At 47.1% G+C, this 71,408-nt stretch overlaps 2 protein-coding genes and 1 pseudogene across 5 annotated transcripts in view; 1 reads left to right on the forward strand and 2 right to left on the reverse strand.

Moving 5' to 3' along the window:
* Window positions 1-18,475: 18,475 nt before the first annotated feature.
* Window positions 18,476-31,380, reverse strand: Lypd8 (LY6/PLAUR domain containing 8). Of its 2 annotated transcripts, none has more exons than XM_060365024.1 (6): window positions 31,258-31,380; window positions 25,975-26,078; window positions 25,522-25,638; window positions 23,692-23,853; window positions 21,596-21,730; window positions 18,476-18,864 (listed from the first exon to the last, which is right to left on the reverse strand). In XM_060365024.1, exons 2-6 carry the CDS (start codon window positions 26,027-26,029, stop codon window positions 18,638-18,640), a joined length of 696 nt encoding a protein of 231 aa, XP_060221007.1. In that variant the 5' UTR covers window positions 26,030-26,078; window positions 31,258-31,380; the 3' UTR covers window positions 18,476-18,637. The 2 variants fall into 2 exon arrangements, with proteins under 2 accessions (XP_060221007.1, XP_021498951.1); XM_021643276.2 differs by lacking the exon at window positions 31,258-31,380 and adding an exon at window positions 28,614-28,734.
* Window positions 31,381-33,710: 2,330 nt separating this feature from the next.
* Window positions 33,711-33,809, forward strand: LOC132646628 (small nucleolar RNA U13; annotated as a pseudogene).
* Window positions 33,810-60,339: 26,530 nt separating this feature from the next.
* Window positions 60,340-71,408, reverse strand: part of Sh3bp5l (SH3 binding domain protein 5 like) — a 14,714-nt gene continuing 3,645 nt past the window's right edge. For 2 of the 3 annotated variants that reach the window (XM_021643264.2, XM_021643263.2), the window contains exons 3-7: window positions 68,226-68,288; window positions 67,948-68,076; window positions 63,897-64,058; window positions 62,603-62,776; window positions 60,340-62,149 (exon numbers count right to left, since the gene is read on the reverse strand). In XM_021643264.2, coding sequence (XP_021498939.1) covers window positions 61,682-62,149; window positions 62,603-62,776; window positions 63,897-64,058; window positions 67,948-68,076; window positions 68,226-68,288 — 996 coding nt within the window. In that variant the 3' untranslated portion in view covers window positions 60,340-61,681. Of the gene's footprint in view, window positions 62,150-62,602; window positions 62,777-63,896; window positions 64,059-67,947; window positions 68,077-68,225; window positions 68,289-70,965; window positions 71,048-71,408 lie in introns of all 3 variants that reach the window. The other variant, XM_060363660.1, reaches the window with a different exon arrangement.

Raw genomic sequence — 71,408 nt, forward strand, 5'->3', positions numbered from 1 at the left:
TAAAAGACAGCAAGCAGGCCTCGGGTGGAAAAAAATTAATTAACACGCAAATACAAAGCACCAGATCGTGTGGTGACAGGACCCCTTTTAAATGCAGACTCCGCAAACAACTGCAGCCCCTCTGCCTACCCAAGCCAGGCGGCCACCCTGCTGCTGTCCTCAGTAGACTAGGTACCACAAGCCTACGGAGGACATCTTAACCTAAGATGTACAACTTCTGGTCAGGAACCATCAGACATCAGGTAAGTCCAAAAAGCATTATGATTTTATATCCTGTTATGTACTTATGTATGCTTGTATTTATATCTTAACCACACTGAAAATAATAATTAATAATAATAATATTAAGTGCCCGGGCTTGCAAATACATGCCTATTATACAAACTCTCAGTAGGCTGAAGCAAAGAGTACTCTGATGGCTAACGTTACATTTAAGGTTTTAATTACTATAAATAAGATGTATGAATATAAAAAAAATGCCTCTATTCCTTCCTCTTTTTTTTTTTTGAGTAAAAATTACAAAGAGACGGTAGCCCACAGTTAGTGCAAATCACAAATAATGGTAGTGCTAACATAGCTAAAACTTTTATCTCTTTTTGTAAACTTAGAAAGAAATAATGTAAGCTTCGGGGAATCACAGCTTGGATCCATCTATCAGAGGTCAAATAGACTCCAGATAAATACTCCTGTCGATCAACAGCCTAGGCTTCCCCTCCTACTGCTTATACCTGAGGGGGAAGTTCCAAATATAAAATTTTTCTTTGAGTTCCTAAACTTTAACTTCTATCCCTAGTCTATGTCTGTCCCAGCAGACTTCCACTCTGCAGACAGACATCATCCAGGAATCAGCTACAGACTACGGAGAGCTCTGAACTTGCTGAAGGCTGACATAACCCAGTCCCATCTATGTGATTTAGCCCTATCTCTCCAGCTGGGTCAACAAAACAGATGCTTCTGATAAATTCCTCACTCCCTCCCCATCCCCGACCCCCGACTGTTTGAATCCCCTCCTAGCCTTTGACCAATAAATATCCCAACTTTCCTGGGCCCTGACAACACCCTAATTTCAGCTAAGAAGCTGTTACAGAAGAGAATATGACATCCCTTATCCTCAAAAAAAAAAAAAAAAAAATCTGCAATATTAGCTTCAAAGGAAACTAGTTCTCTACTAGAAAGTTATTATATGGCATTAAAAATATGAACAAGTTGTCCTCCAGAGAGACAATGATTTGACTCAGAATACAACCCAAGGGGGGAATGTGATGGTTAACGTTACATTCAAGGTTTTAATTACTATGCTTAAGGTGTGTGTGTTGAGAGATAGATACATAGATACACACCCTCTAACATGTAATCCCCTAACTTGTACAGATTGTACCCTAGCAGCCCACATTCCTTTTTTCCCCCGGACATTGAAGATTATTCTTAAATTGGCTGATCTTGTAAAAAATTTGCTGTTTTTGAAAGGTAATAATAGGTCATAAGACTAACTGCTATTTCTCCTTTTGTAATCAAACTTGCTTACTCTGTTCAAAAAAAAAAAAAAAAGTTGCAAGATCCAAAATTATAACCTTGTGGGTTTTGCCTTGATAAGCCCTGGGCTGATAAGACTAGTTGTTGTATCTTGGGAGCACTCTCAGGTGCAGACCTTGTGCCAAAACCTAAATAAAAATCCTCTTCGTGGCCAGGGTGAATCTCTGAGTGATTCATCCAAACCATGTACTTGGAGACCAGCCTGGACTACACCATGAGTTTTAAGCCAGCCAGTCCTACATGAAGAGTCCTTGTCTCAAAATAAACACGCGCACACACACACACACACACACACACACACACACACACACACACACATGAGCGTGTGCAATTCTGGTGTCTTTAAAAACTCATATTATGTAAATAATATGGTTTTAATCCCAGGTGTGGGATATGGGGCTGCTTCAGATTGTCCACAGCATCAGACTATTTGCTTCATGGGTGTGTGCTCTGGCAAGAGTATGATTCTGTCAGCTGAAGATAATTTAATTCTGGGAACTCTAGAGAGGATAATAAATTCCAAAGACCAGAGAGGGACTGGGTGCTGAGAAGGAGGAGGAGGAGATGGAGGAAGATGCAGAGCAGGAGGAGGAAGAAGAGAAGAAGGAGAAAGAAAAGGAGGCACAGCTGTTCCTCCTGCTGGTTCCTGCTCCTGCTGCTGTTGCTGATTTGTCAAGTGGTCAGGAGAAAATAGGCAAGAGGTTGGAGCTTCCTGGCAAGACAAAGACTGGACTCTCCCCAAGGAAATCAGTGTCCCTAGTAAGCAGGACGTGGTCTAATAAGATCTCAACACCCCTCTCCCCACTAACCTTCTGTCTCTCCTACCTCGTGTTGGGGTATTGGAAGGATTGGAGTGGGAAAGGGCAGTAGAAATATAGAAACCCGATAAATTAGATTTTTAAAAACACCCACACACACACCAATAGAATATTCTAAAGCCCAGTGTCAAAACTTTACAAAAACGACTGAAACACAGCACAAGAGCAAAACATGTCCTCTCCGAATATGCCTGCTATGGGCTCAAAGGGTTACAGAGATGCCCACAAGCCAGTGTGTTAGAGCCTTTAATCATGTGTATGTGTGTGTGAGAGAGAGAGCAAGAAACAGAGAGACAGAGACACACAGACACACACACACACAGAGGACATCCTTACCCACTCCCACAGCGAAATGTGATGGCAATTGCCTTTGAACATTTGTTCTAGCTACTGTCTGAAGTGGACACTAGCAATCCTTAGACTGAACAGTCAGGACTCCCATTCGCCATCCCCCTACACTTCCAAGTTATTCCTAACAGTTCATGCTCATATCTGTCCAGGTGCCTCATTGCCAATGATTAGATGTGCACCCAGGTCCATAAAAGCAAGACTGCAGCCGGAAGATTCTGAAAAGAAAAAATGGCACGTGTAATGAGGCCAAAGATGGAGCAACCGTGTCACCTTCCAGGCCCTGGGTGGAGCAGAAGGCTTATTTCGAGATTTAAAAGCAAGTTTAGAGAAGTTGACAAAGAAAATAACTATTATGTTATCTAAGTAAGTTATATAAGTAATCAGGTAATTACCCTTGACACTTCACTAAATCAAAACCTTTTTTCTAGCTACTTTCAAATCACTTGAGATCTGCTTCGTAGAGTTTCACGTCCTGGTTCCTAACTTTGTCCCCTGAGCATCGATGCACAGCGTGGGTACCCACAGGACCATTCTCATGTGAGCACGGAGTAATTCCATCACAAGGCAGGCCCGGCTTCTAGGTGAACGTGAGGTGTTCTGTTCATTTACATTTGGCCTACAGCTGCCTAGAGGTAGTAAACTGTCTCCTACATTACCACGCAAATAAATTCCAACTGGACCAAAGGCATGTTCTATTTGTACAGACGATATATATATATTTTTATTTTTAGATCAGCATATGAGGTAATGGGCTTCATCATGTCGTCTTTGCACATATGTGTCATTTGTCCTCGTCCATTCCCCCCTTCCAGTGGCCCTCTCTGTGATCCTCTCACTCCCCACAGCAAGTTTTTTTTCTTCCAAGTTAGTCTTTGCATCTGCTTTCTTGTTATACATATCTCATCGCCATCTCTATTTCCCATCTTCCTAAGATCCCTTCCCTCCCTCTCATGATCCTCTTTCTAATGACCTACATGCTCACACATGTATACAAACATACACATGCATACACACATAATGTTAAATTCACGTCTTACACAGAAGAGAAAACTTATGTTTGCCTGATTCTCATTCATTTCACTTAACACAATTTCACTGTAACCACGTTCCTGCAAATGGCCTTGCATAATGGCTAACTAAAATTCCATTGTGTATCTGTACCTCATTACCATTTGCTGTTCATGGGTTTATAGTCATATGGGCTGTTTCCATTTCATGACTACTGTGACTAGGACATAGATAAACACTCTCCCACAAGCGTTTCTCTAATAATGTGACTTAGAGTCATTAGGGTGAGTAATCCAGGTTTGGTATAGCTGGCTCATGTGGTAGCATTATTTTCAGTTTTGTTTTTTTGTTGTTGTTGTTGTTGTTTTGAGGGCAGCTGTGTTGATTTCCCTAATGTCTACACTCGTTTCCACTCCCACCAACAGAGAGTAAGTATTCTCCTTTTGTCCATCGGCACCAGTATTTGTTGTCACTATGGTAGCCATTCTGATTGGGGTGAGAGGCACCTCAGAGCAGCTTGATTTTTTTCATTTTCCTGATGGCTAAGGACGTTGAACACTTTTTAAAGTACTTATTTGTACATTTCCATTTCTTATTCTCAAACTATTGTATCGTTAGCCCACTTGTTGATGAATATCTTGTTTTTTGAGGATTATTTTATTTATTTATTTATTTATTTATTTACATTTTCTAGATAGCAGTCTGCTGTCTGAGATGCAGTGGGCAAAGCTCCCTGAATCCTGCATTTCTTCACTCTAGTGATTGTTTCCTGTGCTGCAAAAGCTTCTTAACGTCAGGTCATCCCACTTGTTAAGCCTTGGGGTTCTCTACTGTGCTGTTAGAGGGTTTTTTGTTTGTTTGTTGTATTTTATTTTATTGTTGTTGTTGTTGTTTTTCAGAAACTGCCTGTGCCAGTATCTTAGAAAGTTTCCTGTGTTTTTCTCTCAAAGTTTCAGGTTTTTACCTTAAGGTCTTCCACACATTTTGAATTTTGTTTTTGTTCATTTGTTTGTTGGTTGGTTGGTTGGTTGGTTGGTTGGTTGGTTGGTTGGTGTGTGTGTGGAGTCAGAGGTATGGATCTAGTTTCATTCATCTACCTGTGTGATAGTTTAAATGAAAAATGGCCCCCATAAGCATGTAGATTTGAATGCTTGGTCAACAGGATGTGGCACTGTTAGTAGGTGTAGCCTTTTTGAAATAGGTGTGGCCTTGTTGGAGGAAGTGTATCACGGGGAGGGAGAGGGGGAATCTTTGAGGTTTCAGAAGTCCAAGCCAGGCCCAGTGGCTTTCTCTCTCTTCCTGCTGCCTGCAGGTCCAGATGTAGAACTCTGAGCTCCCTCTCTAGCACCATGTCTTTCTGCGTGCCTCCATGCTTCCTTCTACGACAATAACAAATTAAACTGCTGAATGTAGTCTCTTCACAGCAATAGAACACTGACTAAGACAACTTAGAAATCCATGTCCCAAAGCAACACTTGTCAATGAGTCTTTCTTCAATGTGTGCTTCTGACAACTTTGACAAAAATCATGTGGCTGCAACTGTGTGGGTTTACTCGAGGGTCCTCTATTCTATTCCATTGGTCAATGTGTGTTTTGTGAAAGGACCATGTTGGTTTTGTTACTATGGAGATTTCATATTCTCATACCAATATTGCTCTTTCTGCTCAGCATGCTTTGGCCGTTCAGGGTCATTTTAGTTCTGTGAAAAAAAAAAAAAAAAGGTTGTTGACATTTTGATGGGGATATCATTGGTTCTGTAGATTGTATTCAGTAATCTAGTCCTCTTCAGAATATCAATTCTGCCCTATCCATGCAAGGGCAAGCTTTTTAGCCATGCAGCTACCTTCAAGGCAGCCGTGTTGGTGTAAGCCAGCAGACCTCAACCCCTGTGGGGGTCATGTGTAAGACATCCTGCACCTCAGATATCTACATTATGATTCACAACAGTAGCAAAATTACTGGTATGGAGCAGCAACTAAATAGTTTTATGGTCAGGAATCACCACATGAGGCATTGTATTAAAAGGCCACAGCATTGGCAAGACTGAGAACCACTGGTGAAAGCAGTCCCTCACTCAGAAGCCTGAAAGCAACCCAAATAAGTTCACTGGTTCACCAACTCAGATTCCTGTGGAATCATCTTTTCATGTCATTGGTTTCCTTCTCGTTCGTGTCTCCCCAGGAAGAGCCAACAATGCTTGACTGTTTTGAACAGCCCTGACTGAACAAAGAAGTAAGATTTCTCTCCAAGAGCCTGCTTTTGATGTTCTTTTGCAAGATGAATACATTCTGCAGTGCAGTACCTAGCATTGATAATCCCACATGTATGATGAGGAGAGATTCTATGCTGAATGTTTTTACAAGAATTTAACAATAGGATTTGAAGTAAGAAAGATGAATTCAAGCAGAATCTCATTTTCACATTGTAATTTATGATATGCTTTACTCTTTCATTGAGACAGTGATGACGAGTGCTTTGTAAGAGTATATTTGTGGGACAAAATCAAGGACACTGTTAACCATTAGCTTGCAGTAATGTAATTAAGTCTTTGTTGAACAGATTAAAATCGATACTGAACAGAAGGCGTTTTTGTCTGTGGTTAAGTAGACTGGATGTAGGGTTGAGGAGACAACTCAGTGGGAAAAGCACTCGATGCACAAGCTTGAGGGACCTGAAGCCCCAGAACCCACATAAAAGCTGGACATGTATGACACATATGTTCCTGTACTCTCCTTCTCTGTCTGTCTGTCTGCCTGTCTCTCTCTCTCTCTCTCTCTCTCTCTCTCTCTCTCTCTCACACACACACACACACACACACACACACACACACACACACACTGGATGAAAGACTCTAACACAGATGTATGTAGGCATCTCTGTCACCCTTGGAAGCCACAGCAGGCATCTTCAGCGAGGACACTCTGCTTTGGTCTTGGTCTGTGACTGCTACCACAGTGAACTTTTCAGAGCTGCCTTTGAGACACCCATGCTCCTTATTGAGCAACCCCAACGCACTCATTGGCTCACCCAGGCAGACTTCGTTCGGTGGGACTATCTCTCTCACCTGTAGTCAGTGCGCTTTCTGGATGAACAGACATGTCTCCTGAGGGAAAGTCATGTGATACATTCCCAGTGTCTCCTCAGGGTATGTGTGTGATCTGCTAGAGACTACCATATACTGATGATAGGGGTTCTTCATAATCTATTTCACACGGGCACGCTGGTAGTTTATTCTATAGGAAGCAATCTACACAAGCTAGAGTCACCTGAGAAGGGAAAACTCAACTGAGAAAATGCCTCCGTCAGAAAATTCACCTGTAGGCCAGTCTGTGGTACACATTCTCGATACATGATTTGTATGGGAGGGAATGCCACCCCAGCAGTGGTTCTAGGTTGTGCACAAAAGCAGGCAGAGCAAACCATGAGGAGCAAGCCACTAAGCTGCATTCTTCCAGAGTTCTGCTTCAAGTCTTGCCCTGCTGTAACCCCTGCCTGGCTTCCCTCTAACCTGTAAGAGGAGATAAACAAACAAGTTGCTTTTGTTCATGGTGTTCATTACAGCAACAGAACGCAAATTAGAGCAAAGGCCAATAAACCTTCTGTGATCCTACCTCTTGTGGTAATGGTTTTGCCCTTGGGTTGTCGGAGCCAGGGGTGTGTCTGGCATCGAGAGAGAAAAGGCCTGAGATGCTGCTGGTGTCCTCTAACACAGCAGATAGTGCACACCTCAGGGATGCGTCTGGCCTCCAGTATCAACACCACAGGGCTGGTCCCTCCAAGCTAATGCATAGTGTCCACCGAAAAATCAAGACTTACTCAGTGGATTAGTCACTGAAAGTGAATGTGAAATAATGTGAAAACATTATCTAGAGTGTCCAGAAATACTGTACATCTTGACATGTGGCATTCAGACCCCAGGGAAGAGCTGGGTACAGGGGAGCACATCTGTAATCCTAGCACTCAGGAGGTGACGGTGGGAGGATCAAGAGTTTAAGCTCCTCCCCTCCCAAAGAACCACGGAATTGGATAGCTTCATTTCTTGTATGGAAAAAAAAAATATATATATATATATATATATATATATATATATATATATATATATGGCTTTAACCAGAAAACAAATGGGGGGGGGAGGAAACAAAACTGCAAAACTGCATCGCTGTACCACTAAGTTCAACAGTGCCCCCTAGAGGCAGGACTCCCAAGGACGCTTCCACATCAATAACTAATACAAGGGAAAATTGCATTTACTGGGTGGTGACAGCAGCATGACTGGCAGATGAAACCAGGACTTCAGAGAGCTGCAAACTGAAATAGAAAACCATCACATCTCGAAAAAAAAAAATCTCCTGTTGCCTTGTCCCTGACCCACTTCACCCTGACACACTGCTTTGTGATGGCCAAAGCTGGTGGGAGAGCCTGAGATTGAGCCAAGGCACTGCCAAGAAAAAAAAAAAACAAACAAACAAAAAAAAAAAAAACAAGTCAGTCCTAAGTCTGAAAATGGTCAGAGCCCAGGTACAGCTGTTGGATATCATGTTAGATATCTCAGACAGAAGGATTTAATGCCTAAGAAAGGTTAAAGAAGTAATGTATAATTATGGGTGTGTGTTTTGAAAAACATTTAATCCAGTAAGAAGGTATGAGGGAAGAGAGGCAGGGAAAGAGGAAGAAGGAAAGAAGGGAGGAAGAGAAAGATAAAGAGGAAGGAAGGAAAGAGAGAGAGAGAGAGAGAGAGAGAAAGGAGGGAAGGAAAGAAAGAAAGAAAGAAAGAAAGAAAGAAAGAAAGAAAGAAAGAAAGAAAGAAAGAAAGAAAGAAAGAAAGAAAGAAAGAGAAAGCAGGGCAGAAGAGAAGAAAGGGGAGAAAGGATGAATGGAGTACTTGTCTTCAGCATCTCTAACAGACCAGAAATAGGTTTCACGCCTCCTCCCATTTACTTTGCCTTTTTAAACAGAGAGTATATTGAGAAACAGTTTTAATATAGATTTGAGGTCATTAAGACACAGTTGGAAGCATATAAGAAGGTTGTTGGAGTGATTTTTGTGTACTATGGAAAGATTGTCTTTGTACATTCAAAAGGTGATTTCTGTACTCAGTCACCAGGACACCAGCAGTCCAGTCCAAAGACCAACACCAAGCAGCAACACAAAGTCAGCGAAAGCCGCAAGACTCAGTTGGATTGCCCTGGGAAGTTCTCTGGAACATTTCTCTCTGCCAAGTCAAGTGTTGAAGCATGAAGATAGCCCAACAATGTCAATCCAAAAGGCGATGTCTCACTGTGCATGGGCCTCTATATCCTCTGAGTCCACCCACAGATGTTCTCAGCTGGCCAAAGTCACCCCCTCGCATGAGAGAGCTCACAGCAAAACATCACATAACAAAACTGAGTCTTCCATTGGATGTAGGAGAAAACAAGTTAACAGGACAGGAGCCTCCCACAGAGGGCCTCTGAAAGACTCTACCTAGCAGTGTATCAAAGCAGATATTAAGACTCATAACCAAACCTTCAGCAGAGTGCAGGGAATCATATGAAAGAAGGGGGAGTTAGCAAGATCTGAAGAGGACATGAACTCCACAAGGACCAAATATATCTGGACACAGGGGTCTTTTATGAGACTGTTTCTCTAACCATGGACCATGTATGGATATAACCTAGAACCCCTGCTTGGATATAGCCCATGGTAGTTCAGTATCCAAATGGGTTCTCTAGTAAGAGGAACAGGAACTATTTCTGACATGAACTCAATGGCTGGCTCTCCAACTCCCCCACCCCGAGGGAGAAGCAGCCTTGCTAGGCCACAGAAGAGGACATTGCAGCCAGTCCTGAAGAGACCTGATAGCTAGGGTCAGATGGAAGGGCAGGAGGTCCTCTCGTATCAGTGGACTTGGAAAGGAGCAGAAAGGAGATGAGAGAGGGATGGTGGGATTGGGAGGGATTGAGGGAGGGGACTACGGCTGGGATACAAAGTAAATAACCTGTGATTAATAAAAAAATAAAATTATTAAAAAAAAACTGAGTCTTCAAGAAAACCAGAAACTTTCACTTCACAAAAATGGGGTACAGAGCTAAACAGAGAATTCTCAACTAAAGATACTCCAGTGGCCAAGAAGCACTTAAAGAAATGTTGAACATACTTAGTCATCAGGGAAATGCAAATCAAAACAACCCTGATATTCCATCTTACACCCGTCAGAATGGCTAAGATCAAAAACTCAAGTGAAAGCTCATGCTGGTGAAGATGTAGAGAAGGGGGAATACTCCTTCATTGCTGGTGGGAGGGCAAACTTGTACAACCCCTGTGGAAATCAATCTGGCATTTCCTCAGAAAATTGGGAATAGTTCTACCTCAAGACCCAGCTATACCATTTGGGCATATACCCAAAAGATGCTCTATCATACCACAAGGACCCTTAATCAACTATGTTCATAGCAGCTTTATTCATAATAGCTGAAACTGGAAACAACCTAAATGTCTCTTAACTGAGGAATGGATACAGCAAATGTGGTACATTTACACAATGGAATACTATTCATTTTTTAAAAACAAAAACATGCAATTTTCAGGCAAATGGGTGGAACTAGAAAATATCATCCTGAGTGATGTAATCCAGATGCAGAAAGACTCGCTTATAAATGGATATTAGCCATAAAGTACAGGATAACCACACCACAATTCACAGACCTTCAAAGAAAGTAAGTAATAAGGAGGCCCCAAGGGAGGATGCTTGAATCTCACTCAGAAGAGAAAAGTAAAATAGGTACCTGAAATAGATAGACGGAGGGAACTGGGTGGGAGAGGGGGTGGGAGGAGAATGGGGACTGGGAATGAGAATGAAAATCAGTGGGGCAGACCTGGGGATGGGGATGGAATCTCTGAGACAGGGAGGCTCCTAGTAGTCTTTGGGGGTGACCCTACCTGAGACTCCTAGCATCAGGAGATAAGAAGCCTGAAGTTATCCCCTCCAGGAGCCAGGTGAGACTTCCAGTGGAGGGTGGGGACATCAGCCCACCCATAAAACCTTCCACCCAAAATGTGTCCTGCCCATGAGATGGAGCAGAGATTGAGGGAAAGGCAAAACTATGACTGGCCCAACCTGAGACCAACCCTATGAGAAACAGCCAACCCGTGACACTATTAATGAAACTCTGTTATGACTGCAGACAGGAACTTAGCATAATTGTCTGCTGAGAGGCTTCATCCAGCGAAAACAGATGCAGAGACCCACAGTCAAACAATAGGTGGAGCTCAGGGAGTATTGTGGAAGAGTGAAGGATTGGGGGAGGTGGAGGGATCAAGGACACCACAAGAAGGCCTACATAGCCAACTAACCTGGGCCCTTGCAGGCTCACAGAGACTGAACCACCAACCAAAGACCTTGCATGGGCTGGATTTAGACCCCCTCACATATGTAACAGTTGTGCAGCTTGATCATCATGTGGGTCCCCTAACAACTGGAGCAGAGGCTGTCTCTGACTCTGTTGCCTGCCTTTGGATCCCTTTCCCATAGCTGGGCTGCTTTGTCTGGCCTCAGTGGGAGAGGATGCACTTAGTCCTGCTGTAACTTGATGTGCCAGGGTGGGTTGGTACACATGGGAGGGGGGGCGCTCCCCTTTTCTGAGAAGGAAAAAGGGAAATGGGGGAGGGGATGTGAGGGTGGGACTGGGTGGAGAGGAGGGAGGGGGCTGCAATCAGGCTGTGAAGTGATTAAATTAATTTTAAAAAGAGCCACCTCTTTCAATGATTGATTAAAGAGCTGAATGGGCAGTAGGCCAGAAAGGGGGACAGGACTTCCAGGAGCCATAGGGACCATAGGGAAAGAAAGAGTCGGGAAAAGCTTCACCTATAAGACTCAGACGAAGTCAGCCATATGAAATGAAGAACAGATAAAGAACCATGTGGCAGAACATAGATTAATCATAGGTTATACGAGCTGGTTGGGAACAACAGTAAGCCAAGACCTAAAAGCTATTACAAGTAAATATGTCTCTGTGTCATTATTCAGAGCAGACACAGACGGTCCGAACAGTTTTAAACAGTAGCTGATGCTCTATAATAGATGTGGGCTTCTAAGTGAGTCATGTTGACTCACCTCAACAACAGTTATACATTTACGATAGCATGACATCTCTACACACTGTTCATGGGACTTACATTACTAAAACCTGTTTGGTAGGCCTGTTCTTAGCGAAGGGGCAGTTCTTTAGTAAATGATCTCTGAGGTTTATGAGGTGCATTCCACAGATTTATAGACTGGTGATATAAAGACATAGGTCAACACCAGCATCGCTGCTGTGGGTACATCATGAGGAAGTGAAGATATGTGTTTTTGTAATAAGTATGGTCTGTAGCTTATTTGTGAGAGCCTCTTTCTACATCCCCTTAGTTTTCCTTGCCTTTCTATCCTGTCTCTGTTTCTCCTTCTGAGAAACAGATCTCTTCATCTTAAGGCTTGGTGATAGCTGAAACTCCTTGTTCTGAGGCGCTTTTTTTTCCCTTAGATTTGTGTGTGTGTTGTGTGTGTGTGTGTGTCACATTTACGCAGGTACCCACAGAGTCCAGAAGAAGATATCAGATCTCCTGGGACTGGAGTCACAGGCAATTGTGAGCCCCTGTAGATGCATACCAGGAACCTGCTACCCAGTCGTCTATAAGAGCAGCGAGCACTCTTAACTGCTGAGCCATCTATTTAGCTCCCCACCCACCAGGCTTCTTCAGGCTTGGCAGGAACACGGATCTTGCTTATGCAGAATTGAAAGTCTCCATCTGCCTGATCTAAAAAGACACAAGAAACCCTGGGCTTAGATATTGCAGGATCATAATAATTACATGAGAATTTGGAAAAGATTTCATCAGTGAGATGTCAAATCACACAAGCCATAAGACTTACAGCAGATTTTCATTTTTAGCTCAAGATTAACATTTTAAAAAATGGGACTTTTTTTTTCTACCAAGAAGACCTGCAGATGATACTTATGAATCATCAAAGATGAAGTGAAAATATGGTAGCTTTGACTTGGGTATAGAAATGTAGACTAGATCATATATTACCCAAGTTGCCAGATATACACACACAGCACTCTCCTTTAATAAGGGCAACCTCCTCTCTGTGATCTCAAAACACCAAGCGATGTTTGCTGTTTCTTAATGAAGAAAGCATATTCGCACACTAAGAAGGTGGGTGTGCTTGAGAATTTTCACCAAAAGAATGGCATCTCAGCTGAGAGCACGGCTCTGAAGGACACAGGTCATCTTCAACATTTTTCAGAGTTAATATTCAGGTTTTATAATTCTCTGTGCTAAGAGAGCCCCTGAGAGGAGCAGCTTCCGAACTGCAGCCCCCTGGTAACCACTAACGTTGGTTCTACATATCCCAGGAACCATCTAGAGCTCTCCTGACCCCATGTAACGGGCAAGAAAGCTGTCCCAGTTGCACAGGTGGCAAAGTAAGACATGAAGAGGAATCCAGGGTTGGAATTGAGACTCATACTTTCAGGTTTTAGAGGTCCCATGGTGGGTAATCTCTCCTTCACACCGTGTGAAGGCGTGTCTCTGAATTGTTAAATGGTGACTGCTGTGCCAGCAGAAAGCTAGTGCTGCCAGGATCTTGGTATTGTCATTTCTATGGCCCATCAATGGGTCTTATGCGTGTAAATGTTTGTCCTTTCTCTCTGCCTAAAGGTTATCTAATAGAAGTATCAGGTGTTATCTTACTGCTGATTGGTTGTAATAAAGACCTGACAGGCAATGTATGGAGCAGGAAATGGAGTGCAGAATTTCTGGGCAGAGAGAGGTTTAGTGGGAGAAGGAGGCAGTCATGAGTGATTCAAGACAGACTGGGAAGGGAACAGACAGACAGAAACCAGAGAAAGAGGTAAAAGAACTAGCCACCTGGTGGGTCCTAGGCTAGAAGGGTCACGTGTAGATGGTAACTGGGAATCTGCCCCAGAAAAAGGCCTAAGCTCTAAACTATATAAAAGTCTCCATGTAATTCTTTATACCACTGGTGGGCCTAAAAGGTTCCACTATAGTCCTGCCCCTCACCACTGGGCAAGAACACCTCTGATGTAAATTCTGAAGAGATGCTCATGGGTAAACTCTCCCAGGCCGTGGGACTTGGTTCTGGCCAATAAGGTATGAGCACAAATTATGGATATTACTGTAAGTTCTGTCTCCTCAAAAATACTGTATAGTTTCTAGATTCTCTCTCTCTCTCTCTCTCTCTCTCTCTCTCTCTCTCTCTCACACACACACACACACACACACACCAGAGAACTACATACATAACATTTACTGAGTATTTTCAAAGTTCCGGGAGATGGTGGGATAGAAAGATCTTGGCCTCTTTACTCTCAGAGAATAACTGGTCAGGGAAGCTGCCTAAGCATTGGGTAGGCATCACCTTCACCAGCTGGCCAAGGATAACAACACCAACAACACAACCCCTTGGCATCAGATGCCTCCTTAAAGCCACAGCATTGCCAAAACTGCAGAACTTCCATTAAAAAAAAAAACAAACATTCGGAGACAGGCTCAGACTGGGAGACATTCTAGAAAACAGCTGACAAATAACATTCTTAACTACCAAGTTCTTGAAAGATCCCAGAACTATCACAGATTGGAAGAGACTAGGGAAACATGAGGATTGTAGAGAACTAGAAAGCAAACCAGGAAGAGAACATTAGAGAAACTTGGTAACATGCAAATGAAGTGTTAGCCGATGACATTGTCTCAATGTCCACTTCCTGCCTTCGGTGTCTGTGCTGAGGTGATGTGAGACATGGACTTAAAGAGAACCCAGGCAGGATGGTGGAACTTTAATTGTCAACCCGACACAACCCAGATCCTCTTGGAAGGAGAGTGTCAATGGGGGTTCGTCTGTATTAGGTTGGCCTGTGGGTGTGTCTAAGCGATTATCTTGATCAAGTCAACCGATGGGGGTAGCCCCAGATCATCGTGGGTGGTGCCGTATCCTAGGAAGGGAGTCCTGAACTGAGAGTGGATACGCTGAGCTCAGGACTAGCCAGCAATAAAGTAAGGTGTTGGCACACATCTCTCTCTGCTCTTGGTTGTGGATGTGGTATGACCAGCTGTGTCAAGCTCCTGCCTTGCAGTGATAGACTGGAACATGGAACTGTGATCTAAAACAAATATTTTCTCCCCTAAGCTGTTTTTTTTTTTTTCATCAGGGTACTTTATCGCAGAAACAGAAATTAAACTAGGGCAAAAATAGACACCGAGGGAGTGGCATGGTTGCTGTGGTCGACCTGACCATACAGCTTTTATGCTTTGGACAGTTTTATAGGGAGAATGAGAGCACTCAGCACACTGGGCTAAAGAAGCCACTGGATGCTGGAAGCAGAGGAATGGGACAATTTAGTGGAGGCTAGGAAGATAAAAATTCTGTAAGGGACAGCCCGTTGAGAGGCAGTTCATGAGGTTTTAGAGAGTATCAAGGAGTGTCAGGAATGGGGAAGGATCGGGCTGGATCTGTGTGCAAGGATCGGGCTAGAAAGCAGCTCTGACTGTCAGAGAGACTGGCACCACCGAAATGAACCTCTGAGCTTCAGAAAGGCAAAAGAAAGTATCTCCTCGGGGTCTGCACACAGATCCTGGTACAGCTGTAATCCAAGATGGGCAGGCTACATCTCAAGCTGCCAGCAGAGCTTGAGGATGTGTCGTTCGCACGCTACTGGCTCTGAAAGCATAAAAGATGCAAGATTTAGGGTATCATGGAGAGGAGCTGAGAGCTGTGTCAGAGTCCCTGAGTAGAGCTGTGAAGGTGGTCTCGGGTGCCATTGGAGATGGGCATTGGAGATGCTAAGACCACGTAAAGCTATAGGTAGTAGAGTGGAACCACCCTAAGCCCAAAAGAGAAGCTGTGTGTGTTGCGAGCGGCAGAGCTTCCTAAGTCCTTTGGAGCAAAAATCCCATTCGGAGCTTCAGGTACTGGACATTGAACCCACAAAATTTGGTATGTGCCCTGCTGGATTTGGGGTTTATTTGGATCTGATTATATAATAGGACCTCAGACCTTTGTAGACCCCAAAACTTTAGAACACCTGATGCTATAATAGAGGTACCATTATGACCTTAGAACCCAGCATTTAGGCCTCAAACGTGTCAAAACAGGAACAAAGACCTAATCTGTCAAAGACCTAGCCCATACAATTCCGGAATCTGGGAAACTCCCTACGCTTCTTTTGTTCCTGTAGTTTTGCTTCTTCCTAACCAAAGTGTGTCAACAGTATGTGGCTATTGTGCACAAAAGGCAAAGAATGGTGAGTCTTAGGGCACACAGTTCGGACAAATTCCCCCTATAGCTTTCCAGCTAGCAAATAAAGACTTTCTGTTGGCTTTAGGAGTCTGCATTCTTTAAAGGAGTTGCTCACAACATTCTGGAGGCCCCAGTGAGATTCTCTGAGATGCTTGGGCCTCAGGTCCTCTGAAATGATTGCACCAAAAACTGACAGTTTCTAGGGAAAGCGCACCCTGAGACATTCCAGAACCCCAGGGAACTTCTCCCACCTCTATTCCAGATGCTTCTACCCCAAACAGGAAACTACAGAAAGTCGTCTGGATCTGTTCTCTCTGGAGGTGAGTCTGTTCATGGTACCTTCTGCATAGGGGACTAAGAAAAGTCTGGACCCAGCCCTAGTTCCAATGTCTGGGATCCTCATGAGACATCACCAGAGTCCCTGTTTTGAGACTGTGTGATGGCCACCTCTGGTTGTCCTTACTGTGTGTCTGTCTGTGTCATCCTCTGTGCATTTCTGTCAGTCCTATTAGTTGAAGAAGCAGATCTAAAATGGAAGGAGAAATGAGCCATCCTGAGACCACAGTGGCGGCTGCAACTGTGGTTAGTGGGCAAATGTCTGTCAGTTCTGTTCTAGAGAATTCAATACCCTCTCCTGGCTTCTGCAGGCACTGGGAGCATTCACAGGGTACCCAGACATGCTTGCAGACAAACATGCACACACATTAAAATTTAAAAAGAGGGGACTGGAGAGATGGCTCAGAGGTTAAGAGCACTCACTATTCTTCCAAAGGTCCTGAGTTCAATTCCCAGCAACCACATGGTGGCTCACAACCACCTATAGTGAGATCTGGTATGTAGGCAGAATACCATATAAATAATAAATGAATCTTAAAAAGAGTAAAAGATTCTGGTTTAAAAGTGCTGTGTTGTATGTCAGGTTGACAAAAGTGGTGTACAATGATTGGCTTTATCAACTCGGCTTGAAACAACCAGGAAAAGAGAGTCTCCATGAAGCATTGTCTATGTTGGGGGGGGGGGATCTTAATTAAGTAATTGATACCAGAAAACCCATTCCACTATGGGTGGTGCCATTCCCTAGGCAGGGGATCCTGAACTGTATGAGAAGAAATCAAGGTGATGCTCTGTGCATGTTTCTCTCTGCTCTTAGCTGTGGATGCCACATGACCAGGGGTGTATCACACTCCTGCTGCTGTGAATTCTGAGTGATGAACTGTAACCTGGAACCGTGAACTGAAACAAGCACTTTATCTCCTAAACTGTTTTGGTTTTGGTTTTGTTGTTTTTGTTTTGAGGATGAGAGTGTGTTATCACAGCAACAGGCATGAGACTGGATGAAGCCACTTTCAAGCACTCCCGGTTCTGTAACTTTTCAGGAAACACAAAATTCAAAATGAAAAGCTAAGGCGGGCTAGAGAGACTGCTCGGCAGTTAAGGGCACTTTCTGCTCTTGCAGAGGACCTAGCTTCCCTTCCCAGCAGCCACATCAGGGTGAAATATCACCTGGAACTCTGTCTTCAGAGCATCTGGCACCCTCTTCTAGCCTCTGTGAGAACTGTACTCATGTGAACACAAATACACACACACACACACAAAGGCACTATGTTCACAGAAATAGTAAAAATAAATGGTTTTTAAAGATCTAAGGTAACTCAGGATGGAGACAGTGATAGAGACCATCGTAGCCCTCACAGTGGCTTGCTCTTGCTTCATTGTCACCAGCACTGAACAATAAAGAGCCTTGCTGGCTTACTCCTTTTGATCTCTTTATTACAGAAACTTCTGTTTATCCAATTCTAGCTCGACACCCACCTTACTATTAAACCTGAACCCTGCAAGCTTGGGTCTGAGTAGCTGCCTTGCCTCCTGGGTATCTGATATAAAATGGATGACCAGGCTCAGTGAGTGAAGAAACCAGGGCTCTGTGGTCACATTTCATTCTGCACCTACTAATCCCAGGCTCTGAGCCCCTCTGCCCTCTGTCTTCCTGAAGACTTGATCATGGAGCCAGTGGGAGCATTCCAGTCCTCAGCAGTCCTTCTGACTAGGCCTTTCTTGAGTCTGCATTGTGACAAGACCCTGGCATGATGACATTTTTTTTTTCATTTGCTGTGGGCCTCTGGCCACAGCCAGGACAGCTGTTGAATAAACCGATGTCATGATGTCATACCAGACTGAAAGGCCGCTGAACTTCTGTGTTGATAGTAGGAACAGCACAGCCAACAGGACTGGGCTGGGGCACTTCCTTTATGTGACTGCATAGACAGTATGGAGTGAGATGCTGGAGTACAGGGATTCTAGTAGAAGGCACCAGCAAAGCCATGGGATTAGCTTCTCAGAAGCACGGTGGACCAGGAGCCGCGATGTCATTGAGTCCTGAGACAGAGAAGCACCTATATCCAAAGCAAAGACCCCCACCTCCACCCAGAGATGAGAAGGGGTGCGCAGTGACTTGAACCACACCTGGCCCCGAACAGATCAGGACAGATTGTCCAGACACCAAGTAACACTTTAATAAAGGAGCTAAGTGGCTGCTAGCATCGCCTGGAGTCCTGTGACTTCCAACCCACCGAACAATTAAACTGGAAGTTATTCGAGAAGAAAGATGGTAACACCGAAGGGACACCGGGTGGGGCAGAGCCCAGGGACCTCACAACAGCAGCTTCAGAAGAAGGAGGGTGCCCAAGATAGAGGAGGCAAAGGAAGTTTTGATGCCTAGGTTGGCTGGTGGGATGACAGAGGCTGGGAGTGAGGTGGCCTTCGTGCATTCAACCTTCTTGAAAATGAATTCTCCAACTGTCGTGTTCTCGGGGGTCAGGAATTGACAGGTAGTGTTGTTGATGTTGGAACAGCCTCTCAGCTCTACTTCGTCAGTACCTGAAGATGCAGATGAGAAAGTCAGAACTCTGCACAACCCTTCTGCCCAAGCCCATGCAGATGAGCCATCTGCAAGAGGCTGAGCAGTGTGCAGCAGTCCCTCTACTCCTGAAAGCCATCTTTAAGGAAGAAGCCCAGAGTTAAGAATAGCAGACAGTAGCAGGACAAGAACTGTGGAGGTCGGAGGCCAGGCCCCTCCTCACCCAACCCCAAAAGCAACTGAGGCTTCGCGAGATGGATGGCAAACCCAGACTTAAAAGAGACATGGGAGCTGAATCTTGGATGCCCCATCTTCTGTGTCCCTGTGGAGGTGTTGGGTAGAAAAAAAAAAAACAAAGACAAACTGGGCATGGTGGTGCACACCTGCGAGCCCAGGACTTGGGAAATTGTAGCAGGAAGATCCTGAGTTCAAGGCCAGTCTCAGCTACGTGGCAAGAGCCTATCATGAAGAACACAGAGGGGAAGGGAGGAAAACAGAAGGAAGGAAGAGAAAGAGAGGGAGGGAGGGAGGAATGAAAGAAAAAGAAGAAAGGGCAAGCGTGGGTGACAGGATCTGCGGCAGCTCTTTTTCTCAGCTCTCCACTCAGATGGGGATGAATCAGCGGGCAGCCTGCAGTCCACCTGACCTCCAGCATTTCCTCTCAGATCTCATTCCTCTGGATCTGGCTTCTTCCTGTCTGAGTTTTCCTTTAGGGAAAAAAAACGCCAACAGAAAGCGCGCAGGAAACTCTCAGCGTCTCTACCTTAGCTCAAAGCTCTGTTGATTTAAACACAGCTTCAGACCTGAGCTGTAGGAAAAGATCCATGTCCCTTTCAGAGATGCAGTTATGACACTGGCTACTGCTAGGTGGTTGCACTACTATGGGTCTGTCAGCTGCAAATCAAACATTCCTGGGGATCGAGGAGCTCCCAGAAGACTGAAGGGACTCAAGGGTGTCCCTTGGTGCTGTCAAAGCATCCTGGGTGAGAGACTGCCAAACCCCAGAATGAAAGCACTTTGCTCTTGCTTCATCCCCAGTATCAGTGCTGCAGAGTTGAGCTAATGTGAATCAATGGGCACAGAGCTTGGCACATCTTGATAGGATTTTAAAAGTGCTGTTAGACAGAAACAAGCAAGGAAAGGTCCATTTGTGGTCTCCCTGGCTTTCAGCATCAATGAGACTACATCGCCAGGAGACATGAGGATGAGATGAGCAAAGAAAGTCTTAGCCACTGCCTTTAGGCACAGCTTTAGATTTAAAAAAAAAAAAAAAACCAGTGCAGTGTGGGCACCCTGAGCATTTCAAAAGGAAAGTGACCTTTCGCTGTGGTGTAGCTTGGTGGTAGAAGGTATGTTTTTGCATGCATGCAGCCCTGGGGAATAGAGAAGAAAGAGAGACAGAGGAACAAGAAGAGACTGAAAAAAATGAGAGGGAAAGAGAGTGGACATTCTGGAATTTAAAAAAAAAATGCATAGAGGCAGAGAAAAAAAAAAAGACCAGCGGCTGGCAGTCTTGAGGGGTAGAAGAAAAGTATGAGAAGAAGGTTCACAGAGGCTTTCAGGACAGAGGGTCTTCCTCTCTGTGACACTGTCATGCTGGAATGGACTGTATCAGGAGTGAACCCTAAGGGACTGGGGACTTGGGTGACAATGATGGATGACTGCGTCATCTTTCCACTGTGGTGAGCGCTTCAACAATGACAGCAATCGCACATGAGCCAGACAGCAAGGGTACATGGGGCGGGGTGGGGGGGGGCCTATGCCTTTAACTCAGCTTTAACATATCTCTAAAATATCTCTTTAAAAATAGTTTTTAAAGACTTTAAAACATAGGATACTTGCATCCTCGGGCAAGTCCATGATTATAGTTAAGCTTGGAAGTTGACATTAAGCAAAAATTGAAATGAAATCTGTATTTGGGTGCAGGTCTTAAACCCTTATCAGTCTGAACTGTGTTTTAGCTGAGACTAGCTGCTTATTCATGTTTGGTTTGCACCTCTTTGTTTCCTTCTTGGAAGTCACTAGACCACATTCCATTAGCCAGGTTCTAACCAATGTAGTGTGTAGGAGGACACTCTACAGTCACTTCCAGGCCTGACTCCTGAAATAGACCCCGCCTTGCCTCACTGCCCTCCTCGCCACCTACCACGCCACCTTCCAACCGCTGCCATAAAGGAGCAGCAGACATCTACTCTGCCCTGGGGAAAGAAGGAGAGAGCTACGGCACAGTTGTGGCCCCAGGGCTGTTCCATTAGCAAGGAGAAGCAAATGTGCACTTCTTGCACATTTGTTGGTCGGGTAGTCTGGCAAAATGATGGCCACAGTCAGGTTCCTTTTGTAGGGAGAAAGGAATAACCGGGTGGCCGTAGCTGCCGAGAGCCAACGCCTCTCAAGATGTAAAAGAAAAGTATATATAGGTATAAAAACATATAAAAGCCACACCCATCCACACCTACAGAGCAATGGCAGCCTAGTAGAGAAGGAAGTGCCAGGAGGGCAATTCAGTCAGATAAGTGAGCCTAGGGTGTGACTACAGGAGGGCAAGAGAAAAACAGCCGGAAGTAGCCCTGGACGAAGGGCAGATATAGTAACCAGCAGAAGGCTTCATGGCTGTCTCCAACTGAGAGGCATCCTGAATTAACCCTCCCTCTGCTTCCCATCCTCAGCTCTCCTGCCTTAGCTCAGCACTTGCACCAAGGCTGGATATATTTCAGCTTGAGCCCTGTTAAGGAATTGAAGCTCCAGGCTTACCATTTGCAAACCCAACAATGACGTGGACACATTGTTCTCCTTTGTAACACGGCTGGGTTTTCTGCTCGCAGACCGTTTTGTTGTGGCTATAACAAGAGGTGCACTGAGTGCTGTCTGTCTCCTGTGTTCCAGAGTCTGGGAGAGGAAAGACGTTACTTAGGACCACGTTATCACACTGCCCTGGAAAGCTGGGACAGGCAGAGGAGCTTCTGGAGAGTCTACAGCTGGGGAACCCCAGATCTAGCCCTGAAGACACATGCTTGGCCCAAGGGTGGTCTATGCACAACCCCAGAGACCCACCCCTCTGGCGCAGCTAATCTGGAAGAATGGTGGTCTACAGTGCTCTGGGAGAAAGAAAAGAATCCAAGCTGTGGCCAATGTCACTGCCAGTTAGCTGTTTGGTGCACTAGCCAACAGGTGTCTGATTGACTTTAAGACTTGTTCTTTGCAGATGAAAATCGTCCATTTCTTATTTCGATGAGGAAAAAAACTGAAAATCACTATGAGAACCTTCAGTCCTAAAGGTCTGTGCTTACGATGATGAACCTCATCGTCCGCCCATGCTTTCTTTCTTCTCTAAATCAGTGATTCTCAACCTATGGGTGCAACCATCAGAAAATATGTATTTCCGATGGCCTGAGGAACTGAGACGCCACTCAGAAGCAAAATTACAGTTATGAAGTAGCAACAAAAATACATTTATAGTTGGGGGGGTTCCTAAGACCATTGGAAATACATGTTTTCCCATAGTTTCAATGCACTGGTGGGGAGCCACTGTTCTAAATAAAGACTTTGATCTTTGATCTAGGTGGCCACTTCTCAAATGGTGGTCCAGGGACTCCAGGGTCCCTGAGACCCTGCAGGGATTCCCAAAGTTTGAAACCATTTTTATGCAAAACCAAGGTTTCGTGCACTTCTTTTACTACTCCTGCTGCCTTGTGTGAATGCAGCGGAATTTTCCAGAAGCCCCACATAATAAGTGAGACTGAAACAGACTAAATATACCAGCAAATATAAGATCCCAGCGTCTCTCTCTAAACCAGGATTTAAACACTCTAGTCTGGGGGAGCAGAGAGACAGCTTAGTGGTTAAGAGCACAGGCTGCCCTTTCAGAGGACCCAGGTTCAGTTCCCAGCAACCATGTGGCAAATTCGAATCCTCTGTAACTCCAGCTCCAGAGGATCCAAATGCCCACGTCTGGCTTCCATGGGCATTGTATATGCATGGCGCATGTACATGCACACATACACACACATACAAATACACGCAATAAGTATTCTAATATATACTGTATGTATTTGTATATGTGTAGACATAATAGCATATATTATATACGACATATTAAAACATATATACAACTCATTAAATGGGGGTTTTTTTGAAGTTATTTCAAAAAACTCTTACTAGTGTGTGTGTGTGTGTGTGTGTGTGTATACATATAACTTTTATTTGTTTTTGCTTTTTGAAACAGGGTCTCACTATGCAGCCAGGCTGTCCTGTAACTAATAGAGATCCACCCTCCTCTTCCACCTTCCAGGCGCAACCACACCTGACTAACTCTCTTTTCACTTTTGAATAGATGAATTAGGATTTGTGGCTCTGCTTAGCTTTAATACCTAACCTGGTAAATATTAGCAGGTGGAGGCCATGTAAACAAAAGTCTTGGGGAGTCTTCAGTTGTTACTGAGACTTAGAATATTGCCAGGTGTGGTGGCCGAGGAAGGGCGCTGATCAAAGGTCATCCTTGGCTCCCTAGCAAGTTTGACGTGAATCTAGACTGCAGGAGTATCGTCTAAAAGAAACTCTTAGTTGAGGCCCTGAGATCACAAAATGACTAATGAGCATTTGTTTTGCTTGCCACACACATGAACCGTCAAACTTCCATCTTCACTGGAAAGGGGGAAAGCATGCTATTTGAACTGACGTAGCATCTCCCGTGTCCCTTGTGTAAGTGCTGTAAGCCAGCTGCTAACATCGCCCAGCTGTGTGAAGTCCCTGGACGTGAGACACCCATCCCCAGCCAATCAGAGCAGGCAGAAAAGCCAGGGTGGAGCATGGAGGTGTGACACAGGCCCAGCTGCTCAGCCGATACAAACCTTGGCTGGTGTCATTGCATGCCTTTCCTTGGCAGCACTGGCTTGCAAAATGGAATCTTTGGTCATCAAACACACGCACGGTGAAATCCACTTCTGTGGTGGTGTTCTCTGGGCAATTGAGGGCCGAGCAGAAATTATTCTGGTACAAATTGAAGACTCCTCCTATGCCAAGGCAAACACAGACTGTTAGTGCCTGGAGAGGCTTCAGGGAGGGCAGCATCCTGAGGAGAGAATGCTTCAGACAGGCCACAGCACAGGAGGGTAGAGGCTGATGGATCCATGTGAGTTCAAGGCCAGCCTGGTCTACACAGTGAATTACAGGTCAGCCAAGGCTATGTACTGAGACCTTGTCTTGGGGAAAGAAAAACCACAACAAAGGGAAAACTGTTCCCATTCAGAGACCTTTCCCTCATCAGACTGACAGAGAGATGGGTTAAACTCTACCATTAGCTAACTGACACCTGGTGAGCTGCCTGCGGTCACATGCGTGCCCAGGAAAGATGTAAATGAGGCACAGCACGAAGTTGTGAACTTACAGAACATACTATTAAAAGTTTTCACGATTTTTGTTGTTGCTACTGTTAACTACATCTCTTGTTCTTGAACATGAACTTTATGGGTGACAACGCTGTATCACGTCAAAAGGTAGGGTATCCAAAAAAAAAAAAAATGCTTAGGCAGGAAGGACACCAGAAAGTTGCAGTCCAGTCTGACACATATACAGCCCTCCTAGGCCACTAATTTGTCTTAACATCTCAAAAAATAATAAAGCAGACACAGCAGGGTTTGTTATATGATGCATCATAGTACCGGGTGTGGTTTCCTTCCTAGAAACTGTGTGAGAATCAGGCCAGAGCTACCCAATACGGAGACATCAGCAATATGTGGCCGTTATGTTAAACGTGGGTTGGTCTAAATAAATTAAGGGACTGGAAGTGTAGCTCTGTGGTAGCATGCTTGTGTCTGGAACATGCAGAGCTATTTATTTAATACCCAGCACCATGAAAAAAAAATTAAATAAGGTTAGCTGGCCACGTTGGTGTATAGTCCTAATTCCCTCATCCAAGAGGCTGAGATCAGCATCAGCTTCCTCCATGTCTCTCAGACTTATTTCCTGGTGAAGGGTCTCAAGGTGGCCTGGCCCTCAGCAGTTTTAGGCTGGCTGGCCAACAAGCTCCAGAAATGCTCTGGACTCAGCTGCTTCAGGGCTGAGACTACAGGCATGAACTGCCATGCCTCGCCCTTTTACGTAGCTGCTGAGGGAGAAGCTTGAGCCCTCACGTTTGTGCAGCAAGCACTTTGTCTATTGGCCCATATTTTGAGCCCCCTTGCAGACAAAGGACAGGGTTTAGATGTCAGTCTGTCGTCTCTCCTGCTTTCGTGCATGGAAGAACTCCAAGCGCACCCTGGAAATACAATGATCTAAACGAGAAAGGAGCCAGGAAGCCAAAACAAGATAGAAAAATTCAAATGTCTCAGACAAAACATCTGCCTCTTATGGAGCTCTAAGTTGCTCTTGCTGATTACAACTACAAAAATGAGGTTTCGTCAGTGGTAGTGATCCTGGAGACACCACAGGGCTTATCTGCTTGTTTGACTCAGAGTCTGTTTTCCCACCCAGCTCCTGCCCACCTCAGCCACCGGGGAGTCATCTGCATGACCCGCTAGTCTCTCTACACTGTACAGCCCCGCCCTGACTCAGGTACCCTTCCCCTGTGCCCAACCTTCCTCTGTAGCACCGCCCTGACTCAGGTACCCTTCCCCTGTGCCCACTTTCCTCTGTAGCTCCCACCTCCCACAAGTCCGGGAGGTGGCAGCAGCTCCACTCACCTAGAGTGGAGTTGATGAAGGATGCCACACAACTGAGGGACCCTTCTTCACACGTTGTTCTGGTGTTGACAGAACAGGTGCCGTTGGGGACATGACACTGTACACAATCCAGGGAGTCTGAGGGGACAAAGTAGTCACAGAATGCAGTCAACAAACCAGTAGAAGTTCACAAGGCATCACACCTACCACGGTAAAAAAAAAAAAATCCAGATGGGACACCCAACTGTCCCCTGAGGAGCCCCAAACTGATGCTATGAGGTGAAGCTATGCCCCTTAGCTTTTCGTTATTCATCATTCCCCAACAGGAAAACCAAACCCTGACCAGCAAGAGTGGACTCATGGTTATCACACAACACAACAGGCCAGGTAGTAGGCACCAAGACACCAAGAGAAAGAAGATTCGGAAGGGTTAGGAGAGGTTTATCCAGAAGGGGCCCGCATGGACTCTCTCACCTACAGCCGTGATGGCAAATGCCACAATGATCGCCGCAATGAGGGTGCCTTTCATGATGCTGGGGGCTGGCTTCTCCAGAGGATGGGGCCGCAGAGCCTCAAACCTGGAGAGACACAAAGAGGGCAGCCAGGGATCTTGGAGGAATACCTACCATTTAAAAAAAGGTGTTTTAAAGACACTGAAACAAGATTAGGAATGGGTCTGTCCTTGTCCCACATGGCTGCACAAAGCTGTAACTCTTGTCTACCCTGTCCTGACGAAAGGTTGAGTTTAAGCCGCAAATGGGCAGACAGGCCAATCTCCAGTTCTGCGAGGGCCGAAGGATGTGTCTATCAGATTTCTGTCACTATGACAAAACAGCTGAGATGATTAATCAATTTATATGGAAGAAAGATTCATTGTGGCTCGTGGCTTCAAAGGTGTCAGTCATTTCGACCCGTCACATGGGCCTTTGTGGAAGCTCATCAGGACAGAGCTCTGTTCACCTCACAGCAGCTGGGGAATGGCAAGGAAAGAGGACAGTGCCCTGGTGTCTCCCTCAGTGAGCTAACTTCCTTCTCCCAGGCCTCCCTCCTAAAGGTCCCAGCACCTTACTGTAGAGCCTTAGGCTGATGACCAGGCCATGGGCTTTTGAGAAATAGCTGAGATCCAAACCCTAACAGGATCCCAGATGAAAAGAGCTGCCCTGGGTTCTGTGTCCTCCTCACCTCCCTTGGGTTCTGTACTCCCCTCACGCCTCACCAGAATATAATGTGTACTCTCCCTGCAGGGCTATCCTGCACTCACTCAGATGGGGCTGCGACCCCCTACGCAGACACTCTGAGCCCTTGCTGTGCTCCAAGCCCCTCCCAGGCACTAATCTGAGTAATTTGTCCACCTTGACAACAAGGCACTTCTCTTAGAACCCGAACAAAACTGACAAGAGAGATGGGATGCGCTCAAAATAAAGACCTTACTCCCTATGGGTGTCAGAGCTGGGATAGGCTGCAAGCCACACTCCTCTCTGCCATCCAGCACGGGTGACATATCGCAAAAGCTGAGGCCAGACATATCAAAGCCCTGGAGTCAGATTACAGCATCACCAGTTTCTCAGCACCTAGTGTCCTTTACCTGCAAATCATCTGAATCAGGTCTATGGAGCTTGCTAGGGTTGTGCCACGTTTGTCAGGATCCTAAGTCACAGCCCCAGGAATTCCGTTTTGCCTGAGCTGCAGCGAAGCCCAGAAAGCAAACCTCTGCACGGGGCTCTCCCTGCTTGTGATCTTATTTACCCTATAAATGGCAGCCATGGCCGAACATGGCTCCTCAGGCAGATAAGGACACACCTGTCTCTCAGTACAGGAACCATCGTTCAGCTGCTCAGTAGCCTCGTGGGCTCAGTGAACAGCTGCCACCGGCCCCGGGCAGGCAGAACATTTGCATCCTGTGGGGCCCCAGGCCAGGCTGGTGTCTGTACCCTGCAGGCATGCAACTTCGAGGAATAGCAAAAGCAGCCCAGACTCAAAGCAAGACACACTCCAGGTCCTTCCCGCCCTGAAGCTTGGCAGCATCAGAGAGCTCCCACAGCCTGGGGAAGAGCGGACCCGTCCCTGGGGAGAACAGCCCTTCTGCTGCATCCCTTACCACAGCTCAAACACACATCCCAGCACACAGCACACAGCAATGTGGCCTCCTGGTTGACTTCTCAGGGACTAGCAAAAAGTAAAAATAACAATAAGAGACGCTATCACAGTCAGGGGGACAGGGGACCCACATGTTTTCCCGACTTAGAGACCCAAAGAGCAATGGAGTACGGCTTGTTTAGAGTATGTGACACGTGGGCTCTGCATTCAACTCTACATTCATACACGTACCAAGACACCCCACCAGGCCTGGACCCCAACTGCTGGGGAAAGACTTCGAGACCCTTATTACTGTGAAGGAGGAGGAAGGCAGAGAAAAGCCGGGGGAGAAGCGATCACAGAAGGGCGTTCGCTGCACAGACCGCCTCAGCTTCACCACCACACTGGTTTTCTTTCCAGACCCAGAGAAGTCAGGACCTGGCTAGCAGACAGCAGGGCAGCACAGCCTGGTGGTAATCCTGTGGTCGGACACGAGGCCTGTCAATCACTTCCAGAAGAACAAAGGATCTCATGTAGCCCAGGCTGGCCTCAAAATGACTGTGGAGTCAAGGATGACCTTTAATTCTAATTCTCCTGCCTCTGCCTCCTGAGTGCCGGGATGACAGGCATGCACGATGAGGCACAAGAAACGGCACCCAGCACTTCCTGCGTCTTCGGCAAGCCCTCCACCACCTGAGCTCCTTCTCCAGTTCCCTCCCTGAGCGGCAACACTCAGCAGTCTGGTAGCACGCTGCCACAATTGCTGCCATGCACCAGGGAAGCCAGAGCTCAGAGACACGGTGCCACATGGACAACAGGACGTCACCCAAAACACACACACACACAAACCCCAGCCTCAACCTCTACTCCAACCTGCCCATCCTGAGATCAGGGAAGCAGTGGGCATCCCTGGCAGGGGGAGAAAAAGGCTCAAGAATATCCTGAACACTAGCCACAGCAAGTCTGAGTTCCCCGAGTGCCACCCCCCAGGATTCAGGTTCTCCCAGGATCAGGCTCCAACCTCAGCGTCCCCTCACCTTCTGGGTCCAGCCAGGGATACTCCCAGGGAAGGTGGAATGGCAATGTGTTGGAACAGGTGCGGGGAGAGGCCTTATATAGCAGGTGGCTGGGTGATCCAAAAGCCCAGTTGCCTTCTGGGGAGGGGCCTTTTTGTTAGCCAGGCCCCAGCTTAGGGCTGTTAGCCAGTGCCCTGCCCAACCATAGCGATGAGGCTCTTAACCCTTGGCCCCTGTGTAGGTGGTGTTCTCTCTGAGACCTGCAGGAATTGGAAGTACCTGCCTTTCCCACAGCGTATGATGGGACACAGTGTGTTCCTGGCATCTTCCAGTGTCGGCCATAGCCCACTGACTCACTTCCATAGCCTGGGAATAGCATTCCTGAATACCAGCTTGGTAAAACGGTCCTCTCCCAGTTTCCGGCCAAGTCTCCATTTACAGACAAGGAGCCCCAGCTATGGAAGAAAAATGTAACAGGCTTGCCCATGGCAGCTCACTGGGTAGAGTCAGATGGACCTCGGGAGGGCCAAGTCTCAAGAGGCGCGCGTCTCTTAGGCAAATGACGTCACCTGGATAAGTTTGGGGGTTTTCCAACCTAGATAGAGCTAAGCCCACTGTGTAACTGCATGGCATGATGGGTGGGCTCAGGGGCCCCAGCAGGGTTCACTGCCTCCTCTGACAGCCAGGATGCCTTCTTGTCCTTCATCTGGGCAGCCAGCATTGACTGGAGCCCCTCCCAGCCCCTCGTGGGATGCTCTGGCTCTCCTCTTCTTTCTGTTGTCCTACCAACATAAACGGACCAACCTCAGTCAGGTTTCTAAGCAGAGACCCTGGCCAGTTCTTATTTTTTCTACCCTCATCCTCCCTCAGCCTTAATGAGGAAATTACCATGAACAAAAGCAGTTCCTTGCCACACAGGGAACTGTTGTTTCCAGCCACGCACCCACTTTTGCAACAAAATTAGATAGCAGGGTGCAGGATGGGGTAGTGGATACAGGAGAATGAGCAGGGATGAGGGCAGATGGGGAGTCCCAAGGTTGGAGCCACCCCAACTGAGCATCCGAAGGACTTGGAGTGCTCATGAATTTGACAGTCCTGGGAAGCCCCCACCGAGTGTTAGAACGAGGATGAGTACAGGAAAACTAGACTAGTCAATGCTAAGTCTCCTCAAGAGGCGTCAGATACCCGGGCTAGAGAGACAAATGCAACCAAGGAGAAAAATAGTCTGACTCCAGACTTTGCACCTCATGGCACATGAGTTACTTATTAACCCTGTTCACTGCCCAAGCCACCTCTGTGAAATCCCAACAACAGCCCTTATAAAAGACCTGCTGGCTGTTTGCTCCCGAACCCCTCATGTCATTCCACTGTGTTTTCCAAGGCCATCTATCAGGAAGGTTGAGGGGTGTTGAGCCTTTGGAGTCATACACACAGATGATCTCAATCCTGTCCCCTCTCAGTGTCAACACTGAAGCCCAATGGCCCAGGAAAAGCCAGCCCCAGTGATCCCTTCAACCTTTACTCTCGAGCTGAGAATCCCTGAGAGAGGCTCAGACACTCTGGTTCGGCCATTTCTGGGCAAGAGAGTGAGGTCAACCCTTCTTATATGAGGTCCCACTGAGGCTGGGTTCCATACCAGTATGTAAACCTGGAGCAATTATGGAAAGTAGTTGCATCCCAGGGTTCCTTTCAGCCTCCAGCAGAGCCTGGATGTGAGTGCCCCACCCCCAAAATTCCCACTGTAGTAAAGTGTACAAAGCCATCAAGGAAGAAAGGCCAGAGCAGGACAAGAGTTCAGCAGAGGATTCCATCAAGAATGACCACCTTTACGACACCTGCCCTCTGTTTGCTTCCGGGAGCTCCCACTGGCTGCCTTACTCCTCTAGCTATAACATTATGACAGGCTAAAAAGGTAATTAAAATCACTGCCCTCCATGCTCAAGCCCCCAGCCACTTCACAGAGGATGCGTGCACAGCCTGAAACATCAGCTTCCCCACGGCCAGCAGTCCTCTTTGAGACAGATTCTCAAGTTCCGTCCCTGTCTTCCAAATGAGAAAAAGATCATCTCTTACTTGTTAAGTTAGCCTAAGAGTTAAAGGAAAGCACAGGAACATGAGAAGGTGGCTCAGAGGCTAAGAGCACAGGCTGCTCTTGCAGAGGATCCCAGTTCCACTCCCAGCATCCTCGTGGTGACTCCCAACCACCTGCAACTCCAGTTCTGTGACTGGTGATGTCCTCTAGCCACCAAGCACCCTGCATGCATGAGGTGAACTAACATTTATCCACATTTTAAAAAACATTTTAAGTAAATCAATTTTAAAAGAAAGATCACTGGGAAGACATTTGGCATGCATACATACATACATACGTACATACGTACATACATACATACATACATGTCACACTGGCCCTCTAGTCACACTGGCTCACACCTGAGACCCCCTCAGCCTAAAGGGACACACAAGGCCACACAGGATAGTGTTCTGGGCGAAGCCCAGCCTTGGAGTGCACCCTGCCACCTACCAGCCAAGCGAGATTAGAAACTTGCACACTATTTGAATCTGTTTCTTCACCTGAGAGAAAAACAGTAGCTACAGGATACCTAATTGGCTGTAAGGATCCAGAGATTTGGGAGTTAGTCTTTATCGTTTCTTTAAGCCGTACCAAAATGCTCGTCTATGTTTGCCATCTGTACCAGTCCTTCGAATAAAGTAAAGTAGTATCAAATCAAAACAAATAAACAAAAAATACTAAGAGAGAAACGGACGATGATCTTTGCACAATGCACAGAAGACTATAAGGCTGGCCCCAGAGAGTCTTCACAGTGTTGGTGGGAATTTTTCAGTGGCTCGGGCAAAGCCCTGGTGAGCACGTGTCTAGGCACGAGTCAGCTAACCATCACAGGAAAATTTCAGGAATAATCATTTCTACAAAACCTGTGCGCAAGGCTGGACTGATGACTCGGCTGTTAAGAACACACACTGTTCTTGCAGACAACCCAGATCCCAGTACCCACGGCAGGCAGGCTCACGGCCACCTCCAGCCCCAAGGGATTTGACAGCCTCTTCTGGCCATGCTGGGCACCCACACACATATGCCATGCACCCACACATACACATAAATAAGAGTTTACATTTAAAAGATGGCAGCCCCCTGCCTCTTTGCCTTTCTGTAACCATTGGCCTTTTTTTCCTCCCCACATACCCTCACCTCCAAGCTTCAAATTTACTCATTTATTCAACAGGGCACTAACCAAAAGCTTGAGGAAGACAAACCAATTTCCTGCCCTTTCCAGGTTTTTAAAAATTTCATGAAAACGAGTGTCGCGATAGAAGTAAAATGTAGCAAAACACATTAAATAACAGCGCTGACTCCCTAGACACACGGAGAAAAAAACCAGGCAGGGATTTAGAAAGGCAAGATGGCCCAAAAAATCCTCTCTTTTGAAACAGTGTGTCTTGCTTAAGGAACTGAGCTGAGCTTACTAAAGAATTACCAGTTCATGAGAGAACCCAGTTTATGGAGACTTTACAAGGCTGTGTTCATACCCTCCTCCTGAGCTCATTTGAATATTCTATATTTGTTCTCCACATGAGCAGCTTAGCTGACGGGCAGAGTTCCTGAGCTGCTTGCAACATGGTAGAGCAGTTTACGAGCGGTGAGTCAATGTTCCTTCCAACATTACAATTTCCTTCTTCATAAAATGGTGTGTTTCAGAATTAGCACCTTTACACACCAATAATGAGCATACACAGAAGAAAACTGAAGAAAGCAATTACTTTCACAAGCCCACCAAGAAACACAATGATAAGATACTTAAGGATAAAGTTTGCCAAGTAAGTAAAGAACTGCGTGGTGGCTGATACTGGTTGTCAACTTGACGGGTTTTAGAATCACCTAATAGGCAAACCACCATGGGAGTGCCAGTGAGGGAATTTATGGACTGAGTTGATTAAAGTGGGAAAGTCAACCCTAAGTGTGTGTGGCTCCATTCCATTGGCTGGAGAAAATGAACTGAGCACCAAAATCTCTTTCTTTCCCTCTCCCTCTCTCTCTCTCTCTCTCTCTCTCTCTCTCTCTCTGTCTCTCTCCTTCCTAACAATCCCTGCTGTTGGCTTGAAGCATTTCCCCTAGATTTTCTTTGAAAAGTTTCATGTCTTACACATAGTCCTATAATCCATTTTCTTTTGAGACCTGCCACCACAACTGTCCCATTACAATCAGCTACACCCTTAAATGGTGGTGAGCCAAAATAAAACCTTTTCTTCTTAAGTTGCTTTGGTTAGGTACTTGGTCACAGCAATGAGGAAAGTAACTAGCACAGAACCCTACAAGAGAGATGTGAAATACTGATGAAAGAAACTAACCAAAAAAAAAAAAGGCATGAGGAATGGGTGATCGTGAATTGGAGGAACTGATATTGATAAAAATGTCATTATGCAAAACAACTCCAAATGCAATCCCCATCAAAATACTGAAGGGACTTCTCAGAGCTGGAAAAGATAATACTAACATTCATATAAATGCACAATAGACTTCAAAAAGCCAAAACAGTGTTGAGCAGAAACAAAGTCTAAAAGAATCATATCATTTGATTTTAAAACATAGAGCAAAGCCCTAAAAGCCAAGACGCTACCAGCATGAACATCAACACATAGATCAATAGAACATGACTGAAACCCTGGAAATAACCCGTGTGTCCACCCCTGACAAATGATCATCAGCACAACTGCCAAAATATGTGTTGGAGGAAAGATGATCTCCTCAATAATAACTGATCGGAAAACTGGATATCCATAAAAACAAAATAGAACCTCAACGCAACTCAAATCTACAATCGTAGCTCCAGGATGTAGGCAAGAGCAGCTGCTTACTGCACTTATCCATTTCTGTGTGTGTGCGTGTGTGTGTGTGTGTGTGTGTGTGTGTGTGTGTGTGTGTGTGTGTAGGTCAGAGGGCAACTGTCAGTTTTCTCCTTCTATCATGTGAGTTCCAGGGATGAAACTCAGGTCATCAGCCCTGGGAGCAAGCACCTTTACCTGCTAAGCTATCTCACCCACCAAAGGAACTGACAAATTCCAAAATCACAGGAAACAAAATCAAAATTGGCAAGTGAGATCCGTTCTTTGGTTTCTAAAGCTTGAATGTTCACACCATTGAGTGGCGTGTGTCTCCCACAAACCTTGTTACCATATAGGATCAGGACCCATCTGATTTAGGAAAAGGTGGGGGGGGGGGGAGGGGTGAAAGGAGAATAAATGCAAAAGAAAAAAAGGAAATGACAAATGGAATTATTTCAAACTGAAAATTGTCTGGTCAGCAAAGGAAACAAAAAAAAATGAGAAGACAGTGTACAGAGTAGGAAAGGAGATGTGCAGTTTTTTCTCTCTGAAAAGGACTGGTGTCCAGAATACACAGGGACTAGAATACTCAACAGCTGAAATAGTAATCCAGGCAAAAATGGGCAAATGACCTGAGTGCACATTCATTAAAATGCTGTGTAGACAGAGTGAAGTATTATTTATAAAACACATTCACATCACTAACCAAGAAAATGAAAACCAAAACCGCACTGAGACACCATCTCAATCTCCAGCTGGAATGGAATGGAAAAGACAAAAATATAAACAGAGAACAAATGCTACCGGCCGTGAGAAAAGTGGAGAACTCGTACATTAATGCAGCTAGTATGGAAAACTGCATGGAGGCTCCTCAGAAACCTAGAAATGAAACTGCCATGTTACCCAGCTGTCTTGCCCCTAGGTCCATCTGCCAAGGAAAGAAAATGCCAGGGAAATACCAGGTCGTAGTCATTACGGCACTGCTCAGGAAACATAAGGAGTCCCCACCAGCGGTCCCTCATGGAGAGATGGATTAGGAAAAGGCAGTGTATCTACACATGGTTAGGAATGATAGCCAGCTCTGGAAAAGAATGAAATGCTGATGTTTGTGGCAACCTAGATGGAGGACATTGTGTTAAACAAAAGAAGCCATGTGCTACATGTTCTCACTCATGCATGGGAGCTTACCAAACTGGTTTCTTAGAAATACAGAGTAGAATCTGGGTTTACTGAGGCTTGGAAAAGGAGGAAGGAGGTGAGACTAGAAAACCTCAGTTAGGTACAGAATCCGTCCTGGAAGCCTGTGGCATTTGGGAACATTGAAGTTCGTGATTATTGTCTATCTCACAGTAGCTACACAAATGGGTTTTAAAGGCTCCCAGCACAAAGAAATGATTGGAGATGAAGTGATAGCTCAGTGGTTGAGAACACTTGCTGTTCTTCCAGAGGACCTGGGTTCAGTTCCCAGCAGTAGCATGGTAACTCATGACCACTTGTAACTCCATTTCCAGGAAATCTGATGCCTTCTTCTGACCTCTGAGAGTACCACACACACAAACACATAAATTACATAACAACAATGAAATGAATAATAAATGTCTGAGTTGATGGACATAATAATTGCTTTCATTTTGATTGTTACACTTCATATGCATACAGCAAAATCTCAATTTGTACCAATAAATATGTACGGCTATTATGCACCAATTGCCAATAACAAGGAAAAACCAAAAATAAAAGAAAATATGTGCCTATCTGAAAGAACACATGTAGTATCCCATCTCCCCATTGTTTGTGAAATAGTTCGGAAAATAATCAATTGGCTACAGACTCCACAAAAACAAATGAACGGAACGTGTGAGCTGAGCCCTAAAGTCCAAATCCTTTCACGTTGTGTCAAGAACAGTCTTCCCAGATGCTGGACTCTCCCCTGTCAAGGAGACTGGCCTGCATCCCACTGCCCCCTAGCTCAGCCTTCCACCCTCCAGATCCAGAAGCCACAGTCAGAGGCCTGAGAACAGACATCATCCTTCACTGGCAACTGGCCACACCTGGCAAGGCATCAGAGACTCCAGAAGGAAGTGAGGGGTGGGGTTCTGGTTCCTTGGGGTGGCACACAGGCTCCTGGGGAAATGGAAAGAAGGGGAATAAGGAAGGCTTCATAGAACAAGATGGAGGCAAGAAAGCTTGGAATGAGCAAGGAGAGACCGGGGCATGAGAAGGAAGAAGGGTGGCTCTGAGCCCTCTTCTCTCCTCTCCCCACTTCCATACCACCCAGGACTGGAACCACATGGGTACCTTCTCAGCAGTAAGTACACAAGCCTGGTCAGTCTCAGAGGAAGACACTGCCTTCAGCCTCTCCGAGAGTGAAGAGTGCTGATGTTGATGATTTTATCAGTCTAGCTGTAGAGACGTTACTCCAACAGAGTCCGCAGCTCCCTTGACATTTTGATCTTCTGTCCATCTCTCTTCTGAATCCAAAGATGGCCAGTGAATTTAGAGATGTTGCCCTTTGTGTAGACCATATGTGCATGACAGCAGCATATAAAGCCTTTCAAAGTTATTTCGTGAACTCAAGGGTTCATAAAACTTTCACAGAAGAAGAGCAAAGGCAAGGATAGAAGGACCTGGAGGTGACAGGATCTCCACAAGAAGACCAACAAAGCCAACTAACCAGGGCCCAGAGGGACTTTCAGAGACTGAAGCACCAGCGAAGGGCCATACATAGACTGGACCTAGGCCCTCTACACAGACGGGCAGCTCAGGCTTCATGTAGATTCCCTAGTAAGGGGAGCAGGGACTATCTCTGATATGGACTCTGCTTTCTGATCACTACCCCCTGGCAGGGCTGCCTAACCAGGCCACGGGGAAGAGGATGAGCTCAGTCCTGATGTAACTTGATGAACTGGGGGGGGGGGGCTCCTCTTTTCTGAGGAATAGAGGAGGAGGGATGGGGGAAGAAAGAGGGAAGGTGGGACCAGGTGGAGAGGAGGGAGGAGGCTAGAGCAGACTTTAAAGTGAATAAATAAATTGCTTAATTTAAATTTTTTAAAGGCAAAATAAAAACACCTATCAGTAACAGTTAATCTGATCATCTCCAGTCTGTTTTCCTACCAACAACATAACTTTATTTTTCTTTATGGCTGAAAGTCTCCGATCGTGTGCATAAGCCACATTTTCTTTACTCATTCCTCTGTTCTGGACACCTAGGTTGGCTCTGTCACGTGGCTGTTGTGGGTTGTGCCACAGTGAACACTGATGTGCACATAGCTGCGATATGTTGACGTGGGGCTCTGAGGGTAGGCATGCAGCAGTGACATAGGTGGGCCATATACACCCACTCTTAGTGATCTGAAGAGCCTCCATACTGATTTTCACACTAACTGAATTCAGTCTCGAAAAGATGAGCGCCGCAAGTTTTCTCTCATTTGTGGATCCTAGATTTTACGTAGCTGCTTTAAACCGTGTGCGTGCACATCACATCAAAGTAGAAAGAACATTGTCTGGGAAACAGAGGGACTGAGGAAAGGGGAGAGGAACAAGAGGGAGGTCGTGGTGAGGGGGTGGCGTGCTCAGCGTACTTCATATACTTTTGTGAAACTACTCTGGCTGTCCGCTGTTGTCAACCTGCCTGGATCTGGAACCGACTAAAATCCAAGCCACTGGGCACTCCTGTGGGGAGTTCTCCTGATCAGATTATTTCAAGCAGGAAGACCTAAAGGAAAGATCCTAAATCAGTGTGGCACCTTCTTCAGAAACCCAGATTAAAAGACATGGAAGCTTTGCTTTTTGCCTGCTTGTGCTCACTCTTGCTGGCAAGCCTATCTATCCTGTTGTTGCTGCCTTCCTCCACCAACATTAGAACCAGCCTCCTCAGCTCCAAAGTAAACTGAAGGCCAGCAGCTCTCCAGGAATCCTCCAGGCTTCAGTGTCAGATTGGGGCTGTGGAGCCATCCAGCCTCGTGCCCTGAGCAACTGCTGATTCTCAGCCTCTCCAGTGTGAGACAGCCATTATTGGGCTACCTGGGCCATACGGTGTAGCCAGTCTAATAAACTTCCTTTTAATGCGTATGTATTCATGTTATCAGCACTGTTCCCTTAGATAACCTGACTAACACACCTTGTATGACCCAGTATAGTAAAATGAAATTTTCAAATGAAGCCAATATCTTAGAAAGTGGGTTCCCTTTCTGCAGCTGTGGTCTTAGGAGTCAACGCACAGACCCCCTGTGAAATCAGCAAACCACTGAAAAACCATTTTGACAACCAGCCAAGCTGGTTATAATGAACCTAATCCCAACCAGAAAATTCTGTAATGAACAAGGCTGGAGAGATGGCTCCATGATCAAGAGCAAGGTTGCTCTTGCAGAGGTCTGGGGTTCAGTTCCCAGCACCTGCAATGTCCTTAACTCCAGTTCTGAGGGAATCTGACCCTCTTCTGACCTCCACAGGCTAAAGATACTGATCCAGGAAGGTCTGACACAACATTGTAAGAACAGCAGGGCCAGCAGTCTCCAGTCCACCCCCCACCCCAGCCTCATCTCATCCTCTGTATGCTAGAAGCCTGACTCCAGGTAGGCACAGCCAAGGTGGCTGCTGCTTCCCCAGATCCAGCCCAGCTGCGCAGTGGCGAGACACAGCTCATCTCATGCTGGAGGAGCTGAATTCCAGGGGAGGGCAAACGAGACACTGCCTTCTTCTGTGTGCACTCCGCCTGTGTCCAGATGAACAGGATTCGGACCTGGAGACGTGGCTCAGTAGTGACGAGCACTTGCTGCTCTTGCCGAGGAGCTGCGTTTCTTTCCCAGTACCCATGTTGGGTGGTTTATAACTCCAACTCCAGGGCATCCAACCCTTTCTTCCTCCCTCCAGACACACACATGGTGCGCATATATCGTGCATTTAAAACATACACTTAAAATAAAAATGGATAAAAAAAAATGGTTCAACCAGTAAAAGTGCTTACTGCCAAACCTGACAACCTGGGTTCAGTCCCTGGGACTTTGTGTGTGTGTGTGTGTGTGTGAGAGAGAGAGAGAGAGAGAGAGAGAGAGAGAGAGAGAGAGAGAGAGTAATAAAGAAGAGGTAGTGAATCTGAGAGGGAGTAGTAACAGCACAACTCTTAAACCTAAAAATATTTCACTTTTCTATTGCTTTGAAAAGACACCATGGCCAAGGCAACTCTTATTTTGAAAAAGTGTTTAATTGGGGGCTTGCTGACAATTTCAGAGGTTTGGTCTATTATCATCATGGTGCTGGAGAAGTAACTGAGAACTCATCCACAGACCAAGAGAGAGACAAAGATGCTGGACCCAGTTTGGGCTTTTGCAACCTCAAAGACCACCTCCAGCTACACATTTCCTCTTCTGACAAGGCCACACCTACTCAAAGGAGGCCATACTTGCTAATCCTCCTCAAACAGTGGCACTCCCTGATGACTAAGCATTCAAACATATGAGCCTATGAGAGCCACTCTAATTCAAACCACCGCATAATCCAACCACACACGTCCTAAAGAAGAAATGCAACAGCATCTCTGTACCCTGAGGATGACTCAGCTCATCGTTGCCACAGTGTGTCACAGATTATGACCTGCCCCTGCAGATTTGATGCGCTGCTGTCGTCCCTGACACACACCCCCTGCCAAACACACACACACACACACACACACACACACACACACACACACACACGGGCCTCACTGATTGTAACAAATGACTGCCGGGCGTTTACGTACCAGCATCATATCAGGCCTCCTTGATTTGGGAGCCCAATGCCGACCTAGCGAGATGTCAGATGGCATAATTAGGGAAGACGGAGCTTACAGATGCGATGAGGTGGGCGGATTATGAAATCTCAGTAATTTGTCTAGTAATGGTCACCTAAAGAAAAGAGAAATGACCAGGATGCAGGGCCGTGCACGGCAGGGTACTGCCGAAACATGGAAGATTCCAAGAGTGGAATTCTAAGACCCAAGATAGGCAAACCCTAAGAAGCGGTAAAGAAAACAAGACAGAAAATGGTCATCCGTGTGTGACCTGGGACCTGGTGGAAATGTCTCCTCCACCCACAAGCTACCAGGCATGGCCAGCAGGCTTGGTACCTTCCAGTGCTTACAGAGAAGTATTTAATGAGGACTTTCTGTTTGTCTGGGATTCTTGTGAGATGTTTAGAGGCATCTTGGTAATTTTACAACTTATGTTCACATATTTGAGGTCAGTCATTTATTAAATGCACACACAGGTACTTGGAAGGTCCTTAGTTGGTTGGTATGTTAATGAAACAGATGTCATGTAGCATGAATGAAGTTTCAGGCAGAACTGCCCCCACTAAGAAACTCCAGAAGGTATGAAGTTTGACACACATCATTACATTTACAAGGGGAGAGGAATCGTCTCCTGAGAAGAGGCAGGGTGGAGAAGGTTTCTGGGGCATGGAAGGACAAGTTGGAAAAAAAAAAAAACTGGTTTCATTTCTCTCTCAAGGAAGAACAAGGTGCTCCTCCACCCTGCCACCAACTTTAAATGGCCCTTGGCAACGCCTCAAAGCCAGGTTCTTCCTGGAGCAGGAAAAGGACAGGTATTTTAAAAGGTCAAAGGGCAAGGGAAATGGAGAGCTGGCGGCATGGAGTGAGGCAGAAGTGGTGCTTGAAAGCCAGCCTGACTTTCAGATCTAATGGCCGTAAGGCTCAGCCCACACACATAAACATTTAAAAACAAATATTCTTAAAAGTAAACTCTTTAATTAAATTATCACACTGTATGTGGATACTCGATTCCTTTAATTTGTCCTCAACCCTTTTCTCTTCAGAAGGAATCAGGAGAAGGGATAGAGCTCTAGGACTCACGACCCCTTCCCAGAGCCTTCGTGGTGTCATGGATGTAAGCCAAATCCTTTGGCTTCTTGTGCCCAAGTTCACCCTCAGGGAGAACCTGACCCGCCCACCCCCTGCACAAGGTCATCACACAGTTACCCAGGCCTCATCCTGACAGGCTGTTTGGGTAGGTAGCCCCAAATCATGTGCCTTCAAGGTGGTCATCCACCTACTTGCTGATGGAGTCTCATGATTCTCCAATTCCAAAATGGAGTCTCCCTGAAAACACTTCCCAGGATCCTTTTCCTGATTCTTTCAATCTAGTTTAGTCAAAAGGAGGCTCTGGTAGGTGACAGAGGTAGGTGATCCAAACACCAGGTTCCCCTCTCCTGTATCCTGCTCACAGCATCTCTGGTTGTCCATCCTCACCTCTCTGCTTCCTCTGGCTATAGAACAAATGCACGGGGTCAGATGGCCTCTTTCCTTGCATGGCACAATGTGTTCCTGAGAAATACTGAATACAGTACCTTGTATGTCCACAAAGGTATGTGTGTAACAGGCCTCCAGAACCTCAAAGATGAGGAGCAGAAAAGATAGGTCTCAAAACCAATGTTTTTCATGCAATCATAATATAGGGGAGGGTCTTGTGAGGCCCAGTCCCAAACAGGGGAGCTTATGGCATTAGAGGGATGATGGGGAGAGGTCATTGTCTTCAGTGGCGAATTACTCATATTCCAGTGCGCAGTGTCAAACCCATGCTCACATGAGTTGTCTGGCTAAACCTGATGTGTTTATATATAAACAACAAAAAAAGAAACAAAAAAACGTGAACGTGGAAAACATCTTGATGAGAGGAGAAAGAAGAAATTGGTGGGTGGGAAGAAGATAAGGGGAGAGTATAAATGTGACCAGAATGCATTCCGTACACCCTTGAAATTGTCAAGAATAAACTAATCTCAAAAAAATCAAGTGGAATCAAGGGTTTTGCTTTTCCCTCTTTGGCTATCTTAAGGGCAAGGTGGGTCACCAGCGGCTCTGATGGAGTTATCTATAGAAGTGCAGTCAGGGTTCTCACTCTGGCCACCTCTGCTCAAACCTCCATGGGCTGACCTGGGAACACAGGTCGAACTTCAGTGAGTGGTGCTTCCATGATTGCAAGAAGGACATGTATGTCCTTAAAATGGACTGAGCGACCTTCCTTCAATGGATTATTCCAGACCATCTCCCCCAGTGAAAGAGGCCATGCTAGTCTTTGTACATTAAATATAAAGAGTAGAAACTTCAAAAAAAAAACGATTAAGGATTCGATTCTGACTCCAAGCCGCCATCGCCCTGCACACCACAGCCCTGCACACCACAGCCCTGCACACCACAGCCTGAACACTACAACCTTGGCCCCAACACCCATAAATGCTATTGGACGCTGGCCAGATCCAGCCTGGGCCCTCAGGATGTTCTACAGTGACCCCAACCTATGTGCCAACCCCCCCTGGTGCAGTCCACAGGCAACTGTGGAGAGCTTAAAAAGCACACTCTTCTCTTCCAGCCCTTCCGCCCCTCTTGTCTACATCCCTGGCACTTGCTTACAATCAATTCCAAGGACTGGCAGAGGAGGTTAATCCCTAGCTGCATTTCTGCCTAGGTTTACAATGTAGTTACTATAGAAACCAGGCGCCTCGGCACATGGGGAGCCACCTTTGGAAATTCCTGGCAAGAACCCCGTAATCCTGTTACGATGCACTGGGTGAAACGGTGCTTCATCATGGAGGGGTGCGGCGATGGGTGGGGCAAGTAAGAGAGCGCCAGCTCTCACTGGCACAGGCTGTTCTCAGTGGGTTCTGTTATCTGCGTCCTGTAATAAAACCATCACACAAGCACACACAAGGATGCAGGCAGTCCATCAAAGCCCAGCCTCCCAGCCAGCTTGCTACACATTCCCAAAAAGCTAAGAGACATGTTGAGACAAACTTAATAAAGATAAACACAAAGACTGAAGATTCCCCAGGGAAGAACTCCCGGGGTCAGCCCTTCCTGTCTATGCCTCCACTTCAGACCTCCACAGACACGGTACCCTTGAATGGCTCCCACTGAGTATTGTGTGTCATTCCAGTCCACCAAAACGTCCAGCCTGGAAGATGAGAGCGAGGCTGTGTCGGGGTAAACCCTGACTGCGGTCTAAGGGGGTGAGTCAGTGGCGTGCACCTGTTCGGGGAAGCGGTTTACCTGCACAGAGGTGGTTGAGGAGTTAAGCATACTGTCCCCGGGAGCTCCAGCTTAGGCTTTCTGAAGCCAGCGCTCAAACAGAGCTCTAAGGATTCTCGTGTTGGTGCTCAGTACGTCAGAGTCCAGAGGTGACCTCCTGAGAGGTGACTGGATCATGAGGGTTCCGACCTCACCTATAAGTTAACGCATTCGTGGATCCATACCTGAGCAGCTCAGTCGTTAGGTGGTGACGTCTGGTTGGAGGAAGTGGCCACTGAGGAAGTGCTTTTGAAGGCTACACTTTGTCCCTAGCACCCTGTTCTTGTATCCCTTCTGATTACGTCCTCGATGAGGTGAGCTCTGCTCAACCACAGCCTTCACCCCAGTGCTCTCTCACCTTGGGCCCAGATCAATAGAGCCAAGTGACTGTGTCTCTGAAACCTTGAGCTAAAGAGCACCTTTTCTGCTTCTTGTAGATTATTTCTCTCAAGTATTTTGTCATAGTGACAGAAAGATGAATGACACAGAGTGTTCAGCATTCCCATCCCTTTGCCCACAAAATATCACAGCTCGCCCCTGCCACTGGTGATAAGTATAAGGACTTTAAAAGATGGTCATCAACTCCTAAAGCCTTCCTGAGGGATGTCAGGCCAGAAGGGTTTCAGATTTTAGATTTTTTTTTTCCTTTTTGAAATATTCACAGATACATAATGAGACACTTTGAAAATGGGACCTAGCTCTAAACACAAAATTTCCTTTTGTTTCATACACATACTGTACAGTTGGTCACCATCTTTATTGTCATTGTCTTCTTCTTCTTCTTCTTCTTCTTCTTCTTCTTCTTCTTCTTCTTCTTCTTTTAGTTTTTTTTTTATTTCAGTTTATTCACCTTACATCCCAAGGGTGCCCCTTCCTCCTCTCCTCCCGGTGCTCCCCTTCCCCCCTTCCTCCTTCCTTCTCCCCTACCCCCCTGAAAAAGGGAGCCTCCCCATCAACCCTCCCCAGCACATCAAGTGACATCAGGACTGAGCATATTGTCATCCCCTGAGGCCACACAGGCAGCCCTGCCAGGAGGAAGTGATCCAAAAGCACGCAATTGAGTCCATGTTATATACACCCCACCCGGGCTCCACTCACCAGGTGCCCATGTGAAGACCAAGCCTCCCATCGGCCACACGTGTGCAGAGGGCATAGGTCCAGACCATGCATGCTCCTTAGTTGATAGCTCTGTAAGCCCCCATGGGACTGGGATAGTTGTCTCTGTTGGTCTTCTTGTGAGGTTCCTGTCCCCTGCAGGTCCTTCCATCTTTCCCCTAACACTTCTGGAGGAACCCCGGAGCTCCATCCCCTGCTTGGCTTGAAGTCCTAGCATCTGTCTCTATCTGCTACTGGCTGGAGCCTCTCAGATGACAGTCAAGTTAGGCTCCTGTCTGCAAGCACAGCAGAGCATCATTATAGTGTCAGGGGCTGGCTCTCTGCCATGGGGTGGGTCTCAGGTTGGGCCAATTATTGGTTGGACATTCCCTCCATCTTTGTTCCCTCTTTATCCCTGCACTTCTCATAGGCAGGGTAATTTTTGGATCAAAGGTTTTGTCCGTGGGTTGTTGTTTTCTTACACAGGGTTTCTCTGTGTAGTCTTGACTATCCTAAAACTCACCAGGACAGATGAGACCAGGATGACCTCAAACTTGCAGATCTCCCTGCCTTTGCCTCCCAAGTTCTGGAACTAAAGGCATGCACCACCACGCCCAGCTTGTACACTTAGTGGCATTGTGCAATTTTTTTCATAACTCTGTGTGAAACAGTTCCATGAACACTGACACCTTCAGACTTCAGGTGTGGAATTTAATTTGCCGCTTGAGATACCATATCAATGTTTATTGGTCATTCCGTGGCCATAATAAATGATTGGTGTGTTACTGGATTGGCAGAAAACCAATGAAGCAGATGTTATCATGGAAGAATTGATATCTACCCTGTGGCAATTTAATGAGATCAAGTATTTAAGTAGTGGTGTTGCTTTTCAAACTGCAATTGAGCTAGATTTCATGAAAGGCGTGGTAGGAGGTGGGAAGAAATGGGGTAGGTAGCTCAAGAAGCAAGTTGAAAATGTGGAGACAACTTTCAGAAAGGTCATAGGCAATGGGAAAGTCAAGAATGAACTGGAAGGCACTGTCCCTGATGTGGGAACTTTGAGGTAAATAAAATCAGGCTTCCAGGAAGCAGAGAACAGGGCACAGCAATGGGGAAAGGGCAGAGCCAAATTTTAAAACATAAAAGGAAACAAATTGCAGAGTCTGGGGATGGTGTCTTTTAAGTCATTGTATCCAGTGAGAGCACGGAAAAAAGGAGTGCACCTCCTCTGTGATGTTCTGGTCTTGGGAACACATGCATGACTCACTTTCCTTTCAGGTCAAGGGTGACCATGGAGATATCATCACCTCCAGCCATGACAAGCCTCCAGCCTTTGTATAGTTGAGGCCCATCTTTGAAGACGAGGAATCTGAGGCTCAGGGAAGATGCAAAACTTGACTGAAGCAAGATGAGAAGGTACCTGTAGCCATCCTTGCAGTCATGAAAGCAGCACTAAAGAGCTGCTTGAAATTTCCCTTTGACTATCAAACTATTGAAACAATGGACCCAAGAAATTAGAATGTCCCAGAAGTCTCATGCTAGGAGGAAGAAAAAATCGAATACTGGTGCCAGCCAGAGGTGGACCTGTCTCCCAGAAAGAGGTTTCCCGCAGTTCCTGACAACTGTAGGCATAAGGTTGTTGTGTAATTCAATGCTGATTTCTTTTCCCTTTGCATATCTGGTTGCGGTCCTTGTTCTGAGAGTCTACTGTCTCCATGTTGTGTAAACGCTGCTCCCCAATTGTCCCTTGATATGCCAATAAAGTAGCTTACAGCCAGTCACTGAGCAGGGTAGAAAATAGGGCCGGACTTCCTGCCAGCGGGGGGAGGGGGGAGGAGGGAGGAGTGAGAGGAGGAAGAAGGGGAGACTTGTCAAACCACCTTGCAGAAGCCAGGACAACGAAGGGTCAGTGATGGACAGGACCACACCTTCACCAAGTGCTTAGCTACGCACACCTTTTGCCTTCTGTTTAAGCTTAAGCCTCATATCGGAATATAACTTGACGTCTCTATTCCCCTTCCCCATATGGCCACACTGACTAAATATCCTTCCTCTGCTTGTCACTACAATTATCTCCTTATTGACCTATGAAGGATGAATGATCGATCCTCACTTGTTATGACTACAGGGCCCTGGCTCTGACCCTGGCAACTCTGGGCAAGACCCAGGTGACCTGACTCCTTCAAACGCCCATTGCCTCCACCAGCTGCTGTCAACATCAGGAGTTCCAGAGAAGGGTCTGGCGCGACCTTTGCCCCTGATCCACTTCCCAGTTGTGAGAGAGATATCATACTCTCTGGTCCAAGCAAAGGCTGAAAGAGTGGAGCCATGAGTCCAGAGGGTCATCCGTCCTTTCTGGGGCGTCTTGTGCAGTCCTGCCTCTCTGATATCAAAACTGATCTAATGACCTGCTTTGGCCAATGAAATCTTAGCAGAAGTTACATCACAGTTTATAAAAGGGCTAGTGACAGACCCCCATGCTGTTGTTGTGATGGGATCACAACTTGTTCTCCAAATCAGGTCCAGCCGCCTGTCCTTAATAAGTGAATTAAAAGAGCCGCATTAGAAGTGGATAGCAGAAAGAGGAAATGTATTCAGTGTGGCCATATTGGAAAGAGGGACAGGAGACTTAGTGAACCCCCCAAGTCTGCCTTCTTAGGTCCTGAGGTAAAATTAAAGTTAAGTAGAGAGCCAAGGATAGCAGTCTCTGTTGTACACCTAAACGGTCCCAAACAAGGTGTGGGTCTGCCCACGACTGACCCGTCACCCTCTGGGGATCGGTCTTATCCTGTAAGCTTGGCAGACGTGTGGTTAGAACTGGGTGACATATCCTTCCAGGAGATGAGTTCCCACGCTGGCTGGCACCTTCTGTGTCACCCGGCTTGAAGCTCCTGGGGTGATCAGCCTTACTTCTTTTGAAGTTGTTTCCATCATCTTGTAGATCGAAGAACGCAAGCGTCTCTTTAGGATATATGCATTTCTGCCAAGCCTGCTACAAAGCTCTTCTTTTTCTCCCCTGTGGCAATCAACAATTCTTTCTTGTTGTTGTTGTTGTTGTTTTGGGGTTGTTTGGTTGTTTGTTTTTTGAGACTGGGGTTTCTCTGTGTAGCTCTGGCTGTCCTGGAACTCACTCTGTAAACCAGGCTGTCCGCAAACTCAGGGATCTGCCTGCCTATTCCTCCTGAGAGCTGGGATTAAAGGTGTGCCACCACACCCAGCCTTCACAGTTCTTTATGCAGAATATTTCTTCCCTTCTTCCTTCTTTCCTTCCTCCTTCCAGAGCTTCTCTCTCTCTCTCTTTATTTGATTGATGTTTTCAAACAGGATCTTACTATACTGACTGACCTGGAATTCACCGTGTAAACCAGGCTGGCCTTAACTTGCAAAAAATCCTCCTGCCTCTGACTTTCGTGTGCCAGGATTAGAGGCATACGTCACTGTTCCCAGTCTAAAGTCATTTCCCTTAGTTTAGGTTGCGACGGCATGGAAGAGAAATGCAACTTGTTCAGACAACACATGCACGAAATGAGTCTTTGACACGGTAGCTTCCGTACCCTGGGATGACTTATTACAGCAGCTTCACATAACCTATGCTGACTGATAAACAGGATAATATGGCTATTGCCTCTCCCTTGCTAGTCACAGTTCTGGAAACAGCCATGAAGATTCCATAATGCTGCAGCCACCTTATGCAAAAGGAAGAGATGTGTTCCTATATTCTGAAAGCTCAGCGTGCAGCATGCAGACCTGCAGAAGAAGTAGCTGAACAGCAGAGACAGAAAACAACTGTATAGCTACACTGATCAGTGTGGGGCATAGACCAAAGGCCTGATCCCCTGAGCTATAAAAGGAGGCTTTTCTTTACAAAAGAAAGCCTTTGACATAGGTTAGTCTAGTGAAGGGAGTCACAGCCAATTTCCTTGTTCTCAAGAGAAACGGAGAGAGGAAGAGAAACTGGTTGGAAGTTGTAATTATCATTATCCTGAGTGAGAAGCATTATTGGTACCCACTCCTCATACTGTGCAGACAGACACAGGCCAATGACAGACACAGGCTGTGATGACGTCGCACTGGCCTGGCATCACCCACCACTTACACAGCTCCCAGCAGAACAAGATCGTTTGAGGTGTCCAAGGCCTCACAGGAATAAAGGACAAGTGTCATTTGCATCTCTCAAGGACAGACCTGTGCCATACAAAGGTAGAAGAGGAAGTAAGACTCTGCAAATATTCAGCCCCTCTTTATGACACACAGTCATATGCCTGGCAGCCAACCAAGTCATCTGTGTGTGTTCTTCCTGGGCATACGCAATGGTGGGGTAAACATGAACCAGAGCATGAGGGCCTGGAGGTGGGAGAGTTGAACCGGACATGAGACTGTGCCCCAGTGTGGCCCACTAGAGAATAGAAAATCAGCTGTGTGGCTTTCTCCTGGCTTCAGGATCCCCTGGGGGCTTGCCAGATCCATGAAGTTACCTATAAGAGCCTAGACATAGTGGAAGATAAAAGCATATGATTTTCTTACTTGAACAGGATGCAGAATGCCTGTGACTCACACTAGATATGTTCTTGCTGCTTCTGCTCAAACGCCGTCCCCCATCTAGTGCTTCTGTGGAGCTTCTGACTGACCCATCAGGCTGGTCTGAGCCTGAGGCTGGGAAGATGCATGAGACTCAGCTGAGCCCACAAACCACTGTAGGAGTTCTGTTGTCAAGAGCCCGAGTGAGGGGAGCCACCAAACAAAGCCTGAGGAGCCTAAACCTGAGACTCAGAGAGTGTGACAGCATGAAGGTGCAGGACCAAAGTGCATCCAAAGGCCTGCAGCTGCTTGCCAAAAAGTGGGGAGTCAGAGCAGGAGGTAGTGGCAGGCGGCTCGGTGACGGCCCTCACATGCATTCACATGATGTAGCATGCTTGACCCCACTGAAGGTGTCCCAGGCAGACCATGGTTCCAGGGCATAGCGGGATGGAAACGGCAGGCTACTTTCTTGAGGTGACCCATCAAGGAAACCCTGGAAAGAAGATGCAGGTACCACCGAGACCTGAAAGGAAGGGCTGAAGGAGCGGTTGTCCCAGTAACTTCACTTCTTGCCTCAAAGCTGTGTTTTCTGCTCACTGATTCGCATTTCCAGAGAGAGCTTTCTGACTCCCATAAGAGCACAGGTGGGACAGGGTGTGGTAGGGTGGGGAACTAAACTGTACCTTGGAAGGGGGAGGTAGGGTGGACTAAGGAGGAGGACACCGAGGTTGAGGTGTATGGAGAATATGCTCAAAGTACCTATATACTTGCATGAAAATGGCCATTTGTTAGCCAATAAAAGAAAAAAAAAAAAAAGCGATGCTAGGCACGGTGGCTTACGCCTGCAATCCCAGCACTCAGGAGGCGGAGGCAGGCAGATCTTTGTGAGTTCTAGGTCAGCCTGGTCTACAAAATGAGTTCAGGACAACCAAGGCTACACAGAGAAACTCTGTCTCAAAAAGAAGAAGAAGAAGAAGAAGAAGAAGAAGAAGAAGAAGAAGAAGAAGAAGAAGAAGAAGAAGAAGAAGAAAGAGGAAGAGGAGGAGGAGAGGAGCAGGAGGAAGAGGAAGGCTTCCATGGGCACCTACACACGTGCACTGCACACGCATACGCTCGGGCACACACAGAAAACGGAATGTTTAAAACGCTCCCACAGGTAAAGGGGGCTCCTTCTCAGGGACCTGACAAGAGAACCCCAGCTTACTGCGGTGTCACAGGGTCACGCCTCCCAAGCACCGTTTAATGCTTTGTGTTCTGTCTTTTCACAAGTGGCTAAGGGGATGTGCAAAGAGCCCTGGGCTTATTTGGAGCCCAGTGTGGACCTTTATAAGCCGTGTGCTCACCTCTGTATGAGTCGCACCTTCATACTCTGTAAAAATGATGAGTTTCCATATCAGTTATACTTCCCTGGGGGGGAATACTTCCCTGGGAGGAATGAGACGTGACTCACCCCACTGCTTTATGAAAGAGTCCAGGAAACAATTTGCCACTGGCCCCACATACCTAACAAGTGAGACATGTGAGCCAAACCCAGGAAGAAGTCCGATACCCTCTCATGGGTCTGGTAGGGGTGATCTTCCCATGTGGAGCAGTCCAAGCCAAAAAGCAGGAAGAGCTTCCTCACAGGGGGCTGAACTACGTGCTGAGAAGGGCATAAGATGCTCACCTCTCCTTCCCAGGAAGCGTGTGCCCCTCCACTGAGGAGGTTGGCCTGGATCCACCCTCCAAACCCAAAAGGTATGACAGGTAACACCTTGCGCTTGCACTTGGCCAGATCCCAGGGTCAAAGCATCAGAAACTCCAGAAGAAAGTGGAGGGTGAGGTTATGGGTCCCTCGGGATACCACAGAGTTTCCCTGGGTGGTGGAAAAAAAAAAAAGGAACTAGAAGAAGAAAGACTTCAGAGAGGGAGCTAGGAGAGTGAGGTGTGGAGCTAGGGAGGAGCAAGGAGTGACAGAGAATGAGAAGGAAGAAGGGTGGCCCTGAGCTCTCCTCCCCCTGTCACTTCTGTGCCAATCTGGGTAGGAGCAGCACAGACACCACGTTGAAAGCAGGTGGATGAGAATGGTCTCTCTCAGAGCAGGGCACTAGTGCTCCACGGGTGATGACAGGTGGCGCTGCTGTTTTTACTTGTGCTGTCTTTAATGACGTTTCTTTAAAAGAAATTTAGATCTTGAGGAAGGGCTATTCCTAGTTGTCTGAGAAAGTGCCAGATTGATTTCCAACATGGTTGTGCAAATTTACTTTCCTGCCAGCAGTGGAGGAGGGTTCCCCTTTCTCCACATCCTCTCCAGCATGTGTTGTCACGTGAGTTTTTCATCTTAGTCATTCTGACGGGTGTAAGGTGAAATCTCGGGATCATTTTGATTTGCATTTCCCTGATGACTAAGGACAGTGAACATTTCTTTAAGTGTTTCTCTGCCGTTCGATATTCCTCTACTGAGAATTCTCTGTTCAGCTCTATACCACTCCTAGGCAACTATCCAAAAGACACTCAAGTATACAACAAGGACATTTGCTCAACCATGTTCATAGCAACTTTATTTGTAATAGTCAGAAGCTGTAAACAGCCTAGATGCCCTTCAATTGAGGAATGGATACAGAAATGGTGGTACATCTACACAATGGAATATTACTCAGCAATAAAAAAAAAAAACAAAAAACAAGGAAATCATGAAATTTGCAGGGTAAATAAATGGTTGGGACTGGAAAAGATCATCCTGAGTGAGATGTCCCAGAAGCAGAAAGACACACAGAGTATATACTCACTCATAAGTGGAAATTAGACATATAATATAGGATAAACATACTAGAATCTGTACACCTAAGGAAGCTGATCAGGAAGGAGGACTCTGGCTAAGATGCTCAATCTTCATTCAGAAAGGCAAAGAGGATGGACATGGGAGAAGGGAGAAAACAGAGAACAGGACAGGAGCCTACCACAGAGGGCCTCTGAAGATCTCTTCCCTGCAGGGTATTGAGGCAGATGCTGAGACTCATGGCCAAACTTTGGGCAGAGTGCAGGGGATCTTATGAAAGAAGTGGGAGATACTAGGACCTGGAGAGGACAGGAGCTCCACAAGGAGAGCAACAGTTCCAAAAAGTCTGGGCACAGGGGTCTTTTCTGAGACTGATACTCCAGCCAAGGACCACTCATGGAGATGTCCTAGAACCCCTGCACAGAGGTAGCCCGTGGCAGTTCAGTGTCCAAGTGGGTTCCATAGTAATGGGGAGAGGGATAGGGACTCTAACAAGAACTGATTGGCCTGCACTTTAATTACCTTCCCCTGAGGGGGGAACAGCCTTACCAGGCCACAGAGGAAGACTATGCAACCACTCCTGATGAGACCTGATAGACTAGAATCAGAGGGAAGGGGAGGGAGACCTCCCCTATCAGTGGACTGGGGGAGGGGCACAGATGAGAAAGAGGGAGGGAGAGTGGGGTTGGGAGGGGAGGAGGGAGGGAGCTACAGGGGGGATACAAAGTGAATAAATAAATGAATAAATAAATAAATAAATAAATAAATGAAGAGAAATTTAGAACTGGCCTTCAAGATGGCTCAGCAGGTAAAGGTACAGGCTGCCAACTCTGATGACCTGAGTTCAAGTCCTGGCTCCCACATGGCAGAAGGGGAGAACAGAGTCTTGCAAGCTATCCTTAAACCACCACACATGCACTGTACCTCTCAATACACACCCACACAAATATACACGCTAAGTAAAACGAACAACTTAGTGGGGAAAAGGAAAAAGAAATCAGATCTAAGTGTGGTAGCCCAAGCCTGTAATTCTGTCACTCCGTGGCAGAAGCAGGAGGGTTGAAAATTTGAGGCTAGCCCTGAGCTACATAGACATTCTGCCAGGAAAAAGAAGGGGGAGGGAGGAGGAGGAAAGGAAGGAGTTGGAATGCCGGGGATCTCATCACTGGGAGGTGGATGCAGAAGGGTTGGGAGTTCAAGGCTAGCTTCTCCCACATAGTGAATTTGAGGCAGCCTGTTCTATAGGAGAAAAAGAAAAAAAAAGAAAAAGCGCTTGAGAAACAGTTATGTGGGTATCAGGGCTAGTCCTGCAGGCCTGGCTGCTTGAGTCTGCTCCTGAGAGCCCACATACAAAGCTGGATGTGTGCTGTGCATCTGTAACCCCAGCATTCCAGTGGCAAGATGGGAGGCAGAGACCGGAGAATCTCCCAGGAACTTGTAGGTGAGCTAGCCTGGATTACTCTACACGGCAATGAGAGACCTTACCTCGGAAAGGTGAAAAGAGAGAACCAACTTGATTCCCGAAAGCTTTCTTCTGCTCACTGCACATGTGCTACGGCCTGAGCATCACACACACACACAAACACACACACACACACACACACACACACACACACACGAGAGGGGCGGGGCAGGTGGATCCCTGTGAGTTACAGACCAGCAGCCTGGTCTACAAAGCAAGTTTAGGACTTACAAAGCAAGTCCTGTAATATAGCAGGACTGCTATATTACACAGAGAAACCCTGTCTTGAAAGACCAGAAGAAGAAGAGAAAGAAAGAAAGAAAGAAAGAAAGAAAGAAAGGAAGGAAGGAAGGAAGGAAGGAAGGAAGGAAGGAAGGAAGGAAGGAAGGAAGGAAGGAGAAAGAAAGAAAACTGAGAAGAGGGAAGGAAGAAGAAAGAGGGAAGAAAATAAATTAAGAAACTTACAATAGTTCAACATTTTTATTAGGGGGAGGCGCACAAATGTATGTATTTTGTTTTTCTTATTTGGTTTGGTGTAAAGCCAACAGCTAGAATGGAGAAATAGGAGAACTAACGAGCCTAAAGAAAATATAAGTAAAGCGAAGAACCAGTGAGAGCAGAGGACACACAGGGCCACTCCTGCATCTGCTCCCCAGACTCCCGGAACCTTCCGAAGCTCTAGAATCACATTCCTCCGGACTGCGGGGCTGTCTTAGGAAGTACATGTGAAGCATCAATATGAGATGCTGGCAACATGGGAGCAGAGGGCACTCACATCAGAGTCTCACAGGCTGCCACTTCGATCAAGACCAATAAATCCACTCGTGTAGAGTTCAGCCTGGCTCTGGTGCATGACCCAACCAAGTCAAGTCTTCCTTCTTTTTCTTCTTCTTCTTCTTCTTCTTCTTCTTCTTCTTCTTCTTCTTCTTCTTCTTCTTCTTCTTCTTCTTCTTCTTCTTCTTCTTCTTCTTCTTCTTTTCCTCCTCCTCCTCCTCCTCCTTCTTCTTTTCCTCCTCCTCCTCCTCCTCCTCCTCCTTCTCCTTCTTCTTTCAGGTATGTCCATCTGGCCTGTATACAACCTGAGTGGACCATGACATAAAGCTTTTCCAAAATTATCTGGGGGGTTCAAATGTCTTCAAAAATGTCCATAAGATGAAAGGAATTCAAAGCGTGTGGAAGAACTACTCCGTGGCCAATAAAGCCTTGTTTGAAAAGGCAGGCTCCATGTGTTCAAAGGCAGAGTCAGGAGTCTGTGTGTACATCCCCCAAGGGAGGTCAGCAAGGCCAGGAAAACTATTTGGATGAACAAGAAAACAGTCACTGCTGGATCTGTACATTGTGCAAAAGAAGGGGTATTTGTTCAAGAAAATCTTCTGGAACACTGCAAGGACAGCAAGTACCTGCAGCCCTTCAAGTCAAACCCACTTGTCTCCCAAACACAGGAGGAATGGAAACAGACACCAGGCGGCTGCAGGCAAGCCTGGGGGCCTCCGTTTCGGTCAGCCCCAACTGAGGGCTGTGGTGTGGCCAGAGCTTGTAGGACAGAGCCTGGCAGCTCTAACAAGTCAGGCATGGCTACCCATCCTCATAGTGAAAAGCAGAGAAAGGAAATTTAATGTGGTCCCCCAAGTCCATCTTTGAGGTCCTAAGATGAGGTTGAGGTTTAGCGCGCCAGAGGTCTCCATTGCTAACCAGTCCTGATCATGGTGTGGTCCTGACTGTCACTGTCTCAGCTCCAGTCTTCTGAGAGGTGGCCTGACCAGTCCTCACAGCTGTGTGGGATCTTCAGCAGACAAGCTCCCCTTCTGGCCAGCACCAGGATTCAGCCTCTTCCTTCTCCCAGCATGAGATTACTGGGGTAATTTCAGTTCCTAGGCTGCAGTCTCTGAACTGCGTTTTGGACTTTGGGTGGCAAATAGGCCTTCTCCTGTTTTCGCTGCACCGTGGGTGTCTGATGTTCAAACCTGAAAAAAAAAAAAAACGCATCCCACACAGCCCAGACCTCTCTCAGCCCACGAGTCTTCCAGAGAGCAGCAGCATTTCCCTCGTTATTTACAGGATGAAATATCAGCTTCTGTAGTCAAACCCACAGGGCTAAGCTCTTAAATATTCAGTGCCTTGAATCAGCTCTGTACTAGTGAGGGGAGGATAAGCTTAACATGCCTAGACCGACAGAGCTGTTAATGCAACTCATCACAGTAAGATGAGAGACTTATTTTACCAAACCTGACGACACAGCTAAGTTTCCAAAACTTCAAATTATATGCATGTGTGTATGTGTGTGTATACACATATAAGTGTATGATAAAATACCAATAAGATTAGTATGTTCTGCATCAATTGCAGCAGCAGTTTCAGGCTCTGCAGGCACCTGAACATGATTGTGGAGGCATCCAACACATTCCACTAAAAACAAAACAAAACAAACAAACAAACAAACATAAAATACAGTAAGAGGATAGAGAAACAGTTCAGCTGTCAAGAGTATTCTCAAGCAGCGTCCCCAGCACCCACATCAGGCACCTCACAAAGGTCTCTAACTCCAGCTCCTGAGCATCCAATGCCTTCTTCTGGCCTTCAAAAGCACCCACACTCATACACATATACCCATCGAAGACATACACAGACACACACACACACACAAAGACACACACACAAAGACACACACACCCATACACACACACACACACACACACACACACTTTTTTTCCTTTAATTTTTTTTTTCTCAGACAAGGTTTCTCTGTGTAGCTTTGGCTGTCCTGACACTCACTCTGTAGACCAGGCTGACCTGGAACTCAGAGATCTGCCTGCCTCTGCCTCCTGAGTGCTGGGATGGATCAAAGGCTATGCCACCACCACCTGGCAACACACACACACACCTTTCTTAATTAAATAAAATAATAAGTTAAGGGGAGGGAGAGCTAGCTCATCAGCCAAAAGCACTGGCTGCTTTTGCGGAGGACCTGGGTTCAGTTCCCATCACCACCACAGGAACAGCCATCTGTAACTCCAGTTCCAAGGTATCCAACACCCTCTTCTGGCCTCACGGGCACTGCTCAGGCAGAGTGCACAGATATACATGCAGACAAAATATGCATACACATAATAAAATAAAATAAAATAGTAAATAAAAATCCCACAAAATGTGACAGTCCCGTACTAAGCAACATTGACTAGCACATGGCTTGTTTTCAGCTGGTTGAGTTCCAGACATGTGACTTTCCTCCTCAGGCACATTCTCCTGGCCCTCTTCCTAAACAACGTTCTTTCCAGGGAAAACTTTAAAGATGTCCTGGGAATGTGAGTCCTCTCTCCCAGGCCTTCTGTTGATCCTGCATACCCTGTTTCCCTCTTAAGGTACAGCTTCCTGTTTTGGTATTAAACATCAAACACTGCTGGAGCCAACAGAGGGTGGCGCCTGCCTAAAACTCCATTTATCAGTGATTTCCCGTGACACCAGCTCCATAAACCTCTTGTCTGTCAACAGCTGAAGAATTCAGTGAGCTCAGGAACACACCCACAGCTAGGAACCCAAGGCAGGTCTAGATAAGCCAGGGTAATAAAGCTGCAGGGGCTGTACGCAGCACTGGCACCTCTAGGCACCATTAACCAGTCACTAGGCATTTACCTCTCCTTTCCCTAAGGAACCTTCTGCCAGCTAATCTCACGTATCTTGGGATTCACTTCCTCTCTGCTGCTACACAGCTGCACTTTGCCCTTCCTTAGATTGTTACCAGAGCTTTTCGATTGTTTTTAGAGTTCAATCAAACCTGAGCCTGGCAGCCTCAGCAACAAGCTGGGCTCTGCCACCCAAGCTCCAAATGCCAACTGAAAAGACAAGCATGGGGCTAAAGAGATGGCTCTGCAGATAAGAAAGCGTGCTGCTCTTCTGGAGGACCTGAGTTCAGTTCTCAGCACTCAAACCCGCCAGGGTAACTCACAATTGTCTCTAACTCCAGTTCCAGGGGATCTGGTGCCCTCTTCTGGCCTCCTCTGGCACACACAGAAACATACACACATACATAAATAAAAATAAAATTTAGAAAAGCTAAGTGTACTGAATAGATTTACATCAGTTTGGCCCAAAGTCAAGTCATCTGAAAGGAAGGAACCTCAATTCCGAAAATGACTCTGGGGCTGGAAAGATGGCTCAGCAGTTGAGAGCACTGGCTCCTCTCCCAGAGGGACCTGGGTTCAATTCCCAGAACCCACATGGCAGCTCAACTGTCTGTAACCCCAGTTCCAGGGGATCTGGCACCCTCACACAGACATACATATAAGCAAAACACTAATGTACTCCCTTAATCTCAGCATTTGAGAGGCAGAGGCAGGTGGATCTGTCTGTGAGTTAGAGGCCAGCCTGGTCTACAGAGTGAGTTCCAGGACAGTCAAGGCTACCCAAGGAAACCCTATCTCAAAAGAAAAAAGAAAAGAAAAGAAGGGGAAAAAGATGTACAGATCCAGTAATGACTGTTTGCTTGTTTATCCATTCACCTCCTGGATGCTGGGATTACCAGTGTGGGCCACATCTGTTTACCCAGCACCGGGGCATGGCAAGCCTCATCACCTCCATAAGATGAGTCTATAGGGCATTTTCTTAATTAGTGATTGACTGAGGAGAGCCCAGCCCACTGTGGGTGGGGCCATCCCTGAGCTGCTGGTCCTGGATTCCTTAAGAAAGCAGGCTAAACAAGAAATGAGGAGCAAGCCAGCAACCAGCATTCCGTTATGGTTTCTGTCATCAGCTCTAGCCTCTGGGTCCCTCCTCTGCTTGAGTTCCTGTCCTGACTGCCTTTGATGATGTAAGCGTAAGCCAAATAAACCTTTCCCTCCACAACTTGCTTTGCTCATGCTGTCTTATTGCAGCAATATAAACCCTCCCTAAGACACTAAGACAGGATAGAAAGATGGGGAAATTTATAGGGATATGGGGGGAAAAGGGGAGTCCTTCTAGAATCTGGTCGAAACAATTAGCATGCCCTTGTGAAGTTGCAGCCAAAGCGTTAATGTCAATATTTCTCTTACAGAGAAATATTTTCAAGTAAGAATGCTAACATGACAATGACCTAGGCTTAAAGCCAGAACATATATGACCAGTCAGGCAGGTCTCCCCACTCCCAGACACTTTCTGATAATCTCACAAAAATATTGTATGTTGAGCTCAGGCTGTGTCCTGCTGTAAGTCACCCCATACAGTGTAAAATGTTCTTAGGGCTGTGCCTTGCCCTGGGAGACTCCATTTGAATAAGTAGCTTTGACTCCATTTTAGGATGGCCTATGCACCTGGGAGGATGGAATGACACCTCTGCCCAGCTCCACCCACATGACACAGGCTGGTAAATGACTTATTCCTGGAAGCAAAAAGGGTGCAACCCTATAAAATCATCAGGATGGTTGGGACAGTATAGGTATATAGGTATATTAACTAGCACAGTTGGGTGGTGGTGGCACACACCTTTGATCCCAGCACTCGGGAGGCAGAGGCAGGTGGAGCTCTCTGAGTTCGAAGCCAGCCTGGTCTACAGAGTGAGTTCCAGGATAGCCAGGGCTCCACAGAGAAACCCTGCCTCAAAAAACAAACAAACACATAAATAAGAAAATAAAATCCCATTAAGAGGACCAGAGAGATGGTTCAGTAGTTAGAGACATTTGCTGCAAAGCCTGAAGACCTGCTTGACTTCAAGACTTCAGGACTGCACTGGCTGAAGATCCAGTCAATCCACTGGATCCGCATGGTAGGAGATGGCCGACTCCCACAGGTTGCCATCTGACCCCACCCCCAAAAGGTTATAGCATGTATGCTGCCACACATACATTCTGTGTGTGTGTGTGTGTGTGTGTGTGTGCTCTTAACTGCTGAGCCATCTCGACTGTCCCCTGGTTTTTAGTTTTTTAAGACAAGTTCTGCTGTAGCTCAGGTAGACCTCTAACTAACTCACTATGGAGCCCAAGCTGATCTTGAACTCCAGTCCTCCTGCTTCAGCTCCAGGCCTGAGATCCCACACTCAGCCTTAAAGGGGCTTCTAATGACGGACTACTGTCTAGCCAGCAAGTAAAGATGTCAAAGATACATGAAGTGTAATTGCAGGTTACAAAACGCTGTGGTATGAGCCAAATCAAGGTGAGTTTTGCATCTGTATAGAAGACAGAAAAGCACAACCTCTGCATAACATTCTCTTGTCATACACAAGGACCAGAGCCTTGGGTTTAAAAGATCGGAAGCTGCAAAGGACCAACCAGAATCCTTGTAGTAACAGTCACTGTAGCATCATGCTACACTGTGATAAAATCTTGAGATTTCCCCAAAAGTCTGGAGATCGACCCTGGGGCTCTGTGCCACTCAATAATGACCTCCTAACCACTGCGATGATCAAGCCAACTGCTGTAGGTTTGGGCTGCAAGAGGGGGCAAAAGGCAGAACCACCTTTAAGGATTACCAGGTACAAGGGGTGTGCTGGGCATAGGAGAGACTGAAGCCCCTGCCCTTCAGTAGAGAAGACACCATACAGAACTCAGCCCAGGTGACACTGTGGTATGACAGTGTGGAAACAAGAATGAGAACAAGAATGAGACCTCACAAATCAGTGTGTGTGTCTGGTCAGAGATACACTGGTTAAAAGCACTGTTACTAGCAAAGTAGGAGAGCACCTCTATGGGGGGGCTGCTGTGGGGGAGCTCCTCAGAGGGGCTGGTCTTTTCACTGGTAGGAAGCACCATTTTCTGGCCTTCCTGGTCCTCTGCTCACTTACCTTACCTGGTAGGTAACTCAGCCAAGGACAAACTGCATGGAAACAGCCCAAGCATTCTTCTCTGAGGTTCCACACACCGGGAGCCTTAAGGACCCTGCCTGGCAGGGACCGGCTAGTGACCGCAAAAGGTCACGCCTGAGAACTATGATGACATTATACAAAGTTCACAGAGTGATGTTCGTTGTTTCTTAACATGAAAGAGAACATAACTATACAAATACTCCACTAAACTTGACTGTAGTAACTATCTCACTGCAGCCTGAACACTCAGGGTTCTGCACCTTTAATGGAGACAATGAATTGTGTAAGCCATGCACTCATGATGCATCCTGATAGATCAGGGGAGGTGGCCTCAAAAGACCTGGACAGTGCCTGTCAAAGGCACAGTGAATGTTCAATTGTGCTGGCTCCTGCTGGCCCGTGTCCCCAGTGTCCCCAGGATGAGCACACTGCTTGAACCTCTCCATCTTTGACGTCCACCCTGCCTACCACACTGGTAATTCTCTTCTTTCTCTCCTGGGCTGATCCACTGTCTCAATCCAACTTTCTATGCCCCAGCTGTAACGGAGACCAAAGCCTTTTGGATCATGGCTGTTTTTGAGATGGGGTCTCAGGTAGCATAGGCCAGCTCAAACTCCCTATGTAGAGCTGCAGATGACTTTGGACTTCTGATCCTCCTTCTTTCACCTCCTGGATGCTGGGATTACAAGTGTGGGCCACATCTGTTTACCCAGCACCAGGGCATGGCAAGCCTCATGGCCAGCCCAATCTTCACCTCTAGAGCTCCTCGTGGACGTTTCACAGGTGTCTTCCGTCCATGTCTAAGTATACTCAGACCTCTCTCCAACTTGGGCGTCACTGTGCAACAATGTCCGGCACAGCGGAAACCACTGTCTACTGCAAAGTCAAGATTCAGCGCCACGCCATATTTAATAACCAGGTGTCCCCACTTTGATCCCTCCCCGCTCTTAATGTTTATGTGCACACGCCCAGGATACCGCATACCACGGCCAGCAATCTCGACTCGGAGCCAAAAGTGGCGTTCCTCCCCGCAGGCCCTCTGTAGCCAGCCCGCCCCACGCACTCATTACTGCACAACACGCCCTTCTGGGCACTGGCTCCCCAGCCTTGTCCACTTAGCTTGTATGTGACCATCCAAGCTGGCGCCTCTGTCCCCTCTTCTCAGTTGGTGGGTACCATCTTGAGTGCAGTCGGGAGAGCCCCCATTTACCCTTACTTCTCCTTTCCACAGAGAGTAAACATCGCTGTTACATAAACTATTTTATTTAAATAAAACCAGGACTGACCCTTCCCCACACACACCAGCACATGCACTCGCACAATCATGTCCTCCTCGTATCTGTTCTTCCAGAACAGCCACCTCAAACCCTGCAGGTTCTCATTGTGACCATCCTCAAACCTGAAATTGGGAGATCCCATGCGAGACATGGGCGCTGTGCTCCCAGTGCTGGGCAGGTGCTCTCCCCGTCCTCCTGGTAGGACAGGAGGTCAGCTCTCCAAGGCACCCAGATCTGGTGTGGCTTCCCTTCCGGCAACACAGGAGCACCAGCACTCAGAGCTTCTCTTTTGAGGCTGGTGCTCCTCACTCCAGGTCAACAACTCCCACACAAGAAGGGCAGCTCTGCAGCCATGCTTAAAGGGCTCTGCAAAGGTTCCTGGAGTAGGTACTATCTGGCGTGAGGAAGAGTGATAGAGAGCAACTGAGCACCAAGTTCCCTAATGCCACCCTGTCGGAGGGTGCCAAGCTCCAGTTCAACCTCTACCAAGAAAAAGCAAGCCCAGTGCCACACGTGGGGGAAGAAGGAGGGCAGGGTTTCAGCCTTGAGAATCGGACATCTCTAGCCTCCAGCATAGATCCCACCAGGGATGCAAATGCACTAGCACCTTGGCAATGATAAGGGCTCAGCCCAACTGGAAAAACTCCACACAGACTGGCCGTTTGGACTTAGCCCCTGACCCGTGTTGACAGCAGGCTTGATTCCCCAACCTGACACTGAATTAGGGACAAACAGCACAGCAGCTAAGGTCACAAGGGGCGCACTGACAGAAGGTGGTGTCTTCCAGAGGCACATGGACATTTTACACATTGCTCACAGGCAGGGTGGGACAGAAGGACAAGAGCACAGGCTGCTGGAACTCAGCAGCATGTCTGGGACACCCTGGGGAGCTGCCTTCCAAGAAGACAGGGCCAGGACTCAAGCGTGAGTGCCTGTCCAACCACTTCTGGGCTAGGATACTCATGTTCTCACATGATCTCCTGAGTCTTCTAGACCAAGTTCCCTGAGGGGAAAAGCCAGACAGATAGAAGTCAGGTTGGAAGGGGAAAGCAGAGAGACTCAAGTGCCAGCAAGGGGAAGAGGAGACAAGGCCAGAGGGCAAGCCTTCCAGGTGGGTAAGGCGAAGAGAGAGCTGCCTCCTGAGAGAAGGAACTGTGAGAAAGCTATGGACACAGGGGCTAAGACACAGCCGACCTTGCCCAGGGAAGGCTGCAGGCCAGGATCTGGGGCAGACAGGACTCAAGGAGGAGGAAAGGCCTGTGGGGCCCTGATTGCCCATGGTAGAAATCAAAGCAGCTCTGGCCACAGAGCTACAGGCTGACACTGCGCTGGTGCCGGCCCCCTCGAACTCCACCATCGCTTCCCCGGCGACCCCGGCTCTGGGGTCCCAGCTCTTGGCCATCTAGGCTGGCATGGTCCGAGAGGCCACGCAGGTGCTCCACTGAGTCACACTTCTGCAGGTCAGAGGCCACAGTGCGCAGACTCAACAGGCTCAGAGTGTCCGTATCTGGGCCTGCGCCAGGCCCAAGGCTGCTGCCCTCTTCCAGGGCCCCGCCCTCTGCCCCTTCAATCCCACTGTCCCCATCCTCAATGCCCTCAGGTCCAGCTTCAGCCCCGACAGGGGAGGATCGCCGGGGGCCCAGGGGGTGAAGGGGCAAGCCCCGGCGCCGGGCATGAATCTGCTCGCTGATCTGCTCCAGGTTACGCAGGGCCACCGAGTAGCGGGTCTTGGCCTGTGCCACCTGCTGCTCCAGTTCTGTCACCTTGGCCTTGTGCTCCTGCAGAGGGAGATGGTTAACTCATGAGATGTCTTCCGATCCCACTCAGCACTCTCCCCTGAGCCCTCCCTAGAGCCCCTAGAGCCCTCCGCACCTCTGAACTGCGATACCCTTTCAAGTCCTACTGTACCCTCTAAATGTCCCTCCTCACATGAGCCCCCGCAGCCTTCCTCCCAGATCTTCACCCCATTGGCTCCCATTGAATCCCCTTATTCTCTACTCCTCTCCATCTGGCTGGTTCTCCCCCATTCCCAGCTCCCATCACTTCTCACTTTCCTCGGCTTCTTGATCAATGTTCTCTACCAGCACAAACCACTCACACCTGCCTCCCACTCCTACAGGGTCACTGTGAGCACATGCTAGGGCACCGGCTGGGCCGGCAAGGTTTCCCAACACTGACCAAAGAAACACACCAGCCCTCTCTCTGCCTGCCCATTCTCCCCGCTTAGCTACCTCCAGGATTTGGCTGAACTGGGCCTTGAGCTCGAAGTACGGGCGGCTCTTGCCAATGGCCCGCCGGAGGGTCTTCTGCAGGGCCTGGACCCGAGCCTCAGCCTGCTGGCACAGCCGCGTCACACGCTGGTGCTCCCGTTCACCCCGAAGACGCTCTTCCTCGGCCTCGTTCACCTGGCCCAGGTTGGGAGGGGGACACACATCAGTGAGCTGGCACACGTCCCTGGAATCAGCCCTAGGCTGCCCTGGGGGAACCTGCACAGGAATGTCTCTGCAAAGCCCTCCCCCACCCCCGCTGTCTCCAGAGTGAGACAGATAGGGATTCAGGGGCAGTGAGAGCTTCTTACCATCTCTTTGCGACACAGACCTCAAGCACACCCTCTCTAAACACCTCTCCCCCCGCCCCCGCCCCCGCCATGGTCTTGCCTATCATCACCTCTATGACCTGACCCTCAGCTCTGCTGATACCATGGAAGGATACCTTCCACAGCCAGCTCAGTCCCTAAGCATGGCTGAGTGCCCTCAAGCACACTCCAGCTGTGCAGCTACCACAGTCCTGAGGGACCCCTCAGCGACAATGGCGATGGGTCAGGGACAGGAGGCACTGCCTATGGAGAGCCACAGAGGCATGCTGGGATGGCCTAGTGTCCATACCCTCCCTATCTGTGTGTAGCCCGGAACAGGGGATGAATGAAGGCTTCAGCTACCTTGTCTCCCAGAACCAGCCAGGCTGATGGGCGCCCCCATCCCGTAGGTTACCCACCCACCACAGCTTCAATGACCTTTCTCTCACTGCACTCATTTCATGAGGACCACAAGAAGACCAAGTGTCTTGCCTGGGCATTCAAAGAACTAAAAGACAGTCACTAGCCAGGAGCTGCTGCACGCCCTGCACATGCTGAAGGGGGCAGGTGGAGCCAGGCCAGGGCCCCATTCCAGGCTACTTTAGGAGCTTGGAAATGGCAGAACATACACTGGCGGAACAGTTTCTGGAGACAGGAACAGGGAATCACACAGGTAAACCCAACATGTGGGTGCTGCCAGAGCCACTGCCTGGGAGGAGCTCATGGGCCAGCCCCACCCAGAAGGAACAGGATCGTAGAGGAGGCATTCTAAGAGAAATGGAATCATGGAAGCTCTGGGGGCCAAGCAGGGCAGAGGCTGGACAGGCTCCACCATAAAGGAAACCAAAGCTGAGGAAAGGTTGGAGCAGGAGAGAAAAAGAGGTGAAGAGGTTAGGTGAAGGAACAGCAAAGGGAGCAGTGAAGGGGACCTGCAGGCAGCACCCCCTTACCTTACAGGTAGCATGGTTGAGCATCTCCTGCCATGTAGGGTCCAGTCGATTTTTGTCAGCCATGACACCCTGCTCAGCCACAAAGACCATCTCTCGGGCAGCATTGTGCATGCTCACAGCCCGCTCATACCGCAATGCTGCCTTCTGTGTCTCCTGCTGGGCCTGTGGGGAGAGGGCCATTAGGACGGGGAGCCCTGGGGGGCCCCAGTCACCCATGAGATCCTCAAAGGGGTAAGGACAAGAAAAAGAGGAAGGCCCACTTAGAATATCAGCTTCAGTTCCCAAACCACACTAAGGGTAGATGCCACCAAAGCAATAGTCTACAGATTAGAAAAAGAAATGTGGAAATAAATATTAAGAAGAAAGATAATGTTAGTGCACGGTGGCCACATGAAATCTAGCCAGACTCAACATATACATATACATGCACATAAAAACAAATATTTTTAAATAAAAATATTTGCATATATCAGGTTATATATATCTACATATATATACATAGACATATATACGATGCTTATCAAATTTACATGAATTTGATAACAGATAACCCTGTTTGGGTTAGACTGCCATCTCTAAGGTATATTATTGTTAAGTTTCTAACCCAGGACAAGCGGCTGAGCTGCCTAGTTAACATACCGAACAAGGCTGACCTGGTCTCCAGGTCCTCCAACATCGTTCAGTCGCTACCTGTTACAGGTTATGGCTGGCATACGCCTGCCCTCTACCCTGAACTTTCCAGCCCAGGGGCTCGGCTGCCCTTCCCCAGAGGCTCGTCTCTATATAATCCAGACACTTTCGTTAGTTGCTCCTTTTCTGCCTTTGGTCTCCTGGCTGCTACACCTGGTTCTCCTCTCTCTCCCTTGCCCTCTTCTCCTCACACAGCTCAGGGTCATGACCACTTTGGACTCTCCCAAATGTGTCTGCCTCTGTCTATGCTCTCCCACATAGCTATAATAAACTTTCTCCTCCACTGTAGCTAGGAGAAGTCATGTCCTTTCCTTTTAATTTCTTTTTTTCATTCAATTATGTATAGGCACATACTCCAAATCTGAAAATCTAAAATATTTAGCCCAAAATTAAGATAAAGACAAATTCTAAGCTCATTGGCTAAGATCAAGTACAGTATCTGTAATCATTTAACATCTGATCCATCCTCTACCCAAAATTAGAATAAGGGATATTCAACCTGTACTAGACAAGCAAAAACCTGGAAGGAATCCCAAGCTTCCAGTTACAGGAAACTGACTAAAAGAGTATGTCTTACAAATGGGAATAGCTTAGCTGGGCATGATGCCACACACCTTTAATCCCAGCATTTCAGAGGCAGAGGTAGGTGGAACTCTGCAAGATCAAAGCCAGACTGAGCTACATAACAATCTCCAGGACAGCCATGACTACATGGAGAAACCCTGTCAAAAGAAAGGAAGGAAGGAAGGAAGGAAGGAAGGAAGGAAGGAAGGAAGGAAGGAAGGAAGGAAGGAAGGAAGGAAGGAAGGAAGGAAAAAAGAAAGAAGAGACAGAGAAAAAAATGGTCACTGCATTTTTAAAGTATGACAAGGGGCTAGGGGTGTGACTCGGTAGCAAAGCACTTCTTAAAGACTGAGCCATCTCTTCAGCCCCACAAAGCACTTCGTTACCAGAAGGTGGCTGGCTACAGCTTCAGCATTATGTCATAACATACTTACACAGATACCATGAAGGAACAAAGATAGTACATATTTTTGTAGAATAGATAAGAAAATGGTTTTTTAAAAAAACAGAAATAGAAGTAAGGGAAAGCATGCCTATTTAGCTGTCAAAGCACAAGCAGAAACATACTCATGGCAACTAACAGACTGGCTTTTAGAGCTGGTAAGAACAAACACTGGCACATACAGGGTTAAGCAGCCACAGGAATCTGTTCAAGGACTTTGAGATCTTCGAGTTCTGCATGTGTACATGTTTTTTAAAAAAAATCAGACTGCTCATATAACTTCATCAGTCTCCTGCACATCTCTAAAAACAGGAACAATTTGCACATTTGACGAAGTGATTGTCATAAATTGCCAGGTCAAAGTTTTTCTTCTAGGTTGAGGGATAAATGAGATGTTTACACAATACTGTAGAGACAACTCTAACAAACTTGGCAGGATCAATAAAATATACAAACTCAGGAAGAAACAGGTGTAAAATTCCTGAGCCAAGAGTCTGTTCATGTGTTTGCTTTCAAATGGATTATATTATTAATTTATATTTCATTTAAAGTTAAACCTATCATATATGCAAATTTTAAAAATATCTGGAAAGCAAAGGAATGGGCTGCTGAGAGGGATGGGAGGAAAACGTTCTTTCTCCCCCTTACTACTATTTCTAAATTTTGTTTAATTCATATACAATTAGAAGCTCTCTTTTGTCATCAAATTTAATTAGTTCAAATGAAAAACTCTGAAAAAATGCATGTTACTAAGAAGTGGCTCTCATAAGCAAAATGTGAGTGTAAAATGCCTAAGCTGGATAAAATTTGCAATGAAACTTGAATTATGAGTAATAATATGCTAATAATACATACCTAATTTGATAATATAATGTAGAAGCCACACTGATTACATATTTAGCGATAAACAAAGAACAATTCCAGTAATAATAGTAAATATTAATACAATTAAATGACAAAAAATATTAACCAAAACAGAATTACTGAGCCAGTATGTGGTGGCGCACGCCTTGAACCCCAACACGTAGGAGGCAGGCAGGCAGAGCTCTCTCAGTTTGAGACCAGCCTGGTCTAGACAGAGTCCTGGAACAGCCAGGGCTACAGAAAGAGGCCCTGTCTCAAACAGAGAGAAACAGAGAGAATATGAATGTCACAGTGGACATACTAGATACACCTAAATACTTAAACACAGAAGACATCTACACATCAGCAGGTGAAGCCTGCGGGAGGAACTCAGCAGTAGAGTTCCTGTCTTCCCAGCACCCTGGGATTTGATCCAGCCCAGGAGAAGAGAGGGGAGGGGAGGACAGGAGAGGTAGTGAAGAGGAAGAAACAGGAGAAAGATAGAAAGAATGAGGCATTAGTGGGACTGAACAAATTATTCTAGACAGGATACAATGTCTCCACCCAGCCATTTCTTGATCGTGAAACCATTTTCTTACATTTTATGTACTTATTGTGTGTATGTGCATGTATCTGTGTTTCAGCACAAATGCCACACCGTGTGTGTGCGGGTCGGCAGGCAATACACAGGAGGCAGCTCTCTTCTTTCACCACGTGGATCCCAGTGAAGGAACCCAGGTCATCAGGCAGGAGGTGCTTTTACCCACTGAGGCATCTTACTAAGGCATCTTAATGGCTCTGTGACCATTTCCTACAACTTCAAGAACCTCCTCACGGGGCACATTGGTGCACACCTATTATCCCAGACAGAGGCAGGCAGATGTCTGTGAGTTCGAGACCATCCTGGTCTATAAAGCAAGTCCAGGACAGCCAAGGCTACGCAGAGAAACCCTGCCTCAAAAACGCTGAAAAACAAAACAACAACAAAAACACCTCCTCAACTCACAGGCTATTCAGAGCATGGCCATGCCCTTAAGTATGGTGTTTTATTTCCCATTCCAAGAGACTAAAGAGTCCAGAGACAGACCTTGCATGAAGGCCTCCCTGATTATAGGTCAAACTGCCCTACTTAGTTCTGACAACTTGACACAGCCTAGAGTCACCAGAAAAGGGAATCTCAGCTGAGGGGATGCCCAGACGGACTGGCCTGTAGGCATGTTTATGGCAGATTGTCTCGACTGTTTAACTATTAATATAAAAGGGCCCAGCCCACTACGAGTGGCACCATTCCCTCGGCAGGTGGTCCTGGGCTACAGGGGAGGCTGGCAGAGCGTAAGCCTTCAGGTGAGCCAGCAAGCAGGGCTCCTCCACGGTTCTCGGGTCCCTGCCCTGACATCTATCAGTGATGCACTGATCTTGAAGTGTAAGTCCCATAAACCCTTTCCTCCCCTAAGGTACTTTGGTACTTGCCACAGCAACAGAAATAAAACTAGAACACAAGCTTAAGCGTACCTCCTTAGCCAGTCGCCGAGCCTCGTAGTAGGGCCGGGCCTTCTCAATACAGCTCCCCAGGTGAGAGCCCTGCGTGTTAAGCTTCCTCGCTGACTCCTGCAGGATCCTCCGATACGTGGTCCTGGCCTCCTGGCAAGGAATATGGAAAGCAGGCACACAGGGCTCAGAACCTCATTTCTCAGGCACACCCCTTCCTCTACCACTGTCTCGATCTAGGAAGACACAAACAGAGACATCTCCAGAGACCAGCCCGTGGTGGTGAGGAAACAGACACTCACGTCCAGCTGCAGCTCCACCTGGTTGATCTCCTCACTAGCCTGGTTCAGGTGCTCCAGCTCCTCCTGCCAAAGAAGGGCGTGAGTTACAACAGGAGGAAACAGCCTCGAGTGCTACGTTGGGTAGGGAGGAAAAACAGAGAGAAAGTACCAGCAGACAGGGAAACAAAGTGAGTCACTTGGAAAAGGCATAAGAAATGCAGGAGGGACTGTCCCAATGGCATCCTGTCTAGGCCAGAGGACAGTGTCATGTAATCTTCATAGTTCCACGGAGCTGAGCAGGCACAGCCCTGACGCAAGGATGAGGAACTCCAGTTCAGGGAAGGCAGCTGCCATGCACACAGCAAGGTGGCAGTGAGCCTCCCTCTCCACCAGAATGCACCATTTCCTCTCCATGAGGGAAGGTTCTTAGGATATGAATGATTCTCCTCCCTGGGCCAGGAGGGCCACTCATTCAGCACATGCTTCCTGCATACTCACTGCTCAGTACTTTGAGAAAAACGTGGAACACAGGGACTAAAGAGATGGATCAGAAGCTAAGACTACTTGTTGCTCCTGCAGAGGAACCAGGTTCGGTTCCCTGCGCCCACATGATAGTTCACACCCATATGTAATTCCAGGGGATCCAATGTCCTCTTCTGGCCTCCAAGGGCACTGCATGTACATGGTTCACATACGTGCACGCAGGCAGAACACATACATAAGAGAAATAAATCTTAAAAGGGAATGTAGAGCCCAGCACATACAGAGGTGGTGACTCCCATCACTGAGCAAGAGGCTCTTGGCAGCAATACATTGTGTGAAGATGGGTACAGGTTCCCATAGGCAGCAAGGCTACCTACCTGGGTCGGGGAAGGCAGAGGAAGGTGCCTGGAGCATATCATCCTAGCAAGAAGGCAAAGGAGAGCAAGAGTTCCGGGGGGAGACAAGTGAGACCAGTGAGACAGTGGCACCAAAGCAAGGACAGAAAATAGAAGACAATGGCAAAGGGAGTCCCCAGGGCCAGGGTCTGACAGCGTAAGTCTGAACAACAAAAGGAAAGCTTGGAGGAACCACAGAAACAAAAGTAAAAGCTATTGTTGTGTTCCAGGTGGGAGAAGAGAGGAAAGATGCCGACCTTCTCCCTCCACCCCCACCCCCACCCCCACCCCTGGGAAATGCAGGACACAGAAGTACAGGGCTTGGTGGATGATCAAGATAAACACCAGGTAAGGGGTCCAAGAGGTTTTGTGAACAACAGAATCCCAGGTCCCATCCAATATAGTATAACGTTTCTTATCAATTTTTTTTAAACTATGAATATGGGGAAGGAGTACACGTGGATGCAGGTGCTTGCAGAGGCCAGGAACATCATACCCCCATGGACCTGGAGTTACCAGTGATCATGGGCTGAACAATGTGGGTGCTGGGAACTTAACTCAGGTCCCTGTAAGAGCAGCTCTTAACCACTGAGTCATCTCAGAAGCCCCTAGTGCAATGATCTTGTAAGTGGCAAGGAGGAGTCTCCAGGAAAAGTCACTGAACATGCTAGTTTAATGTCTCGTTGGTCCCTAGGCCTGAGAGAAAAGCATGGAATCACCCTAGACCTTTCAGCGATGTGGCCGGGAGCTGAAAAGGGTGCTGGCCACAAGTCATTCTCCCTTGCCTAATAAAGTGCATCCAATCCCAGATCCTGCCGATCTAAGAATACTCCTGAGAGTGCTGGGCTGCGCCACGGGCTCTGCATCTGGAAAGGCTGGGTACTTAGCTACAGGTTCCTCAGGGTAGGTGCTCGGTGCCAGGCTCTGCCTCCACCAGCCCAGTCTGCCCGCTGCTCATCCAGGACAGGCATTAGACAGAAACACCACCATCCGGCCCCATCTGTATAGATGTGACGCTGGCTCCCATTCACCTCACTTGGCCCTTCCAGCAACCTGGTGAGGGGAGTTGGGCTGGAATGAAAGATCTCACTGATTTCTATAATATAGACACATGAGTGCACAGTTTGAAAAAGATACATAAAACTAAAAGTACAGGAAACTGTTCCCATGCATCCAGTAAAATAAAAATACTACAAATGCAGAGACCTACAATGGAACTAGGAACAAGCATGTGAACCTGTGTGTAGCCTACCTCAGAAGAGCCATGATCTGGCTGAGTCTTCCCACAGCCAGTCACAGAACAGTGTTGTGAACTCACATGGAACGGCTCATTTCCCACAAGCTGTTCTTTAAAACCCTGTGAGCCTCCTGGCTCAGCGTTCCATAGTGCTGAGATTAAAAATGTGCGCCACCATCGCCTGGCAGTGGTGGCGCATGTCTTTAATCCCAGCGCTCAAGAGGCAAAAGCCGGGAGACCTCTGTGAGTATGAGGCCATCCTGATCTAAAGCGTGAGTTCCAGGACAGCCAGGGCTACACAGAGAAACCCTGTCTCAAAACAACAAAACTGCACCACCACACTCAGCTATCAACCTTACCTTTAAAAAGCAAAAAAAAAAAAAAAAAAAAAAAAAAAATAGGGCTGGCATGGTGGCTCAAGCTTTTAATCCCAGCACTTGGAAGGCAGAGGCAGACAGGTCTCTGTGAGCTCAAGACCAGCCTGGCCTACATAGCAAGTTCCAGGACAGTCAGGGATACAGAGTAAAACTCTGTGCCGTTGTTTTGTTGTTGTTGTTATTGTTTTTGTTTTTGTCTTTTAGGTTAAACATAGAAACTAGCATCTCAATGGAACCCCTTGCAATTAAAAAGAAAAAAATTAAAATACCTGCTGTCAATTATAGTGGCACCCACTTGTAACCCCAACACTTGGCAAGCTCGGGCAGAGAGATTGTGAGTTCCAGGTCAGCCTGAACAAAAAACAAAAAATGAAAAAGCCTGTTGCTAGATCAACCTAATGCTCACAAAGCTCTAACAGGACAAACAGAAGCCCCCCCGTGGACTGACGAACATGGTTAAGCAGGGAGAAGCAGCCAGACTGAAGCATCTTGGGAAGGGCATAATGGGAAGTCACTGAGCATCCAAAATGCTGTTGTGGACAATCAGCAGCACATTCCATTTGGCCTGTTCCACCAGGAACTCCTGGCACTCAGCGAAAATGGAATTCAGGGAGGACAGTCTGAGTCAGCATGCTTCATCTGTCAGAAAGCCAGCAGCCAGCAGGAGGATGACCTTCTTGAGGTACTCTGGGTGCATTCCCAGAATGCCAGG

Source organism: Meriones unguiculatus, chromosome 11, assembly GCF_030254825.1.
Source record: "Meriones unguiculatus strain TT.TT164.6M chromosome 11, Bangor_MerUng_6.1, whole genome shotgun sequence".
Classification (NCBI taxonomy): domain Eukaryota; kingdom Metazoa; phylum Chordata; class Mammalia; order Rodentia; family Muridae; genus Meriones; species Meriones unguiculatus.

Coding starts and splice junctions, on each gene's coding strand:
- Lypd8 (XM_060365024.1), bottom strand. CDS start 26,029: ATGAAAGGCACCCTCATTGCGGCGATCATTGTGGCATTTGCCATCACG. Junction 23,854..25,521: donor CTTCATCAACTCCACTCTAG/GTGAGTGGAGCT, acceptor GCCTTGGCATAG/GAGGAGTCTTCAATTTGTAC. Junction 21,731..23,691: donor ATGCAATGACACCAGCCAAG/GTTTGTATCGGC, acceptor TTCCTCTCCCAG/ACTCTGGAACACAGGAGACA.